At 43.4% G+C, this 71,220-nt stretch overlaps 2 protein-coding genes across 3 annotated transcripts; both read left to right on the top strand.

The window, feature by feature from the left end:
- Positions 1–12,629: 12,629 nt before the first annotated feature.
- Positions 12,630–29,646, top strand: LOC132572660 (protein ABHD14A-like). 2 transcript variants are annotated; one of them, XM_060239978.1, is made up of 5 exons: positions 12,630–13,281; positions 21,426–21,702; positions 22,928–23,043; positions 24,774–25,009; positions 26,951–29,646. In XM_060239978.1, the coding sequence occupies exons 1-5, from the start codon at positions 12,708–12,710 to the stop codon at positions 27,131–27,133; spliced, it is 1,386 nt and encodes a 461-aa protein (XP_060095961.1). In that variant the 5' UTR covers positions 12,630–12,707; the 3' UTR covers positions 27,134–29,646. The 2 variants fall into 2 exon arrangements, with proteins under 2 accessions (XP_060095961.1, XP_060095960.1); XM_060239977.1 differs by having other exon boundaries at positions 22,925–23,043.
- Positions 29,647–37,833: 8,187 nt separating this feature from the next.
- Positions 37,834–66,822, top strand: ACY1 (aminoacylase 1). The gene is made up of 15 exons (XM_060240003.1): positions 37,834–38,021; positions 39,851–39,998; positions 47,445–47,509; positions 51,405–51,509; positions 53,261–53,355; positions 54,194–54,270; positions 55,962–56,051; positions 56,945–57,001; positions 60,247–60,320; positions 60,591–60,640; positions 61,917–62,061; positions 62,713–62,781; positions 63,070–63,149; positions 63,503–63,563; positions 63,676–66,822. The coding sequence occupies exons 2-15, from the start codon at positions 39,881–39,883 to the stop codon at positions 63,838–63,840; spliced, it is 1,251 nt and encodes a 416-aa protein (XP_060095986.1). The 5' UTR covers positions 37,834–38,021; positions 39,851–39,880; the 3' UTR covers positions 63,841–66,822.
- The last annotated feature ends 4,398 nt before the right edge of the window (positions 66,823–71,220 follow it).

The raw sequence follows: 71,220 nt of genomic DNA, 5'->3' as shown, positions 1-71,220 counted from the left end.
GGGAAAGGAGAAGTAATTTTCATGAGGAGTCACACAGGAAGAATTTATTCATTGTTGCTTTAAGAGACACTGGACTTTGTGAATTTGCTATGAAACTATAGGAATGTTTTTTAAATGCTGTTAGGCTTATTTAATAGAAATATTTTCCTAGTCAATTACAAGATCTGTTTTGTGGGCACACTTGTTTTTCTTTCCTCACTCTCACTGTGCCGCCACTGGCTTTTTGTTTATTCCCCTGGAGAAAATAGCTGCTCTAAAGGGTGAACTCTATGGCATTGCACCATGTTGAGGCCTCTGCCCTCCCCAAACCCCACCCTCTTCCAGATCCATCCTCAAAATCTCCAGGTATTTTCCAACACATACCTTGTCTGTAATAGCAGAACAAAATTCTCCAGCCCAGTAACACCTTAAAGACCTATAAAAATTTCCACTCAAAGCTCACTTTGTCAAATTCAAATAAGAATGTAGATCCATCAGCTCTGATATCCAGGTCAGACGCTGAGCAGGGTATTGCAAAGGGCCAGGTGGAGTCAGGATGCAAAGGTACAAAATGTAATTGGCTTGATTAGAACAAGGAGAAATGTATAGAGATGGGATTGCAGAAAATCATTTATTTATTTAGCTGATTTATATCCCCCCCAACGGACTCACATCGTTAATTTAAAAGTTAAAAATAGGAATTAAAGAGATTTAAAGATTAAAATAAGAACTAAAACAGACAGCCTGATCTGTTGGAGATGGTAAAAAGCAGATCTGGCAACAGTAGTGACCTGGGCCTCCATAGAGAGTGAGGCATCCAGGATCACACCTAAGCTCTTCACCTTCTGGGCTGGCACAAGTATTGTGCCATCCAGGGGTGGGAGCTTGATACCCAGTCCAGTCCTGCCATGACCCAGTTACAGCACCTCTGTCTTCGTTAGATTTAGCTTCAGCTGGTTCTGCCATAGCCATCCAGCCACAGCTTCCAGTGCCCTGGCCAAATTCTCTGGGGTGGAGTCTGGGCTGTCATCCAACAACAGTTAGAGCTGGGTGTCATCCACATATTGATGACAACCGAGCCCAAACCTCCAGTCTAACTGGGTGAGGGGGTACATATAGATGTTATATAGCATTGGCACACCACATTCCAGTGGGTGATACAGGGAGGTCCACCCACCAAGCGCCATCCTTTGTTCCCACCCCCAGAGAAAGGAGGAAAACCACTGGAAGGTGATCCCCCAAACCCATTTGACGGCAAGATGATTGGTCATAAGATCATAGCTGACCATGTCAAATCCTGCTGTCAAATCTAAATGTAACAGCAGCCCCAACCTGCCTTGATCCAGATACCACCAGAGGTCATCTCTGAGGGCGAGCAATGCTGTCTCCATCCCATGGCCAGGATGGAACCTGCCTGGAATGGATCGAGGATAGATGTGTCATCCAGAAAAGTCTGTTCAGACATCACCTTCTCAACTGCCTTACCCAGAAACAGAAGATTTGAGACTGCTCATAGTAGTTGGATAGGACCATAGGGTCCAATGTTGGTTTCTTCAAAAGGGGACAAATCACTGCCTCCTCCAACTCCCCTGAGAATGTCCCTAACAAAAGAGAAGTTGATAATTTCACAAAGGGAGACCCGAATGCCATTCCCCACAGACTTTAACCAGTCAGGATGGGTATGGATCAAGGAGGCAGGTGGTTGACTTCACAGCTGCCAGGACCCTGTCAACATCCTCCAGGGACAGGTGACTGAAGTGGTCCAGACTTGGACCAGAAGACAGAGAAGGAGCTTCCAATTCCCTAACTGTATCACTTGTGATTGGGAGATCCTGGCAGAGTGACAGAATTTTACCTGCAAAATGAGTTGCAAAAGCCTCACACTCCATGTCCAATTTCCTACGGTTTTGCTTGTCTTGCAGCGAAGAAGTTAGACCAAATTGTTCTAAACAACTGAGCTGGGCATGACTTCACAGATGTAATGGAGGCCACATAGAATTCTTTCTTGGTGGTCTTCATTGCTGTCTTATAGACCTTTATAAATGTTCTATAAGATGCTTTTGCAGTTCCATCATGAGTACATGGCCACACTCGCTCTAGCCGTCTCAGCTGGCACTTCATCCTCTGCAGCTCTGTTGTATACCAAGGAACTGTTTTGGCCCAGCAGCGGAGAAGGCACCAAGGGGTGATATTGTTGGTGCCTTTGGAAAGACGGCAGTGCCAGTCTTCAACTAGCACATCTAACGAACTGCCAGGGAGCATCGGATCTTGCAGAGCTTTCTGAAGCTGCTCAGGGTCCATTTTGTTCCATGGAGAAGCATAAATGCACTCGCCACCTAAATAGGGAGGATTTGGCACTCCCAGCCACGCCTTCTGCATCTGCAGTCATCAGATCCACATTTATCACCATCCCAAAAATAAAATCCAGCGTGTGGCCCACTTGGTATGTGGGAGTCAATACAAATTGGGAGAGTCCCAGTGCCTCCATGGATGACACTAAGTCCATGGCCTGTGCGGACACTACATCATCAGCATGAACACTGACACACTCCAGAACTAACAGTCTGAGAAAGTGCTGTGTCTTGCATTTAGGGGACTGAATTTACAACAGAGCGTACCTAGCACTCTCAGGGGAACCACGGGAAACTGCGGGTCACCTGACTAGGGATGGACTCACCTGACCACCTATGAAGATCTACGGCGCAAACTTTAAATGGTCAGGATTGGACTGGACTGGGAAGTGGGTTGTTCTGGCTGAATGTATATAATCAGGGACCCGGCCCCGCCATGTTGTCTTTGTGATGTACTCGCTAAAAAAGAATGTTGATTGCTGATTGTCTCGGAACTCAGTACATTACAGAAAGTCCAATGCCCAGGCAGATACAGCATCCAACAGGCCAGGCAGGGTATCTTGTTACAGGAAATGCTTATGTCTCCTTTTTAGAATGGGGAAATTAGCAATATGGAGACTAGGTAGAGCGAATTAGGAGCAAAGGATCTTTTCTTCACTAATACAGAGGTCAGGTTTTCAAGCAAGAATACTCCAGGCAAACATTCTTTTATATTACTCAAAATATGTAAAAAAAATACATTTACAAACACAAATACACAATACAGGCAATCAAGAAGCTAGGAAGGGTAGAAGTTATCAATAGAGAAATTGAGGGGGTCTTGAGGAAGGCAATATTACCTGGTCCAGATGTGGTGAGGTCCAGTTACAGCTTGAAGATGTAGACATGCACTACCATGTGCCACATCTGAGGGCTCCCTTACTTGGAGTAGTGGAAGGGGGGGACAATCTGGTTACATTTGCTCAGCTTGAAAAGAGAGAGAGAGAAAGAAATGAAGCTTTCTCTCCTGTTATAATCTTTTGGAAAGGAAAGAAAGGTCCCCTGTGCAAGCACCAGTCGTTTCCGACTCCGGGTGATGGTGCTTTCACAACGTTTTCACGGCAGACTTTTTACAGGGTGGTTTGCCATTGCCTTCCCCAGTCATCTACACTTTTCCCCCAGCAAGCTGAGTACTCATTTTACCGACCTCGGAAGGATGGAAGGCTGAGTCATCCTTGAGCTGGCTACCTGAAAACCCAGCTTCCACTGAGGATTGAACTCAGGTCGTGAGCAGAGTTTAGGACTGCAGTACTGCAGCTTTAACACTCTGAGCCACGAAAAGGAAGAGGTCCTCCCCAAAAGGGTCTGGTTTGTTGGTGGGCAGTGATTAATCTTTTCTGGATACCTGATTGGTTGCTCACCTCAAGCCAATGAGTAGAGCTGACTCTGGTCACCTGAATGGATCTTCAGGTAACAATAGTGCTGGTTTAATAATGTCTGCCCAATGGGTTACAAAAGGTCAGGGTGGTGAGAACCAGAGAGAATTGTGAGGCACTCCAAAGGGATCTGTTGAGGCTGGTGAGTGGGTGTCAATGTCGCAAATGAGGTTCAATGTGGCCAAGTGCAAAGCAATGCACATTGGGGCCAAGAATCCCAGCTACAAATACAAGTTGGTGGGGTGTGAACTGGCAGAGACTGACCAAGAGAGAGATCTTGGGGTCATGGTGGATAACTCACTGAAAATGTCAAGACAGTGTGCAATTGCAATAAAAAAGGCCAACGCCATGCTGGGAATTATTAGGAAGGGAACTGAAAACAAATCAGCCAGTATCATAATGCCCCTGTATAAATAGATAGTGAAGTCTCATTTGGAATACTGTGTACAATTCTGGTCTCCGCAGCTCCAAAAGGATATTATAACATTGGAAAAAGTGCAGAAAAGGGCAACAAGAATGATTAAAGGTTTGGAACACTTTCCCTATGAAGAAAGGTTAAAACACTTGGGGCTCTTTAGCTTGGAGAAACATCGACTGCGGGGTGACATGATAGAGGTTTACAAGATTATGCAAGGGATGGAGAAAGTAGAGAAAGAAGTACTTTTCTCCCTTTCTCACAATGCAAGAACTCGTGGGCATTCAATGAAATTGCTGAGCAGTTGGGTCAGAATAGATATTGCTGAGCCGTGGCCGAGTGGCTCAGACTGAGTGGACTGACATTGAATCCTGCGAAGACAGAGGTCCTTTGTTTGGGCCGTCGGGGGCCGGGGGGGGAAATCCCCCTGCCAGTTTTTGGCGGTGTCCCGCTGAGGCCGGCGGACAGGGTCAAAAGCTTGGGGGTGCTACTGGAGCTGTCCCTAAATATGGAGGCCCAGATAGCGACCACTGCCAAGTCCGCGTTTTTTCATCTTAGACGGGCAAGGCAGTTGGCCCCCTTCCTGGACCCCGACGACCTAGCAACAGAGATCCATGCTACGGTCACCTCGAGGTTGGATTACTGCAATGCCCTCTACATGGGGCTGCCCCTGTGCCGGACCCGGAAATTGCAGCTGGTGCAGAATGCCGCGGCCCGGCTGTTATTGGGCCTCCCAAGATGGGGGCACATTCGGCCGGGTCTTCGGGCTCTGCACTGGCTTCCAATAATATACCGAGTCCGGTACAAGGTGCTGGTCATTACCTTTAAAGCCCTATATGGCCTGGGACCTGCCTACCTGAGGGACCGTCTCTCCCCACACGTTCCCCAGAGAGTACTGAGGTCTTCTCACCATCCCCGGGCCCAAGGAAGTGCGCCTCAAAACAACTAGAGACAGGGCCTTTTCCACAACGGCCCCTATGTGGTGGAACCAGCTACCGGAAGAGGTGAGGGCCCTGCGGGATCTCACTCAGTTCCGCAGGGCCTGTAAGACGACCCTCTTCCGGTTAGCCTACGCCTGACTAGACAAATGTAGCTTTCTAGATCTTAGATTTTTGTGATTATACTGCACAGTTTTAATGTAAAATTTTAAGGTTTTTAGGTTTTAAATGTTTGAATTTAAATGTATTAATTTGTTCCGATTTTATTGTTTTATTATTTGTTGTAAGCCGCCCTGAGCCACTTGTGGGAAGGGCGGGATATAAGTTACGGAATAAATAAATAAATAAATGGAAGTACTTCTTCACCCAAAGGGTGATTAACATGTGAAATTCACTGCCACAGGATGTGACGGCTGCTAGAAGCATAGCCAGCTTCAAGGGGGGTTGGATAAACATATGGAGCAGAGGTCCACCAGTGGCTATTAGCCACAGTGTATTGTTGGAACTCTCTGTCTGGGGCAGTGATGCTCTGTATTCTTGGTGCTTAAGGGGGGGGGGGACAAAGTGGAAGGGCTTCTAGCCCCGCTTGTGAACCTCCTGATGGCACTTGGGTGTTTTTTTCTGCCACTGTGTGACACAGAGTGTTGGATGGGCCATTGGTCTGATCCAACATGGCTTCTCTTTTGTTCTTATGTTCTTAATTGTTTGGGCGATTTAGCAAAGATACCCCTGAGGAGAGGCAAGCATAGAGAGCAAAGAATTTGTCCAGGTGTCAGATATTACCATAGCATTAGACAATGAGAAGCTGAGTCCCAGCAAAGACCCAGGGAGATGGCTGATTAATTAGTAGCTGAAGATTAGGATGTGAACAATACTTACCAGCAGTCTCCATTATTATGCATTCCATTTGGGTGGGGGAGAGGGCCATGTATGGAGGGAGCCTTTATGCGGGACTAGAACAAGCTCTCTGCTCTACTCCATTTTGAATGAAGTATTTCTTGGCCTGTTTCTGGTCAGACTCCATTTTGTATAGCTTGGGTCCCCTTAGCTCAAGTGGTGTACCTCTAGAGGCAGGCAGAGCCTCCTGGCTACAATCTATTGCTGCATTAGGCAGCCAGTACACCAGACAGATAGCCAAACCCTCCTTGGCATCCCACACCAGGCCAACATACTCAGTGCCGAAGATTTTTGATGCACGGAGTGTCCTGAAGGTATGAGAATCCTGAATGTGCAATGCCACTCTTCCCCCCACCGTCATGCCCAGTTGTCCAGGACTGGTGGAGGACTGAGAACCTGGGGGAGCAAATTGGTTCTTGCTTTATTACAGACCCTGGTCCCAGAATCTGTGTGTCCATGTTAGGTACTAAATTATTGTAAAATGAGAAGTGGTTTAAGATAACAGGGCTGTCTGTGGGCAAGCTCTGCCTCACAGGGCCAGGGCCAGATTAAACCCTGTGGAGGCCCCTAGGCAGTCGAAATCTCGGGGCCCCCTCGCAAATTATCTCCAAGTTGGAGCACCCACCTCACTGCCTGTGCCCCTAGGCAGTCAAACTCGGAGGGGGGGGGGCGCCTTACCAATTATCTCAGAGACAGAGCGCCTGCCCCACTGCAGCCTGCAGGCAACTTCAAAAGCCAGTTTGACAAAGCTGTGGGGGCAGGTCTGGATCTACATAATTTTTAAGAGGGGGCAAAAGTAAAAAAAAATGGTGCCCCTTATATTTCCCCTTCATTTATATAAGGCAGTTTCACATCTGTGTTCATGTGAAGCGTTCATTATAGTTGGCTACCAGGCGGGGCCAGCCTTGATGGAGTCTATATTGCTTCTGCTGAACTGTCTGGAATGGCTAAAGCAGTACAGGGATGTCAAGCAGACCCTCACACAGGGAATAGCAGAAAAATAAAGTCAGGATTACTGGAGAGACCAGTGAGAGAACCACGTGCAGCACAATGAATAAGGCTGGCCACCTCCCCGCAGCTGCCACCACCTTCCTGCTGCCTTCCCACAGCCGCCTTCTGCCATCTCCCTGCAGCTGCTGCTGCCTTTCCACCACCTCCCGCCTCCTCCTCCTTGCAGCTGCCGCTGCCTTCCTGCCACCTCCTCCCACAGCCACTGCTGCCTTCCCATTGCCTCCCTGCAGCTGCTGCTGCCTTCCTGCTGCCTTCTCGCCGCCTTCCCACCACCTCCCCACAGCTGCTGCCACCATCCCGCCGCCGCCTTCCACCACCTCCCGGCAGCTGCTATTGCCTTCCCGCCGCCTTCCAGCAGCCTCCTCCTCACAGCTGCTGCTGCCTTCCCGCTGACTTCCCACCGCCTTCCCACAGCCACTGCCTTCCCGCCACCTCCCCGCAGCTGCCTCTGTCTTCCTGCTGCCTTCTGCTGCCTCCCCGCAGCTGCCGTTGTCTCCCCACGGCCGCCTTCCACCTCCCCGCCGCCTCCAAACACGCTTCACCCTTAGTGCAGTGCCTGCCTCTGCTAGTGAGAGAAAGAGAGAGCGAGAGAAAGAGACAACCTGAAAACCAGTCTGACTCACAGAAACAAACAGGCCTCTTTCTTGCTGAACTGACTGGAGGCTCTGGAGCAGCCATCTCAGAGAAGCACTGCACACAAAACCTGGAGGGAAACTTTGCTGGGCTTCTCAAGGCACTCCCGGACAGCTTGGTCTTTCTGCTGTCTCTTTCCCTTCCCCCTCCCCAGGGAATGAAGGGAAGTTGTTGCCCCCCCCCTCATTTGCACTTGATAGAAAGACCAGAGGCAGTGGAAAGAGCAAAGGGAACTTTTAAAAAAATCAGTCCTCTGCTACGGACAGAGGCAGCCTGCAAGTTACCAAGTGGGGTGGGGAAGCAAGCTTCCAACGCAGGAAGCTTTGCAGCAATTTTGCCAGCCCAGTTCATTTCTCTCCCTGTCCCATTGCTCTATGAGAGCCAGTGTTGGCTGACCTGGCACTGCCAGACGCAGAAGAGGGGCTGAGGAGCTGCTGAAGGGCAGGTGAGCCTGACAGAGCCAGCTTGCCTGGCTGGTTTTCCTACTTTGTTTTGCTGCAGGCGATTCGGATTTCTGCTTCTGGGAGGTGGGAGTGTCCTGTGCCTGCTGCCCACCACTCAACCAGAGCCCAGATGGAGTTTTGCAAGGGCTTCCCTTTCTTCCCCACCTGACTTGGCTGAAAGTGCCTTGCAAGCCCAGCAAGTGCAGAAGCGGTTTTCTCGCTCCAGAGATGGGTTTCCCTGGGGCTGGGCTGGCAGATGAGGAGGAGGCGGGGCAGGCGGACAAAGAAAGAAACAAGGGGGAGGAGTCAGGTGAAGAGTGAAGTAGCAATGAGGGAAGCGAGGGAGAGGGAGGGGGCGGACAGATGAAGGGGTAAGCAATGGGGAGGAAGCGAGGCAGGCAAGCTGAGGGGAAGGGGCCGACGGAAGAAGAGGCAAACTAGCCGCAGGGGGTGGGGGGAAAACTGGGATGGGGAGGAAAGCTGGCCTCAGGGCCCCAAAGGCATGGGGCCCCATAGGCAAGTGCCTCATTTGCCTAATTGTTAATCCGGCCCTGCACAGGGCATTTGAGAATGGTCTATATAGCATAGGTTGAAGGTCATTAATGAAGTGTTGAGCTGATGTATCCATTAGAAGTTCTTTCTTTTTAGGAGCTAGAAGTCAGGCATGAATTCAAGAGATACTCTGATAACTTGATGCAGAAAAGCTGATGCTCTTGAATTTTTGTTCATCAGTGCTTCAGCAAGAGGCACAGAACCTTTATCAGGAACAATACCTTATTAACATCAATTTGGATTGACCAAAGTCTCATGTTCTGTTTAGGTCTCTATAGTGCAAGAAGTACATGAACAGCATCTTTTGTTACTGTTTTCTTAATAAGCCAGCAGGTGTTGATGATGATCTTTAAAATGTTGGTGCCAAAGTATGATAATATTATTCTCCTGGGGAGGTTCTGAGAAGCTCTAATGAGCTTTTGTAATGGAAACAATACTGGTTGCCCTTGGAGCCAGGTTCTCTTCCCTTGGGTCATCAGTGATTTGTGATAATTTTTGCCAGCTAGGAATGTGAAACTTGATTGCTGATGTGTTATTTCACACCAGAGTTTCAGAGAGAGAAAATAGACACCCTGCACTCCAATTTGATGCTGATCTGGTATCTCTGCATAAAGTCTACACTGATTCCAGTGTTCTGTAGGAAAATTATGAGCTGCTTAAGAAAATGCTATTAAAGACTCACACACAAGGCTAGGTTCATAACTAAGTATATTCTATTGTGTAGCAAGCATACTAAGAGAGAAACACTAAGCAGGTCTTCTCCGAATCCCGCTCAGGTCTAACCCTAATCCTAAAACTAGTAGATATTGGAACTGCATATATACACCATTGAACTGCAGATTCCTCAACATAGTCAACAAGTCATAATCTAGTTAAACTGGCATACTGCAAGAAAGGGTCAACAGGGTGGGCCTAAAAGAGATGTCTTCATGGAAGGTCTTCCACCATTCCAAATAATCCTATTGAAGGATTCCTGATAAATTTGCAGGGAAAATAATCTCTCTGACCACTTGCAGGGCCCAAATCATATAGCTTGATATTGTCTGTGAAGCTTTAAAAACGGGTCAGTTTTACCTGGGGCATAGCTTAAAAACCACTGCTGTGTCACATCTGGTCCCTTTAAAGCTGACTGGCTGACCATTATGAGTCCTATGATATTCCAATTTTGCTTGCTTGCTTGCTGTCAAATCACACTGAATTACAGCAGCCCAAAAGGGTTTTCAAGGCAAGAGGTGTTCCAAGATTGTTTGCCATTGCCTGCCTCATGCTTAACTTTCAAGATCTGATTAGACAGCCTGGGCTATCCAGGTCAGGACACAGATTCCATAATTACAGATTTAAAAATACCTCCAGGAAATTAAAAAAAAACCCCAGCAGCACATATTTCCTCTTCCTATCTATTTTTCTGATCATACCTGCAGCTCCCAACAGCTAAAATGTCAGAAGATCTGTGGACAGCTCTCCTGCATCATGTATGCTTGCTGTCTTAAGGCATGAGTCTTTCCCCCAAACTTCCTTTTAATAGGAGGCAGCCATGAGGACTGTGATTTAAAAGGGGAAGCCAGAGTAGGTGATGTGGGGTTAATTTAATATTTCTCCTAAAAATCTTCTTCCAGCTGAAAATCACCACTGAGCTGGGGTTTTTTTACTGAGACTGAATAAAACATAGAGAAGAATTACATGCAGGGTGTAGTTACAACTTTGGTTTACATGAATTATTAGTTTCAGGTGGGTGCATGTTAGTCCACAATAGAAAAGCAAGGATTGAGACCAGTAGCACCTTAAAGACCAACAAGATTTCCATGGTATAAGCTTTTGAGAGTCAAAGCTCCCTAAGTCAGATATACAAAGGAATGGAGATCCCGGAGCCCTTCTATCCTGGTCAGAAGGTGGAAGGGCTGTTGCAGAAAAGGGAGTCAGGATGCAAAGGTACAATGCAAAATGTAATCGCCTTGATTAAGGCAAGGGGGAAATGCAGGAGATTAACATTATGTTGTACTTCACCCTGAACCCTGTTAGGGGGAGGGCATTTATAAATCTAATAAATAAATGAGATTAAAACTCTTATATCTTTGTTTGGGGGGTGAGTCAGTCTTCAGAGCCTGTGAATTAACTCAGGTTCAACAATCTCACATGATCTTCCCTTTGAAACTTCTCTGTTTGAGCACTGCCACTCCTAGGTCATTTGAGCCCCATGGCACAGAGAAGTAAAGCTGCAGTACTGCAATCCAAGCTCTGCTCATGATCTGAGTTCAATCCCTGTGGAAGCTGGGTCCAAGTAGCCGGCTCAAGGTTGACTCAGCCTTCCATCCATCCGAGGTGGATAAAATGAGTCCCGAGCTTGCGGGGGGGGGGGGGGGGAGTGTAGCTGACTGGGGAAGGCAATGGCAAACCACCCCATAAATACACACCCTGAATCAGAAGGCTGATGCGAGAAATGGAGAAGGAGGAGCTTCTTAACTCCATCACTGATTACTTTGTTCCCCCAACGAAAAGTGCTTTTCCTATACGACGTCACCCCAGAGTCAGAAACGACTGCTGCTTGCACAGGGTTTACCTTTATTCCTCTCCTATCAAGAGAAAACTTACATGCCTGTCACAGCTTCGACCACGCCTCCTCTTGCGTTTCTTGCCTGAAAGAAGCGCAGTGCCTTCGTCGGCCGATAGGTGGGACTGGTGGGCAAGGGAGGCGGGGGGAGTGATTAACTGTCAAGCCGCTCGCTCGACGCCGAGGAGCAGTCAAGGACTGGGGGGGGAGGGGCGAGGAGGAGGGCGAGGGCGGGAGAGAACGCGACAGGATCCAGCTGTTGCTGCGGCTGCTAAAGTGCAGGTACTCTCGGGCGGCCCGGGCGGCCTTGGGGGGAGGAGCGCTGTGCGTTGTTGTTATTGGGATGGCCGGGCCTCTGCAAAGTCAATGGCTGGCTGAACGAGGCCACCTCGCATTGGCTGGAGAGGGGGAGGAGGTGGGCGCGGTGTTCGGCGGCCTCGGTGTGGAGCCGGGGAGGGGGTAGGAATCAGCCGCCTGCCTTCCGGACGGGGTTGGGGTGGGAAACGTTGGCTGGGGGATTTCTCCTTCTCCCAAGGCCTGACTTCAAGGTTGGGAATGGAAGCGATGTTGCCAAGCGTCGTTTACATCCTTTATGCATATATTACTTTTAGTTTTGAACCCGGTGTTCAGAGTGTGCGTGTGATGCGAGTATTTTAAACGAATAATGATTCTTTAGTGTACTACAAAGCAAATGTTGCCTTATATTCTTCTCCATAAATCTTCAGAGCAAGAATTCTAACACCCATGTCCAATTCTGTGTTTCCCATTTTTTTTAATTGCTGACCAGACATCATATTCTGAGCCAGTGGGATGAACAATTGGCAGAAAAAAACCTAGACATTATTTCTGAGGGTGATTGCCGAGGAGAATGGATGGGTCCTTTGGGCTTTCTAAGTATCTGTGACTGGAACTAAATAAGATGAGTCTGCCAAGCTAAGACTTGGGAGAGGGGGCACTTGAAGAGCAATGTGGGTTTGTATCAGTGAACTCATAATTCATTCTCATGCACTTCTATGCAAGCTGCACAGTATCCATCAAGTTTTGTATTGTCCCATACCATCAGAAGTGGCCTTTTTAAAAATGCCCGTGAAGCTGCGGGGGCGGGGGGGGGGAGGAGGAAGGTGTGTACATAGTAAGAAAGCAAAATGGCTTGTAAACAAGGGTGTGTCCTGATAAATTTAACCAGTCAGGAGCAGTGGGAAATTGTGAGCTTGTCCCAGCAGGCACAGTACTGTCTGTTACTTGTTGGAGGTGTTAGTGTCTCCTGTTTCCTGAAACGGAATTAAACAATGGCTGATGTTTAGAGGTGTCCAAAGCACAACACAGTAATCAAGCTTTCAGACTGCAGTAGACGTGGTGTATGTCTCTTGCCAAATGCAGAAAATTCAGTACAGGATCTGTTGGTGCAGATGATACCTGAACAAGATTCCTTAGCCAAGCCCTGACTTCTCTCTCGTCGGAGTTGGCAAAACTTGAGAAGCGCCTAGAAGAGACAGACCACAGGATAAAAGCTCTGCAAGCAAAGATGGTGTCCACCCAAGGTTGTGTAGTAAAACATTCTACTCTGATGAGAGAGCTGGCAGCAGGGCAACGGGTAGTGGACCAAAGGCTGGAAACCCTGGAGAACAAAGTGCGAGCTCGGAACTTGAGGGTCACTGGTATCCCAGTGGCTGTCAGAGATATGAATCTCATTCCATTCATAGAAAATCTAGTGCCAACTGCCTTGGACTTAAATGGGAAAGCAGACCCAGTCTGTATAGAAAATGCTTACCGTCTCCCAGCAAGGAATACTCAGGATAATACCAGTACTGTGGTAATAACTCTCTCTGATTTAAGGCATCGGCAGAGAATACTGAAGGCATCACAGGCTTTCCAGTCTGCAGACTTCCAGGGACATAAGATATCCTTCTTCCCTGACCTCAGTCCAGTCACATATGCTAGGAGGAAGCATTTTGTTGCCCTCAGGCAACTGTTTCTGAAAGAAGGAGTTTGGGCTTATGTATTGTATCCTGCAAAGCTAAAGGTTATGCACCAAGGAAAAAACTACATCTTTAAGGATCATGTACTTGCATCTCAGCTGTTGGATAGAATCAGAAAAGGTAGCTGCTTAAAGGAGACATGCCCCAACAGAATTGAGATTAAAGACAAGCGATGGCCCTTTCTGTTGGCTATTTATTGTCTTGTGTTGTTTTGGTTATTTTGAGCCCTTGTTTCCTTGAATGAAGGGCAATTGTGTAAAACGGTGGAATGAAGATTAGCCCGGGCTTACTGTCACAATGGGGAAATCTTTAGTTTTTGAAGTATGCAGTCTCTCTTCTGCTATTTTACGAAAGGGTTAGTTTCCATAGTAATTACCTAATCCTGCCCCCTTCCCACATGTTAAACAGAGGTGGGTATTAGGGTTTGTAGAATCTTTCGACTCAAGTGCCGTGTTCTACCCCCACTCAATGCACAGCAGCCAAGAAGGTCAGAGCGCCTGCTCCAGCTGCAACGCCACTGAGGATGTTCTCTGCAGCTGAGAACAAAACGTCTGGAAGGAAAACTTTCTCCAGTAGAACACGGCACTTGAGCCCGAAAGATTCTACAAACCCTAATGATGTTACCAGCCGTGAAAACCTGAAATCTTTGATAGAGGTGGGTATTACTCTGAGTCTTCTCTGAAAGACTGCAGCCCTTATCTGTGCCACGTCATCTCAAGAGATGAAGAACTACTGGTGTCTTCTGGTATCAAGGAATCTCTTGTTAATAGGCTCATTTATTCAAATGGTTATGTGATATTTGGTTCTCTTGGCCAGTCTTGATCCCTGAGTATCCAGTCTTTGCTGTAGGTACCAACTGTCTTGTATCTGGGCACATCTACTGTATCAGGTCATCTGCCTGAGTAATTAGAGGGCATTTTCGCACTTACCTTAAGTCGGAGCGACGTCCCTCTTCACCGCGCAGCGTCTGCACGGTTTTCGCACTAATTGCTGCGGAGCACCTGGAAGAGCCATAAAGTCCTGCGGCTTTTGCGGCGCAAATGTAAACCGTTTTTTGGCAGTTTACATTTGTGCCGCAAAAGCCGCGGGGCTTTGCGGCTCTTCCAGGTGCTCCGCAGCAATTAGTGCGAAAACCGTGCAGACGCTGCGTGGTGAAGAGGGACGTCGCTCCGGCTTAAGGTAAGTGCGAAAACGCCCAGAGTCTCTTCTTAGATACTCATCATTCCCTGTTTTTTTTTTTTTTTTTTTTGTAATACAGCAGCCGTCTGGTTGATCTTTCATCCCTCCCAGCTGTTAAGATCCAGTGTTGTATGTGTGAAGAGAACTTTATATGAGCTTATGAATACTTGGCAAGGAGGCCTGGGTGTTATGATTTTTTGCTTTGCATGGATGTTTCATCTATGTATTTGTATTGCTGTGCACTTAAGAACAGCCTGAGCCAAATTCTGCTGCAGGAGATACCACATATCTTGGGTGAGAGCATTGTAGTGGGAGAAATGCACTGGCTATCCCTAAATTAAAGGCCTTAGACAAAATCCAAACTACCATCCTTGTTACTGCTGAGTCAGTGAATCTTTTGTAAGATTAGTGGCTTTGAGGAAAACAGATACCTGTTCACAGGTGAAGCAGCACTATGCACTAAAAGACTAAAGCAAGTATATTAGGTAATCAGCAACACAGAAAATAATGCATTACTTTTGATATGTTAATACTAATTCAGATCCCTTGCAAACATCCCATTTGGATGCTCAGTGTTTAAAAAACCTTCTGGTGGGCTTAGCTGTGTTGTGTTCCTGTTGATAACAGGCTTCAGAAGCACCCCTTGACACTTTGCATGAGCAAAAAAAATTACATTAAATCATCCTTATGAAAAACTTTACTTGCTTAAACAAGTTGAATGTTTGAGGGCCTGGTAACCTCATCCCACGCAAATGGCTAAGTACAATGACTGGATCTAATGATCTACAGTGATGGTCTAGAAGCAGCTTATGGTTTACTTGTTTACAGGTCCTGAAAGTAAATGGCAATGATCTATGATGGAGGAGGGATCTTTATTTTGATTGCCTATCCCTTGTTAATTCTGGAGGAGTGGTAAATCTGTGTCATTGTAAACCAGTGAAATGCATCAAGGTGGCAGTTTCTAATGTATCTGAACATAAATGCCTTTGATATAGAGTCAGATGAATGATGTGATACTCACTTGCTTCATATCAGCTCATAGCCTAAAGACATGTCTTAAAAAGCTTTCAGGTGTTTGGGATTGAAGCATTATCAAGGGCAGTACTTGTTTGCTCTGTAAGCAGCTTTTGCAGAAGTTTCCATAGGGTTTGCCTTCACATATAACTGAGCTAGAATGGGATATGACTTCAGGGGCAGAGCACTAGCTTTATATGCAGAAGGTTATGGGCATCTCCAGCAAAAAAGATCAGATAGTAGGCGATATGAAAGACCCCTGTCTGAGACCACAGAGACCCACTGCCAATGAGAATAGACAATACTGGTTTTGATGGACCAGGGACGTGATTCAGTATAAGGCAGCTTCATGAGTTCATGTGCATTTTATCTCCTCGTCTCTAAAAGTGAAATTCACTTCCCTATATTAAAAAAACCTATCATTGTATTTTGTTGTATATAGGGCTTTTGTTGGTTTAGGGTATCTGTGCGGTGGATTTGGATGTCTTTATTCTCCTACTGGGAGAATCAGACATAAGTAGATATGTGAGAGGCAGGTGAATGTCAGTTGGGCCCCAGAGAAAATGCAAGCAAAAATCTGCCCATGCCAAACTTGGTATTGGCATCAGTCAAAGGACCATAGACTGAACTTCAATTCCTGTCCTAGAATAAGCTGCCAGAGATGGGCATGCTCTTTGAGTGACCGCAGGAGCTGATAGCAAAGGGGAGGTGAACTTGAAGGAAAGTTATGTCACTGTGAATTTCACTGGGGCCTAAAAGGCAGTTTGGAAAAATGAAAAGGAAAATCGAAATCCGGTGTATACTCTAAACCTGGTAAATGGTAAGAGGAGTCAAGGGCAAATGTTGTCCCCATCTTCAAGAAGGGGAAAAAGGAGGATCTAGGTAGCTACCGACCTGTCAACTTGAAATCTATCCCTGGAAAAGTTTTGGAACAAATCATCAAACAGTCAGTCCTGAAACATTTAGAAAGGATGGCTGTGATTACTAAGAGCCAGCATGGGTTTCTCAAGAACAAGTCATGTCAGACTAACTTGATCTCTTTTTTTGAGAAAGTGACTACCTTGCTGGATCAGGGGAATGCTGTAGACATAGTTTATCTTGATTTCAGTAAGGCTTTTTATAAGGTTCCACATACTATCCTTGTTGACAAGTTGGTAAAATGCGGTTTGGATCCTGTTACCGTTAAGTGGATCTGTAACTGGTTGACAGATCGCACCCAAAGAGTGCTTGTGAATGGTTCCTCATCTTCTTGGAGAGGAGTGACAGGTGGAGTACCTCAAGGATCTGTCCTAGGGCCTGTTTTGTTCAACATCTTTATAAATGATTTGGATGAAGGAATAGAAGGAATGCTTATTAAATTTGCCAATGATACTAAATTGGGAGGGGTGGCAAATACAATAAAAGACAGAAACAGGATGACCTTGACAGGCTGGAAAACTGGGCTAAAACCAATAAAATTAATTTTAACAGGGATAAATGTAAAGTTCTGCATTTAGGTAGGAAAAATCCAATGCATGGTTATAGGATGGGGGAGACTTGTCTTAGCAGTAATTTGTGCATAAAGGATCTAGGGGTCTTAGTGGATCATACGCTGAACATGAGTCAACAGTGTGATGCAGTGGCTAAAAAGGCAAGTGCAATTTTGGGCTGTATCAACAGAAGTATAGTGTCCAGATCACATGAAGTGATGGTATCGCTTTACTCTGCTCTGGTAAGACCTCACCTGGAGTATTGTGTTCAGTTTTGGGCACCACATTTTAAGAAGGATATAGACAAGCTGGAACGGGTCCAAAGGAGGGCGACGAAGATGGTGAGGGGTCTGGAGACCAAGTCCTATGAAGAAAGGTTGAAGGAGCTGGACATGCTTAGCCTGGAAAGGAGGCAGCTGAGAGGTGATATGATCACCATCTTCAAGTACTTGAAGGGCTGTCATCTAGAGGATGGTGTGGAATTGTACACAAATTGGTGAGTTGGAATGTTTTGGAACAACATTTGGGAGAAAACATAGACCTTGTGGGAATTTCAGAAACTTGGTGGAATGAGGAGAATCAGTGGGACACGGTGATTCCTGGGTATAAGTTATACCGGAAGGATAGGGAGGGAAGGGTTGGAGGTGGGGTTGCTCTGTATGTCAGAGAGGGCATACGGTCCAGTAAGACTGAGGTCAGAGAATTAGACTTCCTTCTAGAAATGCTTTCGGTTGAAATAGAGGGCCCGAAAGGCAATTTAACTATGGGAGTTTGTTATCGCCCACCAAATCAAAAGATAGAGGACGACTATAATATGATGGAAGGCTTAAAGATGGTGGCTAGACGTAAAAATTGTGTCGTCATAGGTGATTTTAACTACCTGCAGATTGATTGGGTCAATATGTGTTCGGGTTGAGAGAAAGAGATTGAGTTTCTAACGCTCTCAATGACTGTGCTATGGAGCAGATGGACTCTGAACCTACCAGGGGTGGGGCGATCCTGGATTTGGTCCTAAGTAATGTCCAAGATTTTGTGAGAGATGTAAAAGTGATCGCACCGCTTGGGAGCAGTGACCATAACATTACTGATTTCACCATTTGTATAAATAGAGAGTTGCTCCAAAAGCCCGGCATAACCATGTTTAACTTTAAAAGGGGTAAATTCTCTGAGATGAGGAGGCATATGAAGAGGAAACTGAAAGGAAAGGTAAATACAGTCAAAACCCTTGGGGAAGCTTGGAGGCTATTTAAAACTACAATCTTAGAAGCTCAGATAAAATATATACCACAAGTTAGGAAAGGCACAAAGAGGTATAAGAGAAGGCCTGCATGGTTAACAAACAAAGTAATGGAAGCTGTAAAAGGTAAGAAGGACTCCTTTAAGTGGTGGAAAGCTAGTCCAAGTGAAATTAATAAAAGAGAACACAGGCAGTGGCAAATCAAATGCAAGACTGTGATCAGGCAGGCAAAAATGGACTATGAGGAGCATATTGCAAAAAACATAAAGACCAACAATAAAAATTTCTTCAAATATGTTAGAAGCAGGAAACCAGCCAGGGAGGCAGTGGGGCCCTTGGATGACCAAGGGGTCAAAGGATTACTGAAGGAGGACAGGGAAATGGCTGAGAAGCTGAATGCATTTTTTGCCTCCGTCTTCACTGTGGAAGATGAGAAGTGTTTGCCTGCTCCAGAACCACTTATATTGGAAGGGGTGTTGAAAGATCTGAGTCAGATTGAGGTGACAGGAGAGGAGGTCCTACAACTGATAGACAAATTAAAATCTAATAAGTCACCAGGTCCGGATGGCATACATCCAAGAGTTCTGAAAGAACTCAAAGTTGAACTTGTGGATCTTTTGACAAAAATATGTAATCTTTCATTGAAATCTGCCTCCATTTCTGAGGACTGGAAGGTAGCAAATGTCACCCCCATCTTTAAAAAGGGTTCCAGAGGAGATCCGGGTAACTACAGGCCAGTCAGTCTGACTTCAATACTGGGAAAGTTGGTAGAAACCATTATCAAGGACAGAATGAGTAGGCACATTGATGAACACGAGTTATTGAGGAAGTCTCAGCATCGGTTCTGTAAGGGAAGATCTTGCCTCATTAACCTGTTACATTTCTTTGAGGGGTGAACAAACATGTGGACAAAGGAGACCTGATAGATATTGTTTACCTTGACTTCCAGAAAGCTTTTGATAAAGTTCCTCATCAAAGACTCCTTAGTAAGCTCGAAAGTCATGGAGTAACAGGACAGGTCCTCTTGTGGATCAAAAACTGGCTAATTAATAGGAAGCAGAGAGTGAGTATAAATGGGCAGTCTTCGCGTGGAGGACGGTAAGCAGTGGAGTGCGGCAGGGCTCAGTACTGGGTCCCATGCTCTTTAACTTGTTCATAAATGATTTGGAGTTGAGAATAGGCAGTGAAGTGGCCAAGTTTGCAGATGACACTAAATTGTTCAGGGTGGTGAGAACCAGAGAGGATTGTGAGGAACTCCAAAGGGATCTGGTTGAGGCTGGGTGAGTGGGCATCAACGTGGCAGATGAGGTTCAATGTGGCGAAGTGCAAAGTAATGCACATTGGGGCCAAGAAATACAAGTTGATGGGGTGTGAACTGGCAGAAACTGATCAAGAGACAGATCTTGGGGTCATGATAGATAACTCATTGAAAATGTCAAGACAGTGTGCGATTGCAATAAAAAAGGCCAACGCCATGCTGGGAATGGAAAACAAATCAGCCAGTATCATAATGCCCCTGTATAAATTGATGGTGCGGTCTCATTTGGAATACTGTGTGCAATTCTGGTCACCGCACCTCAAAAAGGATATTATAGCATTGGAAAAAGTGCAGAAAAGGGCAACTAGAATGATTAAAGGTTTGGAACACTTTCCCTATGAAGAAAGGTTAAAACGCTTGAGGCTCTTTAGCTTGGAAAAACGTCGACTGCGGGGTGACATGATAGAGGTTTACAAGATTATGCATGGGATGAAGAAGGTAGAGAAAGAAGTACTTTTCTCCCTTTCTCACAATACAAGAACTCGTGGGCATTCAATGAAATTGCTGAGCAGTCGGGTTAGAACGGATAAAAGGAGGTACTTCTTCACCCAAAGGGTGATTAACGTGTGGAATTCACTGCCACAGGAGGTGGTGGCGGCTATAAGCATAGCCAGCTTCAAGAGGGGGTTAGATAAACATATGGAGCAGAGGTCCATCAGTGGCTATTAGCCACAGTGTGTGTATATATATAATTTTTTTAGCCACTGTGTAATACAGAGTGTTGGACTGGATGGGCCATTGGCCTGATCCAACATGGCTTCTCTTATGTTTTTAATTGCTTTCTGTGGCCCCAGAAAGTAGGACCAGAACTAGTGGGTTGAAATTAAATCAGAAGAGTTTCCAGCTCAACATTAGGAAGACCTGACCGTTATAGCGGTTTCTCAGTGGAACAGGCTTCCTTGGGAGGTCGTGGGCTCTCCTTCGCTGGAAGTTTTTAAACAGAGGCTAGATGGCCATCTGACAGCAATGAAGATCCTGTGAATTTAGGGGGAGGTATTCGTGAGTTTCCTGCATTGTGCAGGGGGTTGGACTAGATGACCCTGGAGATCCATTCCAACTCTGATTCTTTTTTTCCCAACAGACTTCCTGAACCTTTAACAAGCTGCATGAGCAGCTTTTCTTGTAGAAGCTCAGTCTTTATTGACGTTGAAATGTAATAATTGAGATGGATTGGAATGTATTTCTGAATAGAGGGGATGTAGGGCTCGTTGATGGAGTATCTGCTTTGCACATGATCATAGATCCAATTGCTAACATTTCTAGGTTAAAGGATCAGCTAATGAGCAATGTCCAGAATATTTTCTGAGGTTCTGGACAATTGCTGCCAATAAGAGTAGACAATATGGAACCTTGATAGACTATTGTCAGACTCTCATTTTAAGGCAGCATTTCTACCTGTTATGCAGGAGCACAAACACAGCAGAGTCAACCAGTCACAAGAAATTGCCATCAATAGTTCAAAGAGGGCTTGTAGCAAAAACAGTGCTTCTCTCATTTGGCAACTGCCTTTTGTTTGCCTGATGTAAGTCTCCCAGGTAGATTGCTTGTAGTTCATTATGATGATAGTTGCTTGTTACATCTTGGTAGTTGTTCAGTTTAGACCCGAATCTTCAGTGTGCTGCCGTCGTCCATCTCCAGCACCACCATCGCAAAGACGTAGGATATCATTAGTGCCCAGGTAGCAAATGTTAAGTAAAATGAGCTAGATGTTTGGAGCTTTCTAAACCCTTAGAAAAGGAGCATCTTCTAGGATGCCAAGTCAGCTGTTGCTGTTGTAGTAGAAGTTGGGGAAAGAATCAGTTCATATCACCATCTGAGATCAGGCCACATGTATAGATTATTTTTTTAAAATCAGTTTTTGAAAGCATACTATTGATGATGGGGCACTATCCTTTGGAAAGTTTCCCCGATAGCCATCAATCTTGTCTATTTATGAATCCTGCAGTTTCTCCTGGTGCATGGAATTCACTGACCTTGTTGCTCTATCAGGCAGTCCCTGCTCAAGTTTTCTGATCTTAGTGGTTTTCTTTCTCTTAAACTCTTTCAGAAAAGATGACTATGACTTTGATCCGCAACAGACTGGGTCTTCTGGTACTCGGAGTCCTTGTTACCTTTGTCCTCTACCTCTTACTTCCTGCAATCCAACATGAGAGATTTACATCTTCCGTTGACATCCCCAAGCCACGAGCTATGGAGGAAGATATGAAGAAGGGTCAAAGCAGCAGCAATGTCACCATCCTGACAGGGACAGTCTTACAGAACCCTTCTGTTTTTTTCAGAGAAGCTATACTGGTACAGAAAGATGGGGCTCCTAGCACTGAAAAGTAAGTTGCCCTCCTGACCCCAGATCTGAATGAGAGAAATGGACTTTATCTCCTTAAAGTATACCTCTTGTGATGGCCTGTCCTTTCTAACAGTTTACAGTCACATTAGTTTGGATTGTAGTTTTGGTAACTTTGGGAGCTTAAAGTCAGGGATGCCTGTGTCTGAGTAGGAAGACGGCTAAGGACAGAAGAAATGTTGGTAATCTTTCTTAGCTATAGTCCAGTTACATCAAGCCAAAGCTTAATGGTATGTGACTTTTACAGTTGGGGTGTGGTGTCTGATGATCTGGCACCTGGATGCTGGTCACTGGTGATAGCTAATATTCTTAATAAGCCAGGGCCCTGAATACTTGAAACAAGTTTCCTGGCATTTCTTTCAATATTTTTTTTGTTCTTAATGTGAATCCTAGAATTAGCTTACTGAATTTTTCCCCAATGACTGCTTGTCTGTGAGCAGGATAAATACATTTTACCTGTTCATTTATTGTGCCATCACCCAATGGCAATCTGTCAGTAATTGGGGTTAGTTGTTGATTATAGAACTGGCCTCTGGGTAAGTTGCTCCATACTATTTACCATCTCTATCAACATGGATAACAGTTCAAAACTGCAATAGCTTGGACTCAGTCTTGTTGATGTTAGAACTTATCCCTTACCTTTGTCATGTTAACTGGTGGTCTTTTAAGATGGTGGTTTCTATTGCACAATAAACATGAAGTTCTACTGAATTGTTGCAGGAGGTCTGAAAGATTGACAACTAGCACATGTTGCGATGAAATCTTTGCTTTCCAGAAGAAAGGAGTAATATTTTCATCACTGGGAAAATTGAAAATCCCCCAGTCACCATTTATTTGCAATGGAAAGTTCTCTGTGTTAATTGCATTGGTGCCATGAGTTAGTATTGGAGAGTGCCCGTGTGTCATTGGGACAATCCATATCCTCCTTCCTCATCCCCGCATAATTTAAAATGTTGAATCTTTTTTGTAGAAGTGCTTACTGTCTGCCAGTATAGCATGAGTGCTTGTGTAGTCATCTAAAAACTGAAAAAGAGAACATGGCAAAGCAAATAAGCCTATCCTGTTCCATACAGTAATCCTCATCAGTACATATTGGTCTCCATTGTCCACCCCATGCCAAATCTGGGCTAGCATTGATCTTTATGCTGAGAGGGGAACCCTATTTGTGTTTCTCTACAATTCTCTACATGTTGTGTTTTCCATAGCAGGCTGGAGGTCATATTCCTGCATGGTCAGTCCTTCACTTCCAAAACATGGGAGGAACTGGGGACATTGGCTTTGCTCTCTGAGAGTGGGCATCGTGCAATAGCCATTGATTTGCCTGGTAAGAATGTACTGTTAAGTTACCTATGTTGACTTCAACTTTTCACCTTCTGTTTGACATGCTTTTATAACCAGGCCAAACTACAATGTAATTTCTTGGTTAGCAAGTTAATTTTTAACAGGGGCACTGAGCAAGGGTGGATGGGCCAGCAACATTAGCTCACCCACAGAATCTTTTCTGCACCAGTCAGGTCACACAGGCAAAGGGCTTTTTAACCACTTCTCTCCCAGTGTATTTTTATTTATTTATTTATTTATTTGGGATTTATATCCCGCCCTTCCCACGGATGGCTCAGGGCGGCTTCCAACAATTAACCAAACTTAAAAATAAACAATTTCAAATGTAAAACAATTAAATAATTTAAACAGTTAAAACATTAAAACAGAGTAATGCAGTTTCCTATGAACAGATGGCTGGCCAGTTTCCTCAGGTTGTTATCCTAGCTAAATGTAGGCTAGGTATAGGCTAGCCGGAAGAGGGTCGTCTTACAGGCCCTGCGGAACTGCGCTAAGTCCCGCAGGGCCCTCACCTCTTCCGGCTTGTGTACTTGACAGTAATAAGAGCTCAGCTTTACCATACATAGTGATTGGAAAGTAGCTGAAGTGTTTAATGAGAGAGACACTGGAGGCCAGATGGGAGAGTCCCCTATGCCTTCATTTGTCAATCACTAGTGTGGCTGGCTTGTTTCTTGGTGCTGTATTTTCTGACGGCTGTGACCAACAGCACTGTGAAGCACAGTACTGCCCCTATTTCTTAGATATAGTCCTCTTTCAGACTACAGTCAGTGTTTACTAGGGGACATTATTTGGTCTCTGCTCAGGGATTCTTTGTCGTAGTTACTCATTGCCCTGGAGACATGGTGGAACTAGCCTATAAAAATTTGACTTGCATCACTGTGTAAGATGGCTGCTAATTACCAATAAATGGGAGCCAGGAGAAGACTCTCTAATGCCCAGCTGTGTAATTCAAGCCAAATGGGCTATATGTACTCAGACTAATTGTTAGTAGGTGCAGGTTAGAAGTGGCTTGAAATAGCAGAGTCATGACATTTTTCCTCTTGAATAGCTGGGATCCAGCACCATCAGCTCCCCAGAGTAATTTGTTTCAAAGGAACAAACCTTAGCTTGGCATTTTGCAGCATATCTTGTGCTAGAGTGACTTGGAATGCTTCCACTTACTGTTGGTGCCCTGTCTTTCCCAATGCAACAATAGTGTTTGGTGTTTATATAAAGTCTTTGGGGTCAACAGTACTGTGACTACAAAATAGTCACTCACCTAAGGCTGCCTGGTGAGTTCGTAAGCTGATATCTGAAATGGCTTACGGCTCACAGTCTTAGCCATTAAACTAAACCAAATCTACAGAATTTGAATAACTGGCTAAGTATATTGGGTCACTGACCCTCCCAGTCAATAAGTGATTGTGTGTTCCAGGTGTGCTCTAAGACCAGCACTTTGGCCACCTTCCTAAAACCATAAAATAAGAAAAAAATAAAATCCCATCCTGTTTTTGTTCTTTCCTTTAGAGATGGTTTAATGCAGGAAAGTAAGAGTTTGTAATGATTAAGGACACTAGAAATGTATGAATTTGTCCAAAGTGTTTTTTTCTTCTGGAAGTGGGTGTGAGTGAAAATCAGCAGCTGGAATCATTTCACTGGTCCTTTGCTAGTATAATTCAGTTGTTGCCAGTTTCCTTGCAGTCCATTAACCCAGTTCCTTATGTTTCTCGCCAGGCTATGGGGAGACTCCACGTTCCACTGCCTTGGACACAGCTCAAAGTCGTGTTGCCTTTCTGCAGCAAGTCTTCAAAGAGCTAAAGCTTCAAAGGCCTGTTCTAGTCAGTTCATCCATGAGTGGCCGCTATTCTATCCCATTCCTTCTGGCCAGTGGGGAACAGCTGAAGGGCTTTGTGCCTATTGCACCAGCAGGCACCAAAGACTTCACTACTCAGCAGTATGAGCAAGTCCAGGTATGGGTTTTAAAGCAGTGCAATAGAGCCACCTACTGTAGTCTCAAACTCATTTGATAAGAGTATTGCAGAGTCAGCTTTAGTCTGTGATTCTAATGAGGAGGCTGGAAAGGGTGAATAGGGATAGACTTTCTTCACTGATGCAGCTATGGTACCTTGAATGGAGCCTGTGCAGAGAAAAAAAAGTCCCTATACCACTGGTTTACAGTATGAGTGAAGAATCCGGTATGACACCACATTCAGGGGAAGTCAACCATTATACTCCATCACACATACCCCTTTTTAAAGCATGTTTTTCAACTTGGAAGGTAATTGGAATGTGTGGATAGTGTTTGAAGGACCAGAAATCAATGGGGATTTTTCTTCCCTGTGTTCTGTGGATTTGAACAGCTGCAAAGTTACTTTTTTCTAGTCTCTGCTCTTAGCCAAAATCTCGCTCTCTTTCCATTCTCACTCTGCCCCCTGGTGCTCAGTCCAAAGCCTTCAGTTCTTTAAGTAAGCCTGATCTCATCAGATCTCAGAAGTTAAGCAGGGTCAGCCCTGGCTAGTATTTGGATGGACCTCCAAAGAATACCAAGATTTCTACACAATAGCAAACTACCTCTGAATGTCTCTTGCCTGGAAAACCCTGCGGGGTCACCATAAATCAGCTGTGACTTGATGGCACTTTCCACTCCCAGTGTCTTGGTAATTAAATGCATGCCAGTTTGTTCTATTTGCATAATTTTGTCTGCCTGAGCCTGGTGTACAGCAAAGACAGTATTGTTCTCTCAATCACACTTCTTCAGATCATCCTTACAATCTTGCTTTTGTATATGTTTGTAGCTTTTATATTTCAGTCCTGCTGCAGTAAAGCCTTTACCAAAGTAAGATCAAGTATATAATAGATTTGTAATCATATATTTCTGCTAGAAAGATTTGGCTCCCAGCATTCCTGCCTCCATTTGAATGCTAGCCTGTTCTGTCTGTATGCTTCTCAGCTGTGGGCACACTCTTGTTACATGATATGGTCCCATGACACCCTGTACATTATGGTGAACTAGGAAGGAGAAGCAGAACTGGAAGGAACTGAAAGTAGATGTTTGAGGAGCAGTTACTGTGTTCATATAGCCCTTGCAAGAGAGAAGCTGGTGGAGATATGCTCTACTGTTAACGTTAACTGGACACTCAGTCCAGTTTTTTGCTTGGACCTATTCCTTTCTCTTTGTGAAAGAGGTGGTGTAGTAGCTATGTTCCAAATAAGGAAGCTCTTGGCACAGATCCTTTCTGTAGTCTTTGGGAAACCATTCCTCGGTTTCAGAACCCCCTTTCATAAGCAATATGGAGATAATGCTAATTTGCTTTATATTACCAGAAGATAACCTATATGAAGCTCTTTGAATAGCACTATACATGCTACGTATTGTTGCTGTATTACATTAATATATAGCCTGGGCATATAGAGGTTATTGTATAGTAGCAAAGCACTGTGTCCACTGTCTCCTGCGTGTGCCTATCTTTCTCTAAGATAAAGCTAGGAATATATAGTGGGTCCTTTACAACTGTGGCCCTCCCTCTCTGCAGTTTCCAACCAAGAAAACTCTCCCGTTTTTGGTTTTTTGTTTTCACCATCATCGCAAATCATGTATTTTCTCATATTTTAATGGTGTCAGCTAGGTTAAGTTTTTGCTTATATTACAATTAATGCTGGTTTCCAGCACTATATATTAGCTTAGTTTTATTATAGTTCTTAATTTCTCTTTTTCAGTAGTCTTTGTACTGATTTATATACATTGGTTTGTGCATTTCCATCTTGGGAAAGGCAACTTAGACATGTTAAATATATTTAGTGGGCCTTTCAAAACACTGCCTGCAGGATCTGGTAAAAAGCATCTTCTGCAGAAAACCCTTGGGAGCATTCTTAATGTATAAATTAATGTATTAATGTTTTGATCTTTCTAGACTCCAACTGTGATTATTTATGGAGAGCACGATACCGTCCAGGGCCACCAGTCTCTGCAAAGCCTTCAACAGATACCTAAATCCAGAGTAGTTGTGTTGCCTGGAGCTGGCCATGCCTGTTACCTTGATAAGCCTAAAGAGTTTCACAAGGTGCTCCTGAATTTCCTGGGTGAGCTCAAGTGACTGTGTGGAATCCTCTTTCCCCTACCATCTTGAGGGGGGACAAAGAACCAAGACAATTTGTACCACATGACTGGGGTGCTGTGTGTTTGAATGTGTTGCTCTATATTTAAAGGGCTGTGGGTTGTGCTGACTGCTCATGGAAGGAACTTCTCACTGCTTGCTTGTGGGGCTGTTTCCATTATGCCTGTTTCCAGGCTTGACTGGCTAAATCCTGCATTCTTAAGCAGAAAAACTGGATCAAGGGGTTGATGGAATAGGGTAACTCCTCTGAGGTGTCTGTTACAAAGGAGTCTGGAAGTGTCTGTTATAAAGGAGTCTGGAGAATTCAGTCTGCACTTCACAGACAGCCTCTCATCCTGTTTTAAGAGCTGATCCCTATGAATGAGGGTACAGTTCTAATATCTTGTTTCAGGAGCACAAGCCATTTTTGGAATGCTGAGGTGTCACTTCTCCATCATCAGTGGGCTTCTGCACTCCTACTGTAAGGCTTAAGTTCTCATCATGTACTTATTGATTTACATCCAACCTTTTTATTGGCTGGGATCTCCTAGAATTCATCCATTGATGGAACAAGACCAGGTGGACTTTTGTACTGGATGATGGTGCCCATGTGTATGACATTGTTTGGAATATCTGAGCAGAAGGAAGTGGTTTTGGAATTGGCAAGAAAAAAAATCCCTGTCTAAATTTCTTTCTCCTAACCCCCTACCCCATAACAGACACACATACCCAGAAATACTTAGTGTGCCTGAGGCTCCAGATCTAGTAAGTTGGTTGTTGTATGTAAATTATTTTCTTTTTTTGTTGTTGGAGATTGTTATATGAGCTATTGTTCAAAGTAGAAGGTGTGGGATATAGGGTACTGACCTATTAAGTTATCCGGGGAATGCAGCTCACATATTGGGGGAGGGAATCATTTATCCTGCTCACAAGGTTATAAGCTGTCTTAGGCTTATGAGCATTGCAGAACTGTTAAGTGTCAATCATTTCTGCATACGTGCTTATGCTAGCCACTAATTGGAGCAAGAAAGCCTTGTTTCACAGTAGCATGGAAGCATACTTGCCAGTCATCTTCTGAAATGGATATTCTTGTCACCCACTTACCTTGGAATGGACTTCCTCTCTATTCATCCATATTAGAAGCATTGAACTGGCCAGATGTGTCCTAGGCCTGGCTGTCTATCATTTTCTGTTAACACGAGCCATCACTCTACAACTCGGGCTGCTCAACCTCTGAAGCCTGATATGAATTGAGACTGTGGCTGAAGATCTGAGCATACCTGTCATGTAAAAGACATTTGGGTTTATAATACCTCTCTAAAAAAGACACCAGTATAGATCTGAGGCATTTTCACCATGCTGCAATAATTTAACCAACTTTCCCAGCACCTTTATTGTAGTAAAATTTCACAGGCCTCATTTGGGCAAGATATTTCCTCTGTTGTAAACATGCATTGTGTTTTTCTGAATGCTCTTCTAAATGTTTTCAAGTGGATTCTTTGTGTGTTCCTCAGCACTCTGAATCATTCAAGTTGAATTGTTTTGAAATTCATATGGTCATATTTCATATGTCAGATGGTTAATTTACAAATGTCAGAGCTTTGTTTGATCTGCTATAACTGCTTGTCTGAACAATCTTGAGCATCTTCAGGTGCCTATGCTGCTCTGTGCTATGTAAGCCATTGCCTTAGAGGGCCACTCCTGACCAGGAGCAAACAGAACCAAACCCCAACAGCTCTGCCAATGCCTTGAGGGCTACTTGGCTCAGACAGTTGGCATCACCTCTGCAGTTCTCACCCCCTGGAGTGTTGCCAGTTTCAGGAGGAAGCAGTAGGTGAACTGATGCCCACTGTTAGTCTTGCTGAGCAGAGTGGCTCCTGCTGCACTGGCTCTTATAGTAGCAGGGGGAGGGGGGCTGCTTGGCTTGTGCCAGGGCCATTTTCAGTTCACAGTCCACTGCTGGTGTGGGAAATTTGTGGATGTTTTTCCACAATGCAGACAATGGGTGGATTGAAAAATGTAATTCTAATTTATCTGGGAAATTAGTGAGGACATATTTTGCTGGCTTTCAGGCCTGAACACCTGAAACTACTGCCAGGGTGGTATCTATCTTATAAATGCAGCAGCGGGGAGGGCTTACTTACATGGTACGTGTCCGTCTCTAACCATTTCCTGACTTAACCTTTTTGGACAAACATTTCAACACATGCAAGCATTCAGACTTGTGAAGGGGACATTGATGGAAGAATGAATGTGCCTCAGGCCAGGAGGGCTGGATCTGTAATCTAGAACATGGAGGTTTTCTTCTGTCTTTTGGAGATGGTGAAATCCACCTTTACACTTGGTGAAATGGCCTGCCCAGGGAAAAAAGTTTCTTTCTTACAGAACATGGGTGAAAATGGCTTTCAGTTTGATGGAATTTGAACCCAAGGCTAATATTCAAAGTTAAATGAAGTCTAAAGAAGGTTTGCATAAATGCTCAAGATAATTATTAAAGGACCAGTTAGGCAATAGTTGCTTGGTTGACTGTGATCTTCTGTCCTGCATATGTGATGAGAACTGTTAATCTTCCATGCCTCTTGGTTACCAAAGCAGATTCTGATGCTACTCTGAGTAAGAATGTGCTGAGGTCAGTGTGCAGAATACAGACAATTGACACGTTATGGTAGATCTCAGAGATGATAATGCACTTAACATGGAATATGTTTGCTGTACAAAGACTGTGAATGCAGCAGTAAACAGTACAATTAGTGAAGCAAAGATGTAGGATTGTCCTTTTGCAGTGACATACACCAGGGCTGCTCAGAGCGCCCCACCATTTGTCCGTTATGTGTTATAAATGTATACCTTAGATATGCACTTAATAATGTTTACCAGGGCTTTTTATGTAGAAAAGGCCCAGCAGGAACTCATATGCATATTAGGCCACACCCCCTGACATCACCATTGTTTTACACAGGGCCTTTTAAAGAAAAAGCTCAGCAGGAATTCATTTGAATATTTGGTCACACCCCTTGACATTAAGCCAGCCGCATCTGCGTTCCTGCTCAAAAAAAGCCCTGATGTTTACCATGGTAAATACCCCAGTTCTATGTCATAGGTCCCATAAACAGTGAAGCAGAAACATGAGTTTGTAGAATAGCCCTGGTCCCTATCCACTGCATATTGACACTTCTTTCAGCTTACAGACATTGTGAACTAGCTTTAGTGGCCATGGACAGCTTGTATGTAATAGCAAAAGTTTGCACAGAGGCAGGACATACAAGAGGTAGAAAGTAAAGTTCCTTATTGCTCCAGTTAAATAGGTTCCTCTCATGGAACATCCCAGTCTTGCTCTGTAGGTACATTGCTTAAATCTACCAAAATTTTCTCCACTCATTTCTGCTTCTAAAGCAGTGTGCCTACATCCCATGCAAAAGGAGCTCAAAAAGTTTATAAGAGTCAAGAATTGCTGCACATTGTTTAATCCTATTCGTGTTTCAGGTATGCTTGATCCCCTTATAATGAATTAGAAGGGCATGTCACTGCACTGCCCCCAATGGCTTTTGCAGAAGTAGAACCTTTCAGCTCCTCTGATGAAATTGGAAGTTGGCTGCTGACTCTTTTGGAACAGAGCTCAGCCTTGCACACAGCAAGGCTGCCAGAAGATACTTAAAATTCATGGCATGGTGTAGTAGCGTTGAATCAGGACAGTGACCTCGAGAGGTTCTGGGAAATACTGCATATAACAATAGGGAGTTCGGGCAGCTGCCTGGGAACCTGCAGTTGGGGAGAGTGTTGTGTGATGTCATTGCTGTTGCCCCAGGAGGACTTGGCTTGTGCAACATTAATGCAAAGGCTTAGTCAAGCCAATATGCCACTGTATATTATTTTTGTATATAAACGCTGTACAGGTAAGAACATGCTTATAGAAGGTCTACAGATAGCAGGGAAAAACTGAATGGGCAGAGATTTGGAGTTGATTATCTTTTTCAGCTATGCATTGGGGGATCCACACAGCAAAGACTACCCATATCCCACTGGAAACATGGTAACCCCGTTATTAGAAATAAAGGCTGTACCTGGCATTTTTTAAAAAAAATATTAAATATTGATGTTGATTGTCAGAGTACTTAGCTTTGATTGCTAGAAGGAAGAATGTGCATATTTTAAAAATGCATTTGAGCTGCATTTTCTTTGCAATTTTTTTCTGCCCACCTTTCTTTAGACCTCGTTGGTACAAGCTGGATTCTGAAGCAGCTACCTCACACAGTTGGAAATGTGGACTACCTTATTTTCTACCCAACCTGCTAGAAAAAAATAATTAGCATAATCAGAAAGGGCTTGAGGGGGCAGTGAGGAAGTTTGTTTGTGTGTGTGCGTGCATGCTTGTTTGCTTTGTGTCTGTGGAGTCTTTGAGAGTAGAAAAGATGTGTATTCTCTAAAAAGGCAAAGGTAGTCCCCTTTGCAAGCACCGGTCATTTCCGACTCTGGGGTGATGTCACATCATGACATTTTCACAGCAGACTTTTTACGGGGTGGTTTGCCATTGCCTCCCCCAGCAAGCTGTGTACTCATTTTACCGACCTCGGAAGGATGGAAGGCTGAGTCAACCTTGAGCTGGCTACCTGAACCCAGCTTTCACCAGGATCAAACTCAGGTCGTGAGCAGAGAGTTTGACTGCAGTACTGCAGCTTTACCACTTTGCACCACGGGGCCATTCTTAATTTTTCTTAATTTCGGAACAATCACATCCTTTTCCTTTACTAAAATGATGAATATTAAACATTGAAATTGTATTTTTCTGACTTTTCCTTTGCTAGTTTTTTAAAAAACTTTTTCTCAGAAATTAAATGGGGGGGGGAGTTTCTGCCATTTCCCCCAAATATCAGTAAAGTGTGAAATTGTAGTCTCTTCTTTATGGTCTCTAGATGTCATACAGTTAGGATCTTGAGGATGTGCACAGTCTACCTTGGAAATATTTTGTTTCATATCATAAGGTGATCTAATAATTTTTATTCCAATTGTACCAACCTCTGCTGCATACATTTCTATTTATAAACAAGTGGGGACCTGCATGAAACTTGTGGGGAGCTATCCCATCCCCCCCTTTGCATCCCCCCTCTCTCCTTCCTCACTCTTTCTCCCTTCTCTCTCTCCTCCATGCATATCACTTCTCTCTTTCTGCCCCCCCCCTGTTTTCTGCCTCCCCACCTCATCAATCTTTCTGTCTCCTGCCCCCCATCACTCTCCCAATCCCTCACCTCTCCCCACACACAGCTGCAGTGGTGGCGGTAGGGGTACTACTATCCATTCACCACCACCCCCACCACCAGCAGCAGTCGCAGCAACAGTTCTCTAGGAATCACAATGGATCTTCCAGCTTCAGAGATCAATTTCCCTTAGAATTGCAGCTCCAGGTTGGGAAATTCCTGGACATTTGGGGGTGGAGACTAGGAACAGTGAGGTTTGGGGAGGGAAGCAACCCGGGCAGGGTATAATGCCATAGACTCCACCCTCTAAAGCAGCCATTTTATTCAGAGAAACTGATCTGTCACCTGGAGAACAGTTGCAATTCCAGGTGATGCCCAGCCCTTTCCTGGAGGCTGGCAGTGGTAGTTCCTGCAGAGGAAATGGCTGGTTTGGAAGGTGAAGTCTATGGCATTATAGTGGTTTGACATCCTTCTCAAACCCCACCCTCCTCAAATGTTCAGGAATTTTCCAACCTGGAGTTGGCAAACCTATATCTGCCCCGCTGACTTCAGCTTTCCATCTCAACCCTCTGTCCCCACATCCTCTACCTAGGAAAACTACAGTCTTTCTCCACGGTGTTAACCAAAGCAGCTTACTCTCTTCCTTTTTATCTGCACCACAACCCTGTAAAGTATGTTAGGCTGAAAGTATGTGACTGATCCAAAATCACCCAGTCAGCTTCCACAGCAAGTTGGGGATCTGAACATGGGTCTCACAGATCCTACTCTTAACTACTGCACCACACTGGTTGTTATAGGGTGACTGCTCTTGTACACTAACAAAAGACAATATCATACTGAATATGGGCTGAATATATCTTTTTAATAAAACTACTTAGTTGTGAAATGTATATCATTCACACAAAGAATTGACAATAACAACCACAAAGTTACATGACTTAGAGATGCCAGCTCTAAGTTCATTCTTGTATTGTGATACAGCATTTTCAACAGAGTTTATTCTTTATGGATTAATGTGTCTTTTAAATAAAACTACTTATACATTTCACAACTGTCACTCACAGCATTTTCAACAGAGTTCATTCTACAAGTTACTAGCTGTAGACTCATTTCGTGTTGCCACTTCATCAGAAGTCTTAATATCTTCCTCTTGTTGGGCTGTGATATGGAGCAAGCCAGTTTCTTTTTATAAGCAAGTACAAATCCTTCTGTTTCATTGCTGGCTACACTCCATAAGTATAAGCACTGAGCAGGGCTTTTTTTGGTAGAAAAAGCCCAGCAGGAACTTATTTGCATATTGGGCCATATACCCTGACACCAAGCCAGCCGGAACTGCATTCCTGCTCAAAAAAAGCCCTGGCACTGAGACTTCATGAAATTGTTGCCATTCACTTTTATATCGGGACCAAGTCAATCATTTTTCTTTACAAGATTCCAAACCTTTTGTTCAATAGCTGCCATAATGCTCTTCAAAATTACAAGTCCTCATGAAGGAAAATATAATTTATATAAGGAGAATGCCATTCTTTTTAAAGCAGGAACAAAACCTTTTCTTCTAATGGCAAAAAACCTCTTGTACAGTAGCAGGCAGCCAGGCCTAGCTAAGTCATGCACATCAGGTGGTACCAAGTCACCCAGAGGTGCTGCCATGCCTAGGGTTGCCAATCTCAAGGTGGGAGCTGAAGAACCCCTAGAATTACAACTGAACGCTAGATAACAGAGATCTATCTCCCTGGAGAAAATGGCTGTTTTGGAGGGTGGACTCGCATTATATTTGAGGCCTCTCCCTTCCACAAACCATGCCCTCCACAGCCTTCACCACAAAATATCTAAAAATTTCCCAACCTGGAGCTAGCAACCCTAAAGCCTGGCCTCAAGGAGCCTTCCTTCAGAGGCCAAAATAGGCCTGGAAAGAGCCCTGCCCCCTTCCCCTGCCTTTTATTGACAACCAAACCATTAAAAACTGGTTGGCTAGCAACAGCCATTGTTTTTAAAGCTACAGGTGCTCCTTTTTAAAGCTGCCCATTTAATTTCCCATTTTTCTGCATACCTAGGGCCCTTTTCAGTTTTGTAGAAAGATCTGTCTTGCCTATTTACACCTCCAGTCACTAGAATTAAGTGTCCAAAGATATCCCGACTTCACTTCTAGAATATAAGTTTTAGGAGAGAGAGTTTAAGTGTCATATGGAATCACATCTCCAAATGTTACTGATATGCAGTAAAGTTTTGTTGCAGTTTGTGTAATAGAAAAGTAAGCCGTTTCTCCCTACTAGGGATATGCATGGGGTGGGGGGTGGGGAGGGGATGCAGCAATTAAAAAAAATACTGTTGCGGAATTGTCCATGATAATGAGAAGAAGATGAAGTGAACTGATGTAGTGGTTAAAGGGTGAGATGTGATCAAGAGCTCCCAGTTCAAATCTTCACCCAATCAATAATGAATTCACTTTGGGGATCTTACTGGTGATGTAATGATAAGGTAACATTGTCTCCAAAGACATGCAGGGTACTGATCCAGTCCTAATCCATAACCATAAGCAGAGTTTCTATGGCAATTGACAGAGCTCTGTGGCAAGCTTGAAGCATGGGATCTTGCTAGCAACCAAACACTTGAAGGCACTAAGAATAACGTTAGCAAGTAGGAAACTTGGTACCCAGCTGCCATTCCTAAGAAGGCCTGAACATTAAAAAATTAAGTAGTTTAAAACAAAACTCCTGAGATTTAAACAGCAGCTCAGTCATGCCTTTTAGTTATCCCATCATCAGTTATTAGTTGCTTTAGTTTCTGAGCAAATGGGGGAAATGCAGGTATGATCAAATGTACTTTACTTGAGATATGGCAATAGTGGTTGATCCTGACTCCTACTCCATGGAGAAGCCTAATTAGGAAGACTTGGGTGAATGGAGCCTTAACCACAGTCTAAATGTAGAATCTCAGAAATTGATGCCTGCCAGGCAGATTGTGCTGCCTGCTAAGTAACAAGGCTAATTCTTCCAAGAGACTTGAAGTATGCAGTGAAAGGACTCAAAGCATTTAAATAGTGATCTTCCTAAGTGCTTAAAACAGATCACATAGATTGGGACTATCCATGTTTTATTTACTTATGTTATTTACTTTCCACCTTTCTCATTGAGATTCAAGGCAGATTGTACAATACAAGTCAACTACAATCAGCAGAATGGGGCATCTACTAAGCGGTGCAATAGGATTTGGTTTGCCAAAATCTGAAAACAAGCACAGATCTGAATACAGCAATGAAACAGCACAAACATTTAAATATATGTTATATGAGGCTATTATACACTGCTGAAATAATATTTTTCAACAGTTAGCTGGGAACACAGTTGAAATTGTGATCCTACATAGGCATTTAAAATAATCCTATATTTCCCATAAAAATGCATACCTACAGATTAGATGCACATATTAAATTAGTCATAAGTAAATATTATTTATATCCCACCATTCTGGTAGGCTCTGAAGAAATAACAACAAACACAAGATGAAGTGTAAACATCACAGAAAATAAAAATGCATACCTACAAATTCAACTTTGGGAACATCAACAGTAAAATGACCAGCATCAGCTTCACCAATGATACAATGATTCTAACTATTGACAATGTATCAGTTCAACCCAATCTTATCAACAAAAAGGTTTCCGGAATAACCAGGTTTTACAAGCCCTTTCAGAAACAAAGAAGGGATTTTACATGGTAATGGAGCAGCTACCAAAAAGACCCTGTTTATGACCAAGACCAGCTAGCCTACCTGTGATGAAGAAATGGTTAAAAGAGATTGGTGTGTGGACCTCAGAGTATGCATGTGAGTTGTGGTTCTTTGGGTAAGTGGGCCCCCCATCATGAATGGCTTTAAAAATAATAACTAATATCTTCTCACATACCAGGTCCCTGAGGGCATGGTAAAACAGCACAGAAAATACTGAAATGATAGAGCCGACTGCCACCGTGTCATCTGGATTTTGTTAAAACTCAGTAATTAAGTAATGACAATTCTGTACTAAATGGCTATTTGTGGAAGCAACCAATACTATGGTAGCAACCAATAATATGGTAGCAGGTAAAGCAGCACTTTCAGCTTCAGCCCATTATCTGCTACAATGTGGGGATAATAATGCTGCAATAATAAAGTGTGAGTGTAGAGACAGGAAAAAGAGGTTGACCTTGAGGAGGAACATCTGAAAGCCTGAGGGCCTATGTATGAGAAGGAGCTCTGTTACAGGCCTGGATTTCCAGAGCTGGTTGACTTATTATTTCTGATTAATAGTACTTCTCTTGTTCTTACAAACCACTGCTTGACATCTCTCAAGACATAATCTGCCTGGCTGAACTGCTAAAGCAGGCCACAAATCCTCATTACATACCTTTCAGATTGCTGCAAGGATTACAAGAAGTTAATTCTCCTTTGAACAGGTGAACAGTGCCGCACAAAGTATTATTGTTGTTTCTGTCACCATTTTGCAGATGGGGGCTGAAACTCATAAGAGGAATGTTGGCCAAACCCCACTTATCTCTCTGTTTTATAGTACACATTCTTAATGGGCAGCTTGCTAAGAATGAAAGTGTTCACTGTAGAAGAGTCCTCGGTCTGGCTTGTAGCCTGGTGGCAGCCGGACTTCATTTGCCTGAGCAGTGAGGGAATGAAGAACAGGTGTGAGCTAGGGTTGCCAATCCACAGTTGGAGGCAAGGGATCCCCTGGTTTGGAGGCCCTCCCCCTGCTCCAGGGTTATCCAGGGCCAGCCCTAGACTGTTTGGCACCTAGGCAAGGCTAACTTCTGGTGTCGCCCCCACACTGATAATGTCAGCGAGTCACATGGGGTGCCCAATTTGGTGCCGCCAGAAGGCCAGCACCCTAGGTGATCACCTAGTTTGCCTAGTGGCAGGGCTGGCCCTGGGGTTATCAGAAATCAGTGTGTGTGGGGGGGGATGTTGAATGTCCATTAGGCATTCCATTATATCCTATGGAGACTGATCCCCATAGCGTATAATGGAGAATTGATCTGTGGGTATCGGGTTCGGGGGGAGGCTTTTTTTTTAAGTAGAGGCATCAGATTTTTAGCATAGCATCTGGTACATGTCCTCCTCCTCCCTGTTTCAAAAAGATTAGAGTGGAGGTCTAATGCTACGAACCCCAAAAGAAGGTGCTCCCATCCTCCATTATTTCCAGTGGAGCAAAGACATTTAAAAGAAGTGTGGTCCCTTTAAATGTGATGTCCAGAAGTCCCTTCAGAATTCTATTGTGTTTGTCACAACCTTGCTCCTGGTTCCATCCCCAAAGTCCCCAGTTATTTCCTGATTCAACCTGGCAACTCTAGGCGTCGGGGGGGGGGGGGGGTAACTCTAGGTTCTTGTTTTTAAGGCCAGCCCTGGAGCATGAAGGTGAACGAGGATGCCCGCTTCCCTGCCCCCGCTGAGTTACCCTAACCCACTTCCTTTCTACTTCCCTCCTCTCTGCAAGACTTGCAAGCGGCCCCCGCCACGTGCAGCGCGAGAAGGCCCCTAGCTGGCTTGGGACGGGGCAGGGCTGCAAGCTGCTTGTGGGATTGGCCCTGCCTGAGGCCGGCGGGCGGGCTGGGGGCAGGACTGTCCCCGAGCCCAGCCCGCCCCGCCGAGAGTGCGGCGGACTCGGGAAGGAGGGCTGGAGCAAGGCACTAGCGGCTTCCGCGAGCGGAGAGGTGAGTGAAGGGCTAGCAGCACCTGGCACTGACTTCGGCCCCCTTGCCTGCGGGGAGGAGGAGGAAAAGGCCAGATTGCCGGCGGTCTTGAGGCGCCTGCGGAACAGCTTGTTTACTTAGTAGCTGGGCCGGGACAGGGAAGGGAGGAAAAGCAGGCAGGCTGCGGTAAAGAAGGGAGGAAAACACTCTGCCAAGGGAGGAGGGGGATTGCCCTGAAGTGGCCCTGCGCAGGAGACTTCTCCAGTGAGAGTCACAGCCGGGGAACGCGGGCTCCAGCCCACTCTCCCCGCTGACACACCCAGTCTTATACTTGGATCTTCCTCTTTCATTCCCCCCTCCCGCTTGGCTTTCTGAGCTACCCATTTCCATACCATCTTCTCCCTTTCCCAAAAACTGCCTCCACCCCCCCACCCCCGCTTTCCTGAATTTTGTTTACCACCGTATTTCCCCAGCACATCTCCCTGTATTTATATGTCTACCTCTAGGTCGCCACGGCAAACATCCTTAATCTGTCTCCTAGTCTTATGCATCTCTATTTCTAAATCCACAGTCTCCTTTTTCAAAAGTTTCTTCCTCAGTCCCTGGCTCTTTATAACCTTTGATATCTCCCTTCCTGCAACTTTATAGAAGTTAGCCTAGAATGACTAGTTTATTCACCCACAATAGTGGGGGCAGTTTTTATAAACCATCTTTGTCTGGTTGCATGCTCCTAACTGGAGAGTTGATAGAGCTTTCTTCCCTTTAATGCATCTTTTCTGTAAGATTACACTTATTTCCTTCAGTTCCACTCCTACTATATATCTTCCTTCCACTCCAGTCACTGCAGTGATTTTCTGAAAGGAACAGAATTGATTTCTCTGTGTCTTTTTTCAGAGGAGCACGCACTGACTTTGAAGTTCCCCCAAGTGTGTGTTGAACCAACCTGCTAGGCAGTGGCTTAGGCTTCCAACATGCATAAAAGGTCTATGTTTTTTACAGCCACCCAATGTGCAGAAATTCAACAGGTGCAACATTCTTCGCCACTTATAAAACAGGGCTCAATGTACCCAGAATGTGACTGTTAAAGGCATAGATCCTGTGTCAAGAAAACCAGCTTGTAAAGTCAGTTTCACAGGATTTTTTTGTTTCTAACATTCATCTACCTTTTGCCTAGCTGCTCTTTGAAGGTCTCCATAGAGTTTCAAGTGAACACATCATCAGTTGTTCAAGCAATTACATTAGCTTCATGTTTCTATAACACGTTGCCTTCAGGCTAAGCATTATAGCTCTGTATCTGAAGAATTGAGCAGTGAGTCACAAAAGCTATATCCTGCCATGAATTTTGCTAGTCTTTAAGGTGCTTCTGGACTCCTCTATTCTACTGCTACAGACAGATTAACAATGCTACCCACCTCAATTTAGCTTGGTGTCAGAAATCCTACCCAGGTATAGCAGCTGTGGAAGTTATGGAATGCTTGTGACTGTAATAAGGAGTTAAGAATGGAAAGAATGACCTGGTCAAGACTATTTTGAACACTGTGATTTCCCTGCAGTGGCTGAACTTAACTTTGTAGTGAATGCTATGGAGGGATGTTGTTTGAATTATAATGATTTTGAAGCAAAGTCTTTCCAGGGTAAGTTTGACATTCCAGATCAATTGTTTGCACCACCTGGTGAAGGATGGTAATTTCCTATTGTTTTGATCTCTGTGAAGTGAAAGAAGGCACAGCAGGAATTCATACATGTTACTACATGGAGCAACCTATTCCACTCTAAACATTTTAGGAAGAACCAGAGGTATTTCACCTCTACTTCTCATTCCGTCTCTGTCTTTTCCTCATTATACACAGAACTTTAATACCGCAAATCAGAAGGCCAGCATGCTGCCAGAGAAAGACTGTAAAAAACTGGGGGAGAAGGATCCCAAGGAAGACCCATCGGTCACTCTTTTCCGGGAGTATCTGAGAATCAAGACAGTCCAGCCAGAGCCTGATTATGGTATGGAGGCTGTTTTCTTTCTTTCTTCATTTCAGTACTGAGAACTGTTTGATGGGTGTCACTGCAAAGGCTTTGCGGGAAGCCAATAAGAGCACTGACTGCTTTTGCAGTCAGAGGTGCTGTTCTTCCCTTATTTGCTAGAACAAACAAAATAAACTGATTTCACTGAATTACTTGTCCTGGACTTGATGTATTCTCTTAATGTGTTGTATACGGAGAGGCTCACTTCAATTTAAAGAGGACAGGGGGATCCAGTTGGTTCTTACAGAACTCAGTTCTCAGAAAAACCCAGCACATAGAAAATTCAGATTTTGTGAAGAAGACTGGGTCTTCTCTTAGATGTATAGTTTGCTTCACAGATTTTTTTGTTGTTGCAAGAAGGAATACAATGGTTAAGCCTCCCCCCATGCTATGAGAAATGGTACAGCCCAGATAAAATTTTAGGACCAGATTCTCCAGTGCAAGATGTTCAGAATCCCTCACTATGGTAGATACCAGAATAACTGGTAGGAAACACTTTCAGTATCTGGAAACATGCATGTTAACTGTTAAAGATGAAAGTGCACCAGAAGTTACTTAATTACAGAGCTATACATTATCTAGTAGGTAATCATGATCTCCTTCCTAGAACATTACACTTTTTTGTGGCTATGCAGGCTTGGGTAGGGCTGGTTCCACAAGATATTTTGTTGCCCTGAGCACAGTATACCCATTGCTTCTTCCAGCACTGCTGGTGGAGTTCATGTGGCATCCCTTTGAAGTTGGCTTAGACCCAGGTGGCACCAATTTAGATCCAGAAGCCTGTCACCTCCTGTGCCACTTTTGCTTAGGAGTTGCCCACAATCTGTGACTCCAGGCAGTTTCTAAGATAGCTGCACTAGAGAATGAGCCCAGGCCTGGGTTGACAAAGTTAGGTAGGTATGTACAGGTTTTCTCAGTAATATTTTGGAGCAGTTAGGAATGATAGAGCAAAACAGAAATTTCAGCCTAGGCTATGTGATTCTTTTACATAGCAGGGAAGAGAATAGGTTATGCTCTGGGAGGTCCCTAAATAAAATGTCACTTCTGTTATAGACTAATTCTGTGGCCTTAGCTATGCCTCACCACTCTTTGCCTCACAATATGGGGATAGTAGTTGGCTGCATTACAGGATTGATCTGAGGATAATAGCAAGATGTGTGGAAGTGCTATATAAATGCTAAGCATCAGTGGCATTGTGGTATTTGACAGTAAAAGTCATAATGTGAACCTTACCTTTCTGATCTCTGCAGATTTTCTGTAAGGAAAGCTTTTACTCAGTTGAGGATACAGCAGATACTGTCATCTGTTCTAGATGGGCATTTTCATGAAATTTCTGCAGAATCCAATTTAATTTTGGATTTTAATTTATATCTTTTAATGTTTTGCTTTTAATGTTTTGCCTTAGGCACATTCCTGGAGAGGCATAAAATCTGTACTTTACGCTGCTTGAAGATAAGCAGCATTTTGTGTTTCATTGCCTTGTCTGAGAGTAGCCAAGGCGAAAGTTTCTTGATCTATTATTGGAGAATGCAATGTATCAGTTGCGACAAAAATTTGAATATCTATTTGGTAATGAGAAGTGAGCGGTGACTCATGAAAGCTCATAGCCTACCACAAATTTTGTTAGTCTTCAAGGTGCTACTAGACTCTTGCTCTTTTCTACTGCAAGGATAATATCATGAAAGTAGTAAAATGTTGCCTTGTTTGCTCAGTTCTTGTGCAGTAACTGTAAATTAGATGGTTCATACTTGTCTATATAGATAGACAAGTAGATAGATAAACATAATTGTTATCTTGTTCTGTGTGTATATTTTTGGGTGCTATAGCATAAATAAGTTGACTTGCTTACAACAGGGTAATAATTGAGGTCAGAATAGTGACATAAATGTCACGGATCATAATTATGTATGGAGTTAAGTGCACTAAAGCCAATTATAATCACTGGCCTTAAGCATTCTCAACCTTTTTGGTGAACTGTGGTCTAAGGCTAACATCCAGAGAGCTGCTTTAAGAGTACACAAAGGGTTGAGTGTTTGACATGGGAATTTTGATTCCTCTACCCCTTTGAGCAGCCCCATGGCACAAGTGGTAAAGCTGTAGTACTGCAGTCCAAACTTTTTGCTCACAACCTGAGTTCAATCCCAGTGGAAGCTGGATTCAGGTAGCTGGCTCCAGGTTAACTCAGCCTTCCATCCTTCCGAGGTCGGTAAAATGAGTACCCAGCTTGCTGGAGGGAAAGTGTAGATAGCTGGGGAAGGCAATGGCAAACCACCCTGTAAAAAAGTCTGCTGTGAAAACGTTGTGATGCAACATCACCTCAGAGTCGGAAATGACTGGTGCTTGCACAGGGGACTACCTTTACCTTTTTTACCCCTTTGAACAGCAAACTACCTTATTATTTATTTATTTATTATTATTATTTTCAATTTATAGCCTGCCCATTCCCAAATGGGCTCTAGGCGGGTAACAACAATCGATAATACAAGATTAAAATCAAATACATATAATAAAACAATATATAATCTAAAAGCAGTATAACAATCTAAAAACAAACTCCAGTTCTGCTGTTGGTAATATCAGTTGCCTCCATTCCTTCCATACATCCCTCAGCTGGTGTAAGATAAATGGGTCAGCAAAGTTGTATCATCAGGGTCCCTGCAGCAGGAGGCCAAAATGTCCACCGCCTCAGTTGAATGCCTAGTGGAACAGCTCTGTCTTACAGGCCCTGTGGAATTACAACAGTCCCTGCAGGGCCCTAATCTCCAATGGGAGCTTATTCCACCAGGTAGGGGCCAGGACAGAGAATGCCCTGGCCCGGGTTGAGGCTATGTGGACTTCTTTTGGGCCAGGGATTACCAGCAGATGTTGATCCATGGAGCATAAGGGGGGGCGGGGAAGGTATATGGGAAGAGGAGGTCTCGCAGGTATTCTGGTCCCAGGCCATTCAGGGCTTTGAAGGTCAGAACAAAAACCTTGAACTGGATCTGGTACTCAATTAGTTACCAGTGCAGCTGGCAGAGCACTGGTTGCATGAGTGCTCGTATAGGCGTGCTGCAGCATTCCGCACCAGTTGGAGTTTTTGGATCAGATTCATGGGCAAGCCCGTGTAGAGCAAATTATAGTAGTCTAGTCTGGAAGTGGATCACTGTGGCTAGATCCTGGACAGATAGGCAGGGAGCCAGCTATGTTGCCTAAAAGTTTTGAAACTACTCTGAATTTCAAAAGTCATTTGCTATCAGTGTGGGAAGCTGCTACTCATGAAATGGATATCTAAACCCCACTAGACTCCTGGAGCCAGTTTTGTCACCTAAATACTTACATACCACGTGATAGTTTTAATTTTGCAGCAAATGAGTCTTCTTTAAGTGAAGGATAGAAATATGATTCTCAGTAGGCAAAAGAGTCAGAGAAACCTATTAGAGTCCCAGCAGACACTGGAGAACTATGCTTCACATGAGGGGCTGAGACCTTGAACTGAGTGAATTTACTAAGCTACCTTGTATTGTCAGATGATTGGCTCATCTAGTTCAGTACTGGCTACACTAATTGTTAATGGCTCTTTAGGGACTCAGACAGAGCCTTCTCATCACTTGCTGCTCTGCAAGCCTTTAACTTGAGCTGCCAGGGATTGTATCTAGGAGTTTTTGCAAGCAAAGCATGAGTTCTACCACTGGTTACTAGAAATGAGTGATTGCTTTAATAATAGAACAAAGTTTGATTCTAGTGTCTGAAGAAGCGAGCAGTGACTCATGAAAGCCCATACCTTACTACAGATTTTGTTAGTCTATAAGATGCTACTGGAGTCTTATTTTATTTCAGTGGCACCTTTAAGACCAACAGTTTAATTCTGGGTATAAACTTCTGTGTGCATGCACACTTCTTCACATATTCTTCAGATATCTGAAGAAGTGTGCATGAACACAAAAGCTTATACTCAGATTTAAACTTGTTGATCTTAAAGGTGCTGCTGGAATCAAACTTTGTTCTGTTCCTTCAGACCAACATGGCTACCCACCTGGTTCTGTAACAGGTTATGCATACACAGGGCTTGCAACTTTTAGCTAAGCTGGGAATCTTAACTCAGATCTCTCATTACCGTATATCTGACCCCGTTCTACTAAACTAGTCACATGCTTCAAAATAAACAGGAAGAAGGGTGAGGCAGCTCTTCTGGATTTGACATGATTCGTTCTGTTCCTTGAAGGTTCTTGCAACATTCTCCTACCCACATACAATGCTCTGCTGCTCTTAACCTCCCTTGCCTCTCTTCATGATATCTTGTTAATTGCCAGAGTTGGTGAATAACATATAGATTGTCGGGGCTGGAGGACATAATTTAGGAACTGATCCCCTGCCCTGTGCGCACATACAAGTGCCTGCATAGTCCAGCTCTGGCTTTTAAAAATTTCTAGCATTGGAAATCTGTCCATGATCCTCTGTGGCTGCCTCATCCAGGCCTTTTGTTATCTGACAGGAAAAAGTTTGTTCCATGTGCGGTCAGGTCAGGCCACCATTTTGTGCATCAAGCTGTCAAAAGTGAGAAGTAGAAATTGTTGGTTGTTTAGAAAATGCTTGACTGAGTGACTAGGTGCTGAGTGAAGTCCCATTCCAGGTCTTACTGCAAACAGGTAATGGTCCTCTGTTATCTTGAAGTATTATTGAGTCACAAAGTCTAAAGTCTTGTTTTCATGGCAACATGAAAATCTGTATTCTTTGGGCACCCACATGAGTTAAAATGGAACAAGAACACAATTTTTTTTTTGTTTATACTATTGGTTGGCTTCCATCCACTTTGGTCAGGCAGATGCTGAGTTGCAGTCATGTGGACTTTCATTTGCAATAGCCTCAGCAGTTAAGTTGGCAAGTTTGATTCTTGTTAATCACCTTTTGCAACATGTGTTCCAGTTCTCAGTTTGAAGTCGGACTGTTGAAGCCAGTGGGAGTGCTCTGAAAGAGATATGAAGATTGCTGCCCCAGTTAGTTTTGAATAACATGAGATTATCTTTCTGCAACAGAGGCAAAATTCAATTGAGAGGATGCATTTTGACTGGAAAGACATTATGTGTGGGTATGCTCACATTTCTGTCTGGTGCCTGGTGACCATGGCTTCATGTGCTTGATAAGGCTTCATGTCTACCTGCCACTTTGTGAAGAATTCACTGCATCAGCATGAATGGGAATATACCTGAAAACTGACTCTTCCCAGTGCATCCTGAAAACTGAATCATGACCTGTGCATGATAGGTGGTGCAGACACTAGGCTTACCATGGGCTGGGAGCAATCTTATTCTTTTTACAGTACCACTGAGTGTTCTGATGATTGTGTGAGTGCTAAGAGATGAGTTGGCAATGGGAAGTTGCTGAATTGTTTTGAATCAAACTAACTGGCTCAATAGATCGATGTGACTTGATTTTTATACTATATCTGCCCTGCATTTAACTCATCAGGGCTTATATTTTATTTCTAGTTTGAGCAAAGCAACAATAGTTCTGTAATACTGTAGATTTTTTCCCACTTGTGGTGCTAAAAGCTTCTTTAATATGGAATGGGTCACTTCTTCAGCACAAAATGTTTCACTCATAGTGAGGTAGTGGCTCAATGGAAGAGCCTCTGCTTTGCATGCAGAAGGTCCCAGATTCAGTCCCTCAGCATCTCCAGTTACAAGTACCCAGGTAGGAGGCAATGTGCAAAATTTCTACCTGAGACCCTAGAGAGCTTCTGTAAGTCTGAGTAGATATTACTTGATGGACCAAGGGTCTGATTTAGAATAAGGCAGCTTCATGTGTGTGGATGTTAATGTGAGATAGAAAATGTGAGTCATATTTAATGTATGCTTTAATTAATTTTGCTTTTTTCATTCTGCATCTGGAAGCAGGAAATGTAAAAGCCACGTTAAGTAACTTTTTGTGGGAAAAAGTCCTTGTGGAGCAAGGCTTGATCTCTGGAGGGGGCGTAATGAGGCATTGAGTTTTTTACCAGACTGTCAGTGCTGCATAATTCTAACATCTCTGAGTTGGGCAAAGATGAGACTATATGAATTGTTCTCTGTGTCCAAGAAGACAAGGGGTGTAAGAGGGCTGTGCCAGGAAATTTCAGCAGGAAAGAAAAGGTTTTATTCTTGTTTGTACTTTCCCCCCTGTTTTGCTGAAGGAGCCCTACTGGGAGAAAAGTCCTGCAGAGGGGACTGTTAGAGTGTTTTTCCATTCGCTTGGCCAAGAACATTACTGAGAGAGACCCCAGTGTAAAAGAAAAAAAAATATTTTTCTTTTCTCTTTCCCCCCCCCCCCCCTCAACTTGTACCATATTTTGAAATAGAAGGGGCCTACCAAAATAGTCTTAGAACAGAATCTTGTTTAGGTTCTTTGTGGAAATTACTTTCACAGAATCTTCCACCTTCTCAAGGAAAATGGAGTAACCCTGCTCCAGGCATTTTCCAAATCCTTGGAATATACACCTGTGTGGGTGTATTACATTTGTTGAATAAGGGAGAAAAAGATAGGAGTTTGCAATGTTTCAGGAGGAGTTATAGGACTAGACCTGAGAACTTTTAAGTGATGAATGACAAATATGTTGAACATGATGCTTGCAGGCATTTCCATGCTTTGTCTTTATCAATCTGTTTTACAAGCAATAGTAGAGGGCTGAAGGAAAGGGAAAAGTATTTTCCTGTACTTCATATGGAGCTTCTTCTCATTGCATCCCTCTTCCACAATGTCTGTAGCCTTCTACAGAAAAATGAGGGATTGACCGTCCCCTCCCCTCAAGGTCTCTGCAGTTCATGGAGAAGAGGTAATTTCTGTTAATGACCTTGTGAGTATAACTGTGGAGCCTTAATTGTAATTAAATGCTGAGATGATGTTTGAAATTCTGTGAACTATGTCTTGTAGTTGGGGGTCCAAACCCTCCTGTTTCATTTGTGGGAGGGTGCAGGTTGTTGTGTATCACAGCTGTACACCATCTTGGGCAATAAAGAACAAGTATGTTTCAGTGATTGGAACTGTGGATGGGCTTGGGAGGCCCTGTGTGGCTGAACATTGCTTAATGGCTTTAGGCAAATAGCTGTTCTGCTTGAGAAAGACAAACATGATAATACCTGTAAAGCATTTTTTCAAAAAATGCTAAAAGGAAAATGCATAAATAGATAAGCATAGTATGTTTGGCAATACAACATTGGAGTAAAGCGAGCAAGAAAGATGTGGAAGCAAGACACAACCAGCAAGAGACGTTTTTGGAACTGGTCTACAAGAACTTCACTTCCAGTTGCCATTCACCTTGGGGCCATTGTTTTACTCCTTAATGTTGCACAATGCATAGAAGGGCTTGGTATTGATGTGATGAATCTGAAAAGTTTTTAAAATTTACCCCCCAAAAAAGTGTTGCACGGGCACGTGTCATTTTTATAATGGTTACCTTCCTCCTTCCAGACTCAGCAGTGAAATTCCTGGAGAGAATAGCTTCTGAACTTGACTTGCAGTGTCAGAAAGTGGAGGTAAGCCATGGGAAAACTCATACCTTGTGTCTGTAGGGCTGCCTGCGGATCTGGGAAAAATGACCTGTCCCTTTAATTTTTATTTGTTTATTTACATTATTTATGTTATTTAGATAGTACTGACCTTGATGGAATGATGGTCTGATCGGTATAAGGCAGCTTCATGTGTCCGAGTGAGAGAGTTAAATGGGCACAGAGTTTTATGTCCACCATTGTACACTTAAGCTGAGTATCACAGCATTTTTCTCCTTTTACCTTCATTCCATTGCTTGCTGTGTAGCCCTTCATGAGGCATGCTTTTCCAGTTACTTGGGTTATATTAGTTCCATTCTGTCATCTGGATAAAGACTGGGAATAAGATGGCATGGGGTGTGCATAGGCAAACAGTCCTCCATGCTCTTCCCAGCCAAGAATGAGCTCTAAACCATTATTATGGATTTTAAAAATTGGAATCACAAGCCAACATAATTCCCTGATGGCTACAAAAATGTGTTAGTGTCTCCAGGAGAAACTATTCACCATTTTTGGACTGCTGCACAGGTTGACCAGTCACCAAATGAATTGGCAGTGGCCATGTGCCTTTATTATTTGTTCATCGTGTCAACTCCTACTTTCCATTGTTGTTGAAAGCATCCTTCGACTTACATAAAGTAATACCACCTGTGGAATAACCACAGTGGTAATAAGGCTTGTTGTGCATAAAGTGCATATTGCTGTAGGCATTTGCTTGTGTCCACTGTCTTGTCAGCATGTTTTGGATGTGTTAAAAATTTTCCTAGGCTTCACAGCCAATATTATCCTTGCTCAAAACTGTTGTGGAGTATGGCTTTCTGTATAGTTCTGAAAGGAATTAAAGTAGAAGTATTGTGGGAATAAAGTTGAATATTTTCAGAGGGTAGCTATGTTGGTCTGCAGTAGAACAGCTGGATTTGAATCCAGTAGCATCTTAGAGACCAGCAAGTGAAAGCTTTCAAGATTCAAAACTCCCCTCTTCAGATTGGAGTTGGAACAGAGATCTCTGAGTGCTTGCATCCCAGTCAGAAGATAAGAGGAGTATCCCAAAGAAGGAACTTAGGATGCAGAGGTACAGTGTGCGTTGTAATCAGCTTGATTTAGAGCAGAGGGGAAATCCTTGAGGGCAGAAAATTAGCATCTTTAATGAGATAAGAATCCTATGCCCCTATTCTGTCCTGGAAGGGGGGTGTCTGAATTTGTGAATGAAATCAAGTTCAGAAATCTCACACTGGAATCTCCCCTTGCAGCATCTCTGTTCGAGGACTGCCAGCCTTTAATGATAGCTTCTAAACACTCTTCAAGGATAGCACCAAATAGAGCACATTTCAGTAGTCAAGTCTAGTGTAACTAAGGTATGAATCACTGTGCCTAGATCAGGCTGAGCCAGAAACAGATGCAGCTCATGCACCAGCCAAAGCTGCACAAAATCATTCCTAACCACAGTAGCCACTTGATTTTGTCTGGCAGCACTCCCAGGCTGTGAACTTGGCTTTTCAAGGGGAGTGTAACCCTATCCAAGACAGGAGAGTCCTTGGTCTGTCTTTCTGCTAACCTAGGTAATCTCAGTCTTGTCGATATTAAGTTTACCCTCCTCCAGCCCATTACTCACTCCAGACAGCAGTTCAGAACATTCTTGGAATTCAGAGGAAAAGAAAGATAGAGCTGGGTATCATTTGTATATTGTGACATTGCAGCCCAAACTACCTGACGACCTCTCCCAGTGGCTTCATATAGATATTAAATAGTATGGGGGGATAAGAATGGGGTGTGTGTGTTAAGACTTTTCCATTAACCTTTCACTTCATGATATGCCTGTTCTGTACAAAGGATAGCACGCACTCAAAGCAGTTCTGCATCATTGTTTCACAGGTGCACAGAATAAAGGGCCTATTAGCTGCAAGCATCATAAAAGTAACCCAAGCATGTGTAACCTCAAGGTTCCATTTTATCTCTTTAACAGAAAAACAAGTAAACTTATTAGCATACTAGAGGAGCAGAGTGGACAATTAGAAGATAATGTGGGGGGGGGGGCGTTCCTTGTTCTGCTGCATGTTGTGTGAGATCAGCAGCTCATCTTTATTAGTGTTGTGTCTTTGGTATGCTCTTTTCCCCAAGGTCTTGTGCAATCTAGAGCATCTTTCACATATAGGCACAGCAGCGTAAGAGGAGCTAGCATGGTGCAATCTCCTGGAGTTGCACATAATAATGCCTCTTCGAGACTGAGGCTGATTGTATGGGTTTTTTCCCACCCATCAACATTTGGCCAGAAAGAAGGGTGCCAAGGACATGGGGAAAACGGATGCTGATGAGGTACATCCTTGCAGTTGTCAGTCACTTACAGCCCACTGTTGTACAGGATTGTTCAGGGAAGAGACTTCCACACTACTGTGGTTACATGTGAGGGAGTCCTTGTTTTTCAAATCATGGGTGTTATTTGCAAAGAACCATATGATACATTCATCTTTGGAGATGATTGTAAAAATAAGCCTGATGCATTACGCCATCAGAGACTAGTAGTTATTCCATGTGGTAGAAACTTCAATGGTTTCAGTTCTTGTCTGCTCTTTAGGAGCCCTTGAATCAAGGCCTTGATCTTTGTAATCTGATGGGGGGGGGGCTGTAGTTTGATATCTGGTAGGATCTGATCAAGATATGCTGTGTGAAAATTTTTAATAATGGTGGCATTTCAGTTGATTGTTTGCAGCAAATCTTTCTCGGTCTTTAATTCCTTGCAGAGCTGATATTCCATTAATCCCTCATTACAGGTTCTCAGTCTATTCCTGAATAGATCTAGACTGACCTTTCTGACTTTATGTGTCCTATTTAGACAGATAATTTTTACAAAAGAACATTGTACAAAACAAAAAGTCAAAGGGAAAAAACAAGCTTAAACTGTAAAGAATAAAAATGATTCTGGTTTTCTTCTGTATACATAATGCTTAGTTTTCATCTCCCAAATTGGCCTACCCCAGGTAGGTAAAATATCCTTTGAAAATTGTATCTTTTTATTTTTGAAATACTCAGTCATTAGTGAAGTTAAATCACCTCAAGAACTGAGGCTGGCCTCTAGTCTAGCACTGGTTGTTCAAACCAGAGCCTTTTTAAAAGACTGTCCAAACTGTTAACAATCTCCCTGAACCTGTTGATTGTTCCTAGAGGTTATGTAGCTCCTCGAGGCCCCTGAGGAATCTCTCTGGCTGGAAAGTACTGCTTTTTATTATGTCCTCAAAAACCAAACTGCAAGTGTCAACCTGGGCTGGAGGAAGCTCCTTGGAACTTCTTGACTTGCCTCTTGGAAGGGTTCTGTATATTTGGGTTCTGAGGGTCATACTGATTATGCCTGTTATACTGTATCCCAGCCATAGCTACTTTCCATGGAATGAATTGACTTCTTTCAGCCTTGCAAATAAGTGGACAGAAAATACTAGTCCATAAAGATCCCCCCCCTCTAGCTGCCTGCCTAGGTGTTCCTAAACTAATTATGTGTGGCACATTGAGCCAACTCTCTTCTAAATGAACCTGTTCATTTCAGGTGATATTACTTCCCACAGAGAGCAAGCAAGTATCTGTTGTCTTCCAGCTTCTCATTCAATTTAGCAGAATAAGCCTCTTGTTCTTCTAAGAAGGAGAAAAGAATACTAACCCCCACTCAAGCCTTCAGTTTGCCACAAAATCCAAGCTATAAAAAACAGAACACCAAACTGGGTCTCCATATAGTAATACAACAGTCCTCTTGCTACCCTTTTTGCCAGTATATGGAACCCCCTACTTATAGAGAGAGATTTCATGGTACACTGTATAGGAACTTAGAGAACTTTCTATCTATATAGCTTCAAAAAAAGAAAGAGCAGTCTCCTTCTGACCTATGTTCCTGTTGCAGGTTTGCCCTGGCCGTGTGATCACCATTCTGACCTGGAAAGGCACAAACCCACAACTCCGTTCCATCTTGCTGAATTCTCATACAGATGTTGTGCCTGTGTTTGAGGTTAGTGAAGGAGGGGCAAGTTGGGAATTGAAAGCTTTCTAGTCTTCCCACTCCTTGGTGATTTGGCTTTTGGAAATGGATGTTGTTGGTCTGAATGTGTTATCGAGAATTCCCAGTGACAGTCAGGATATTTTGCTCCAGAAGATAAATCCTCCCTCTTCTCACCTGTGTTTTGAACATACACTAGATGTAGGTTACTGTGCTTACATAGGTGTAATGCATTCTTACCCACCTCTACTACCCTATCAACCCCAGTGGCCGTCCTAGATGGCTAGTATAACAAAGTCCACTCTAAATGAAATCAGGTGAACAGTAGGGTGCATAGCTTTGACATAATTAATCCTGTCACTTCATTCAAAGGTACTTTGATATGTTCCTGGGTTTGACCATTTCTGCAGTAGTGAAATTCCCCATGCTGACGTTTTTAAAACTGTGCATTATGTGAAGGAGAAAACGTTGGGTTTGCACAGGGTGAGGAAAATCTACTGTGGAAAATTTCATATAACACATAGTTTTAAAAATGTCAATGTGGGGAATTTCACTACTGCAGAAATGGTCTGCTAGTGTAAACAGAGATCCAGTTTGGGGGTGGGGGGAAATCTGCAATACCTTTGGGTGGTACTATAGTAGGTTATGGAATAGCTTCTCTAAAACAGTTATATCAGGCTACCGATAACTCTTTTCCCACAAAACAATTAGCTAAATAGCATATTTTTAAAAAGTCTTATCCATCATAGCCAACCACCAGGAACTATATGGATTAAATTAAATGGGCATTTCTTTGGTGTCTTTTCAGACTGTGCCAGGTTGGCCTGAGCAGATAACAAATCTGCTTCACTATGTAGTCAACTTTTGGTCTGGTCTCAGACTGTACCACCTGCAGATCTCCTTCCATTGAGTAGCAGTGGGAAACCCATTTTGAGGTCATTGTCTCTGTTGCATAAGTCATTTGGCTTTAAAGCAGCATTGAACGGCCTGAGTTAACACTTGAGGCTCTTTCCAGATAGGACTTGATAGCTGATCCACAGCAGCTCTTCACTCAAAGAACTGATACTTGTGAAGTTAGAAATGTGAAAAATTCTGTTGATTTTTGCACTTGAATCATGAAGGGCTCATTGTTTAAATGAATCTTCGAGAGAGAATCAATTCTTCTGTATTATACTTTTCTGCTTCTGAGAAAAACCCTTTTTGAGTTTGCTTTGGTTTGTGTTTAGGTTGAGACGTGATCAGTGCACCTCATGCTTCTCTAATTTAGCCTCCTAGTGGCTGATTCTCCAAGGCAAGGGGGGATGAGCTCCCTAATGACTTCTGTACAAGCTTTTCTTACTCAAGGAAGATACATCTATCAAAGGCTATGAGCCCCAGTAATGAAATGGAATTTATGGGGAGGCAGTAGTCCTCTGAATACCAGTGCATGGAAGCAACAACAGAGAGCGGCTGAGGCCTTTATGCCCTGCTTGTGGGTCTTCCTGTGGTATCTGGCTGGGCAGTGTGTGAAATAGGAGGCTGGAGTAGATGGACCATGTGTCTAATTCAGAATGGCTACTCTTACGTTCTTACACAGTTTTCAGCTGTCTCCACCTCACTTTGTTAAAGGGCAGATTGCCACTGCATTCACTCCAGAAGTAGCTCCAGAGATACCCTTCTCCTCACAGCTTTCCCTAGGATGCCATTCTTGTGTAGCCTGGTATCCTGCAGCATCCTCATCCATCTTCTAAGGGTACTCTGTGCTGCCTTCCTTTTTCCTGCAGGAATACTGGCACTATGATCCCTTTGCAGCTTTCAAGGACTGTAATGGAAACATCTATGCACGTGGAGCTCAGGATATGAAATGTGTCTCCATTCAGTAAGTCTAGCCACCTGCTCAATCACATCTGTATTGCGTAGTGAAATTTTCCTGTGCTAATTAAAAGGGTTTCTGCACCAGTTCTGTATTGGAGAGAGATGGGAAAGGAGACGATCTTTCCACCTTACCATATGGAGTACTCACTTTAGTTACATCCACATGAATCTGTAAAAGAGATGGAAGTCAGTGACCAAGGTAATCTGGAGAACCAGTGTGGTATAATGGTTAAGAGTGTCAGGCCAGTATCTGGAAGACCCAGGTTCAAATCTTCACGTGCCATGAAAACTCACTGGGTGACCTTAGGCCAATCACATGCTCTCAGCCAAACCTACCTCACAGGGTTATTGTGAGGATAAAATGGAGGAGAGGAGAATGTCGTCAGCCACTTTTGGTCTTCACTGGGGAGAAAGGTCAGGTATCAATGAATGAATTAAATAAATAACTTTAGGACTTGCATCAAGTAATTACTGGTTTGATACCCTCAATAAAAACTGGAGGGCTGCCCAGATACAATTGCAAGCTGAATGGTGTATTGTTGTTATATGCCTGTGAGTGGATAAGAGATGTTTTCTGTATAAAGTGAATAGGAGCAGGTTGCTTCCATTTTGAATTGCAAGGTATGAGGGAATTCTGATGCAAGTTTTTGCTAACTATGGTGATCCTTATGCTCCTCTCTCTCCCTGTCTCTCTCACACACACACCCCAGCATGGCTTTTCTTTAAATCAGATGTTTCAACTCTTTCATCATTCCTTTCTCTGATTCTGATTGAGTACAGGTCAAGTATCCCTGTACCTCAGAAGTTTTGGCAACCACTAAATAAAACCTCTGTGTTGTTAGGTATATAGAGGCCATCCGAAGGCTGAAAGCTGAAGGAAGACATTTCCCAAGAACAATTCATATGAGTTTTGTCCCAGGTAAGTTAAGTAATGGGACATAAAGATGCAGCCAGTTGTTTTCTAGCATCTGCCCCAAATGGTAGAACCTGAAAGTGGCTGAGCTTGAGATGGGGTGACCCGGAGTGCAATCCTAAACAGAATTACACCCTTTTGCCTGTTGGTTGTTAGGGACTTTGGATCAGGGGATGCTTTCACCAGGGGCAGATATCCAATAATCCAAGAAGCAGTTGTCTAAGGAAATACATAGAAGCAGGGGTCATTTTGTAGAAAAAGAGGTGCTGGAGCTCATTACACAGCTCATTTGTATCTGTCACATACCCCTCACATCACCAGAAGGTGTACTAAATTCTGTCAGCTCAGCATCTACCTTAAAATGCTTTCTGAATATAATTGTCACCATAAAACCTTACTCCCATCATACTTTTTAAAACTTTCTCCTATGTAGCCACTGTGGCATGATGAGGATTTCCATCTGTTTGCTTTATATGTTTTGGTTATTTTCCCATTTTTTGTGGGGGAAAATATTGGTAAGTTTCTCAAATCTTAAGAGTTCAGCAAAATTCTCACAGGGGGTTTGAACAGTGGAGGCCAGAAGCAAGTATTGCGGGGGAGGGGGGGGGGAGAAAGAAAGAGCACAAGAAAATTTAGATGTTCCGGAGCTCTGCTCCTGTAAGCTCCTGCCCAAAATGAGGCCTGCATAGAAGCTAGCAAAGTATTTGTATCTGTTCATTGTGTATCTGCCACAGTCTGATATCTCTGTATTGGTTTGGGTGACATCTATTTTCCACCCCTCAGCCCACCCACCCCCACCTCTGTCTCCAAAGTGTAACCATTAGACAGCCCAGAAAGAATAAAGTAACTGAACATGTCAAGAATTACAAAGTTACAGTTCATATGTAGATAAAATGATGGTGGTTTAAAAGCCTCCTTTCCTTCCCATACTGTTTGGTCTCATCTGCTCTGTTCTCTTATCCCTCTTTGCTCAAGTGCTCAAAGAACCATTCCTATTCTGTCTCTAGATTTTTTAAAAGTAACAAATGTATATGCTGGATTTAGCATCATGTATCTGTATTACACTTTGGGAAAAAGGTCGAGTCTCAGCTTAAAATGCAGCAGTAGCAGCTGATGTTTATTCACTCCAAACCCTGCCAAATGCACTCAGACCATGTATCTTCTCCTTCTCCTCTTAATAACTCCTCCCACAAAGAAAACCCAGTTTCCAAATAAATGAGGCAGCTTGGTCGTTGATGACCAAGAGATGCAGCAGAAGAGAAGGCTGAATGGGCTCAGAATTTTAGTAACTACTGGTGTTGGCAGTTTCTTCTCTGGAGCTCTTCGCCCCTTCCCCCACACACACGTAGTATTTAGGAGTGTACAGTCAGATATTGCTGACCCAGTACAATGTTCAATATTTCCTGGATTAGATCAGCAATAACAGCTTTCCTGATATTTCTGGGGTGGGGAAAGCATTGCAAAGTTACCTTTTTGCATGGAAAAGTCAGGATGGGCAGTATTGACAGAATTTTTGAATAGCTGTCAGAAAGAGGGTCATGAAAACAACTGTTCTTTCAGGGGTTGTGCCATTCTGTTGTCAGTGACTGAAAGCTTTTAAGATTCTTTGAGTTGCAGTGGGGTCAGGACTATCATGTGGCTGGTATGGAGAGCAAAATGGTGTTTTTTCTTATCTGTTCTCTCTCCTTTCTATGCAGATGAAGAGATTGGGGGCCATAAAGGGATGGAAATGTTTGTGAAAGGACCTGAGTTCATGACTCTTAATGTTGGCTTTGCCTTGGATGAAGGTGAGAGCTGATTGGTGTGGTACCGGGAAAGTGATTCTTAGCCTGGTTTAATTTATATATAGAGCAGGGGTGGCCAAACTGTGGCTCCGGAGCCACATGTGGCTCTTTCACACATATTGTGTGGCTCTTGAAGACCCCACTGTCCTGTCAGCCAGCTTGGGGAAAGCATTTCTCTTTTTAAATCATTTCTCCAAGCCAAGCCATTTAAAGTTAAAGTTGCTTTCTTTCCACTTCTCCCTCCCTCATCTATTTGCCTTCCTTCCTTCCTTTCTTCTCTCAAACATCTGATGTTCATGTCTTGGGGTTCTCAAACATCTGAAGTTTATTATATGTGGCTCGTATATTATATGTGGCACCCCTGATATAGAGCATTCATTGCCTGACTTTCTATTACTGTTTATTCCATTTATACCTTTTCTTTCTTTCATCATACGATTCAAGGCAGCATGGTAAGGTTTCCAGGTGGTCTCCCTTCCTGGCAGTGCCCCAGACTCAGCCTTTCTCTGCTCCAGCAAGTTTGCCACAAAGAGGACTTTGGGAGCAAGATTGGCAGCTAAGGCAGCTTGCAAGGCTATACAAAAGAGGAGAATTACAAGCAGGGTGGGGGAGGAAAAATGAGCCATCTTTGGAGTACTACTGGAAGGACAAAGCCTGCACAATTCTCCCCCAAGCTATTGTCTCTTGAGGGCTACAGTGAACTCCTCCCTCACCTCATCAACAAATGTCAACGGTTAGGAGTCTTCTGCGCCATTTCTGAGGCACAAGGATGTGGACATTTTAACTTGCCTTAGGCTAATGAATGCTGTGGCTTCCTTATGTAAAAGATATTACAGAAAGCCTACTGTATCTTCTAGCTAAACATATTGCTAATTCTGTCTTTTTCCCCCCCAAAGGTCTGGCAAACCCATCAGATACCTTCACTGTATTTTATGGCGAGAAATGTCCTTGGTGTGAGTAAGATTTAGAATTCCATCTTGTATGAAGCTGCGGAGTCATTAGTCCATCATGCTCAAGATCATCTACTCTGACTGGCTGTGACTCTGCAGAGTCTAGGCAGAGCAATATTTTTCCTCTTTCTGCTTCCCAAGAGGCCTTTTTAGCTAAAGAGGCCAAGGACTGAACCTAGGACCTTTTGCAAGCAGGGCATGTGTCCTGCCACTGAGCCAAAGCCCCTCTCCCCATTTGTAGTTTCAAAAAACATGCCTCCAGTCTATTTCTCATTGTTCTTTTAAAAGATACACATCTTGAGAACTGTACTAAAAATGCAGATAAACTTTATAAGAAAACCAACGTGTGTCTTTTGCAATGAATGCATGAATTCTTCCAAACTGTTCTGGAGTTTTGCCATTCATATGTCAAAGTTGTGAAGAACACCTATGTAATCCTTTATTAAGATTTTAATCTTCTTGGGGGAGCCAAAATAGACAATTGGGCCAGCTTCCTGTTGGTATTGAGGTGGAATGTTAAGATTTGTAGCCACAGATGTTTTTCACTTTTGTAACAGATTGTAATCTATGGATTTACATTTACACTACTGGGGTGTACTTGGAATATAAAACCTTCTCAGAGACAAAGTACACATGACATTGGAATTCTGTGATTGAAACTCCACATTTGTAATTTGCCATCAAGAATAGTAGTGGGGATGCCCCTATATGAAAAATGGTCATGGTCCTGGGCAAGGGAGATTAAACTCTTACCCTGGTTTATTTCTCTGATCAGAATGCCCCCACCAACTGTTCTGAATCTCTGTAGACAGGCACAGCGAAGGAATCTCTTTTTACCCCTACTAGGACTTAAAGTGTATGTGGGGAGCTGTTTCCAAGTGGGTTATGTAGGGAAAAAGTAACACCCCCTCTCCAGTGCAATGGCCTTGATTCAGATTGGGGGCCTCATGGCTGTTTTATAGGGCTAAGCAGCCCATATAGAATTGCAAATGCAGAACTTCAGCTTTGTGTGTTGTTTGGCCTTTAGCCACATCTCTTTTTAAAGTGTTTTTATAGTTCAAATATTCAGCTAACAGCATTTGAGACTGCTTCTGTCAAATTAAGAACATAAGAGAAGCCATGTTAAATCAGGCCAATGGCCCATCCAGTCCAACATTCTGTGTCACACAGCGGCCAAATATATATATATATACACACACACACACTGTGGCTAATAGCCACTGATGGACCTCTGCTCCATATTTTTATCTAACCCCCTCTTGAAGGTGGCCATGCTTGTGGCCGCCACCACCTCCTGTGGCAGTGAATTCCACATGTTAATCACCCTTTGGGTGAAGAAGTACTTCCTTTTATCCATTTTAACCTGTCTGCTCAGCAATTTCATCGAATGCCCACGAGTTCTTGTATTGTGAGAAAGGGAGAAAAGTACTTCTTTCTCTACTTTCTCCATCCCGTGCATTATCTTGTAAACCTCTATCATGTCACCCCTCAGTCGACGTTTCTCCAAGCTAAAGAGCCCTAAGCGTTTCAACCTTTCTTCATAGGGAAGGTGTTCCAGCCCTTTAATCATTCTAGTTGCCCTTTTCTGAACTTTCTCCAATGCTATAATATCCTTTTTGAGGTGTGGCGACCAGAACTGCACACAGTACTCCAAATGAGACCGCACCATCGATTTATACAGGGGCATTATGATACTGGCTGATTTGTTTTCAATTCCCTTCCTAATAATTCCCAGCATGGCGTTGGCCTTTATTGCAACTTTATGAAGTATTCATATCTGTTCTGTATTCTTGGTGCTTGGGGGGCAACAGTGGGAGGGCTTCCAGAGTTCTGGCCCTGCTGGAGGACGTCCTGATGGCACCTGGGTTTTGGCCACTGTGTGACACAGAGTGCTGGACTGGAGGGGCTGTTGGCTTGATCCAGCATGGCTTCTCTTATGTTCTTATATCTGTAGTTTGCTATCCATGTGCATCCAAAAGTTGACATTAATGCATGAACCCCAATGATTCTGTACCTTTTAAAATGAATATTCAAAAATGGAGAAATACACCAGTGGGTATTGACTGTCAGATCAACATGATTGATGATGTTCAGTGATGTGTTTTAAGAGTAGAAGTAATATCTTCTAATGCGGGACCCAGCAGTTGGATCATGTGACCATAAAGATGTGCTGCAGTTGTTGGTGCCAATATCCTGCTTCTCTTCCAGCTGGCTGTGCCATATTTTTTCCATTAGCAACTGCTTTCTTGCTATCACTTTCTTAAATCTTTTGTATAAGTATTTGCATACATTGTGGAATTTAAATTCTTTTAACCAATGTTTTGCTTACTCAGAGGAATTCTATTTTTAGTGTGACTCTCAGGACCTAACTAGATGGTGTGCTGGAGTTCTATGTCAGGAGCTCCTAGTGTTTTTTAAAAGGCTTTTACCAGTGTTTTTTTTTTTTTTAAGGCTTTTGCATAGGATGTAACTAGATGGTGCACTCTGGCTGCAATCACACACCCTTAATAATTCACTTTCAATGCACTTTCCAACTGAATTTTGCCAGTTCACACAGTAAAATCCAGTTGGAATGTGAATTAAAATTGGATTGAAAGTGCATTATTAAGGGGTTGTGATCGCAGCCTCTATGTTACAAACTAGAAGGTACACTGGAAGTTCCATGTCAGGAGCTCCCAGTGTTTTGAAGTCTTTTACCAGGTGTGCTGGGCCCAATTCAGATTGGAACCGTGACACCAGGGGAGGTTCCTTAAAGCACTCCCCCCCCCCCCAAAACACAGTTTCCCAATCTAAAATGGTCTGTTTGCCTTGTTATGAAACTTGTATGTACTAACCAGTACATGTAAGTCTTCATAACAGGGCATATAGCGCCCCAACTATTTTCAAGTGGGGAAAATGGCATGGGGAAAGGCTTAAACCCCCTTCCCCTCATCTACCAACCTGATGTTCCAACTGGAATATAATGACACCTTCTCTCTCAAAGCTGTGGATCCTTCTGTTGCAGTTATTCCCATTGCTGAAGGAAGAGCCCAAATCCCATTTTTCAAAGCAGACTCTCCCCTGGACTGTGGGAAGCATGGTAGCAGTTCTCCTTTCATTGTAGGTGTTGCTCCTTTTGATCATGACCCATGTGCTTTGAAAGTTCTGCTGCAAGAGGTTCCAGCTCCCTTTGTCACTGGGCTACATGGTACTTCTCTCTTTGTTCTGCTTGGCTTTCATTTTGCTCTTCCTCTCCTTAATACTTGCAGGGATTAAAGTGAAAGTAGAAGGGAACCCAGGACATGGATCTAGATTCATTGAGGATACAGCTGCTGAAAAGCTGGTAAGAGAATGCCCTGTCAAGACAAGAGGCCGGGTAGGGAGAGGGGCTACTTATGTGAGGCCACAGGAGAGAGTCGGTTTCTTAGACCAGCTGTGAAAGCAGATATCAGGCTACCTTCATAGGCATCATCTTACACAAGCCGGAAGCACTGCATCTGGGGAAGTGTAGGCTTGACATTGTCCAAGTAATAGACATCTTAAATAAAAAATCTGTTATTTGTTTGATGGGATGTACTATATTTGATTTGACTCTTAACTTCCTTATCCACAGCACAGAGTGATCACTTCCTTCCTAGAGTTCAGAGAGCGTGAAAAACAAAGGTGAGGAGGAAGTCTGTAGTGTAAGCCAGATTTTTCTCACTGACCTCTTCCAGGGTTTACTTTAATTCACTTATGCTGTAAGAGCAAGATTCAAGTCCAGGACATAAGCTTTCAAGAACCAAAACTTGAATCTTGCTCTTCTTCTGCAGGCCAACACAGTCACCACTTGAAACTTATACTGTAAGAGTAGCTGTGTTTGTCTGCAGAAGAAAAAGTACTTTGATGACTAAGAGATGAAACTGATGGTGACATGGACCTTCCTATGCAGACACACTTGGCCAAATGCATAAAGTGGGCTGTTCTTTAATCATCAATGGCCATCAGTCTGAAGGCAGAGTCTTACACATTGAAGTTTTGTTTCCTGCATCTGCCATTCATACCCTGCATGACACTGAGCCAGACATCTCCATTTATTTGTTGCTCAGTTTATCCTTTTGTATAATGAAACTGGGAACTGGTGTAACATAATTACTAAGAATTATACACCCAAATGTCTGGTTCCCATCCCATGAACTCACCAGGTAGCCATAGGCAAGCCGCTGCCTCCCATCCTTGTACAATGATGGGTTAATAGTGATGGCCAGCCTAGCAAATTGATGTAAGACAATATAAAAATAAAAGCACTCTGAACAAGTGCTATGCAACATTATTTTGAAAACTTTTGCCAGTTCGGTTTGCCCATTAGTGGTGTGGCATATTTATTATTTGTTTCCAGTTATAATTTGATATTTATCTGAGTGCAAAGGTCATTAGCTTGTTTCCAGAGTAATCTGTAGCTTTTGTGATTCACAAGGGGCATTGTAGACTCACCCCCTCTTTTAGTTCCACTTCTGATACTATTCAATGGACCCTACTGGTACAAGGCTTGTTACTTAATGTCTGAACAGCTTAAGCACCACAGCTAAGGTGCAGACTTGATATTCATCAGCAGTTTTCCAATTCTGTGTAGTGGAGAATATGGATGTTCTGGTAGTATCAGCCACACTTGGGACAAAAATAGAGTGTTAGAAGCAAGGTATGTGTGTGCATGAAGCACTCTTGCAAAGTACTGTTATCATATATGAGAGAGTTGTTTTATGCAGTCCATTTTCTGGGGATAGGGCTGTTAGTCACTCTGCCTTTTGGAAATGCTGATGGTTCCTACAGATGCTTGGAAAAATGAACATGAGCCCAAGAATGTGCTGCTGGGGTGGCTCTTCAATATCTGGAAGTTAGGAAGAAGCTTCCAGAATTTCACCAAGGTGGGGTGAAAGACTTTGTCCTTTCCTTCACACAGGTTGAAATCAGAGAAGCACCTTACCTTAGGCGATGTAACCTCCCTTAACCTAACCATGTTGAATGGGGGCATCTCCTTCAATGTGGTCCCCTCTGAGATGTCTGCTGCCTTTGACATCCGCATACCACCTACAATGGATTTAAAGGTACAACAGAGAAACAGGTAGAGAAATGGTGACCAATTTTCAATCTGTGAGATGTTGCCTGGGATCTGTGAGATATACCTCCTGGGAGCTGCCTGGAATGTGTCTTGGACTGTGATTCATGTAGCTATATTTTCCAGGGTCCTTCACATTTTTAAAAAATAGTTAAAAACATTATTAAAAACTTTGAACTATTAAGAAAGATCTCTCCTTGCATTGGTTGCAGTTGGTGATGTAGCAGTTTCTTAGAGCCCTGATTGACTATGGCTGGGAGAACTGGAAGGACGGGTCCTGAGGCCTTGAGGGCCAGTCCCATTCTTCTGTTCTTTGTTCTCTTTGAGATACAAAGCACATGCAGGTCATTCCTTCTAAATACAAGAAAGCATTTGCAGCAGCAGACTGCAAGAAAATAGAGACCTCACTAGAGCAACCAATGGGAGGATCATCAGAGACCTAGCGTGGCCTTAAGCCAACTTGGGACACCAATTAAAGCTATTTTTTTAGAAGCATCTGATTTAATACCATTGTGTGGGAAGAACTGATAAGATGGGAAGCAGAAGATCATGGGATAAATTGAGAGGCTTATAGCGTTACAAGGCAGACTGCAATCAGGATCTTCACTCAAGAATCACTTTTCCATGGTCTGTCTTGCAGGCATTTGAGGAGCAGCTCACAGCCTGGTGCCGGGCAGCTGGGGAAGGTGTTACCTATGAGTTCCACCAGGTAACTGCAGAGAGGAGGGAGCATTCCAGCAGCCTGTTGCTGTCCTGTAAACCTAGGAGCATTGATCAGTTCCTGTTTTTTGACTCTGTTCTCTACCTTACGGCTGCCAGTCTCTCTGCCCTGGGTCTTTTGTCTCAACATGGCTACCTTTCTGTTCTGCACTGTGCCCCTCATTCTCTTGCACTCCTGCTGCTGCTTCTGCTGTGCCCTTGCCACAGACTCTTGTGCTGTGGGTGCTCCACTGCTGCCTCCTCCAAGCTTTACCTTCTACCCTTCTCTTTGGGCTAGAAATACATGGATCAGTCGATGACCTCCACAGAGGAATCTGACCCCTGGTGGAAAGCATTCAGTAGCACCTGCAAGGACATGTGAGTATGGTGCCATATCTTCCACACTCTTACATTGCTCCTTCAGGCCCATGTTAAGGCTGTTCCGTTTGCAAGGCACAGAGGAGGCAATGTCAATTGGGGGCGGGCAGGAAAACAGCATTCAAGGTGTCCAGAATAGACTCCCCTAAGTGCCTGTATAAAGAACAAAGGAGTTGCCCAATGACTCTGAACCTTCCCAATATCTCCCCTGTTCTCTCCTTTGAGGTATCCTCAACTCCATTATTACATTGCCCACTGTTTGATGATCCTGCTTTCAAACACTGAAGGAGGAGGAAGAACAGGGTAACTCAGCAGTGGGAGCTACTTCTTACAAGGTCTCTCTGTCTTGTCAGGAACATGAAACTGAAGTGTGAGATTTTTCCTGCTGCCACAGACAGTCGCTATATCAGGGCAGTGAGTACAAGTGTATTTCCTGTGTCTTTTTGTCTGTCAACTTGGTGACTTCTCTTGTACTTTGTTGAGATCTTGTTTATGATAGCTACTTTTCCTTGCACTGTATTTGCAGGCAGGCCACCCAGCCATTGGCTTCTCCCCCATGAATCACACTCCTGTGCTGCTGCATGACCACAATGAATTCCTGAATGAGCAGGTCTTTCTTCGTGGGATTGAGATCTATGCCCATCTTATCCCAGCACTGGCTAGTGTGTCTCCTCTACAAGCAGAGGCCTGAGAAAAGGTTATAAGCAAGAGGCAGCCGTTTGAAGAAAAAAGACATAGAAACCAAAGAGAGAGATGGGCAGTTGAAAATTATATTCTTTCCTGTTGTGACACAAGACACTCCTAGGGGGATGTAGGCCTTAGATATTGTGTTGAGAGCTGGTGACTTGCTTAGGTCTGGTGGTATCCCAGGACAAACTATGGAACTCCAGCATCCCTGAATGATACCACCTGGGGCAAGACATGTTTAAAGCAGATGTTTAGACTGGTGCATCTAAAGCTGGATTTTTTAGGTGTCTGTGACTGGCTCCCCACTCCTTACTGAAACACATATAACGTATCCTTATTTTCCAGTTCCTGGACTAAAGTTCTCAGTTCCTAAGCTTCCTTATCGACACCTGTCCATTTCAGAAAATCTCCCTGGCTCCTGATTCTCATCATAGAGGCTTCTTGGGATAAGTAGGGAAGTGTGTTTACCCTCCATTGGCCTTGGCTGTACCCCTAATTCCAAAGTTGTGCCATTATTTCATGTGATCCTTATAGAAAAGCATCAGTTCTCCAGCTGCCAGACCCAAAAGAAAGGCAATGAGGGGAGTCAGAGAAGCCTTAACTTGTAGGTATAACTATGCTTTCTATTTGGATACCTCCTGTTGATACCTCCTGTACCTGCTTTAGTGGCTTTCACTGTTGCCATGCCTGACAAGCTCTACCACCTGAGAACAAACCTTTTGGAGGGCTCAGGCATCACGGAAAAATCTTCATTTTAGCTCTACTGTCTATATGCTTTATGGCTTTAGACAAATCACCTTTTCTTTTTGTGTCTCAGATTCCTCATTGGTAGGGGGGCATGAATGATGGAACTGCTTCCAAACTACCCAGGATCCTCCAGTGAAATATAATGATTCTAAAACGGTCTGGGGAGTGAAAGCTGTTATATAAATGATTCAGAATGCATAGAAAATGGCAAATCCTTGGGGTGGAGGAACAGTATTCAATGGGGCCATTGAATTTGTACTACCCTCTCTCCCCCACCACAGTGGAAGGCAATCTTCATGAATTTCTACTCCTTGAACAGCACAGTTACTGGCTGCAGCACACCGCCTTAAGTTTCCATACTGAACTGCTCTTTAATAATGCCAGAAAAAACAGAAAATCCCCCAAACACGCCAAATCACACACAAATTCTAGCAATTATATATAGTGTATAATGACCCAGTGACAAAATTACAAAAATCCCAAAAGGTCCAAGAAAAAGCATGCAACAATCACTAATACCTTCAGTATACAAAACAGTGTAACAAAGCCAACAGGCAAGCAATACATAAGAAATATACAGAAGTATGAAACAACAGTCTTCAAAATATACAGACACACAGGATATAATATCAAAAAATGAGAACAGGATATTCTCAACAGGATTTGATCAATATATTGACACATTTTGGTACCAGAACCTTTCTCAAGAGTAATATTGAGGGTGTATTAATTATACAATTTCAAAACCATAACAGGCAATGTAAAAAAGTTCCAAAAGCTTCAAAAATAATATCCAACATAATATCCAGCGCAATCAAAAGGGCTAAGAACAGAGTTCTTAATATTCTTTCAGTATTACTCTTGACAGTTCTGGTACTGAAATGGGTCAATATATTGATCAAATCCTGTTGAGAATATCCCGTTCTCATTTTTGGATATCATATCCTTTGTGTCTGTACATTTTGAAGACTGTTGTTTCATAGTTATGTATATTTCTTATGTTTGCTCTCCTGTTGACTTTGCTATACTGTTTTGTATATTGAATGTATTATTAATTGTTGCATGCTTCATCTTGGACCTTTTGGGATTTTTATAATTTTGTCACTAGTTCATTATACACTATATATCATTGCTAGAATTTGCGTGTGATTTGGTCTGTTTGGGGGATTTTCTGTTTTTTCTAGCATCTGTTCTCCTGTCCTAGTTGTTTTTTTTTTAAAAAGAAAAAAATGCCAAGCAGAATGAATGAGTTGAATGACTGAACCTTGCATGCAAGAGTCAAATGCTTCGGACATCTGAGTGCCCAACATTGTGGGGGAATTGTTTTCCTTTTGGGATAAGGAAGAAGTTTGTGTATGTAAAGCTATCCTGTCAAATGTTTTGAGGAGGTCTGCTTTCCTCTACCCAGTTCTTTGTAAGTTAAGTGCTATTGCTAAATGCGCAGCTTACTGCTGAAGTCAGTGATTTCCATCGGCGTGCTACAGGGCTATCATTGCATTTGACTACCATTAGAAGAAAGCATGCACAACCTGACCCCTGCATTGGATGACCAGCTAGCCTGGAGGGCCTACAGCAGGGATATGGAGGCCAAAGCCTCCACCTGGTGTTCTTCCCTCCACTCCAGCAATAGCTGATCAGAGGCATTCTGCATTTGAACATGGAAGTCCTATTTGGCTGTTATGGCTAATAATCACTGATGGATATGTCCTCATGAAGTTGGCTCACCCCATTTAAAGCCATCTAAGTTACTGGTCATCACCACATCCCATGTCAGCAAATTCCACAAGTTGCGTGTAGAAGAATTTCCAGCAAGTTGTGTGTAGAAGAATTTTCTTAAGTCAAGCACATCTGTGTGGAATCGCATCTATAAGTGGAAACCTCTATCTTTCCCAGGCCTCTCAAACTATGCAAAATGAAAGGAATTTGTTTGAAGACTGACCTCATTCCTGGGCTTAGCATCTAAGAGTGGAAGGGGCTGACTAGTTGCAAAAAGTATCTTTGCACAGTGGGAACGGGGGAAAGAGAGAAAGATGCTTCATAGTGACCAGTGGAATCACCATTAACCAAGCTTAGAAAGACTTTCTCAAGTGGTGTGCCTGAATTCCCCCTCCCCATGAATAGTATGAATGGTTTCTGATTTAATTTTGCTTCCAGAACATATGTCGGAGCCTCTAGCTCTTTCATCTGCCTCCACAGGTTTATGACTTCACTAAATAAAATTGTTCATTTGGAAAGGAAAGGGAGGCTACCCTCCAGATTGTCCATGTTTCATTCAAGCCTTCCTATCTCCTCTCTTTCCTGGTTGTTTTTAGCAACTCATCCACTTGTTAGGAATTGGGGGTATCCTTCATGTGTTGCTATAACACAAGCTCATTTCTCATCTGTAGGTACATTTTGCAGCTTGTGCTCTTTTTATATTTGATTGCTGCATCAGGAAATAGCAACTGCATTCCCTAGGAACTATGCTGACGAACACTGGCATCATTCATCAACAGGCACTTAGGCAGTAGGGAAAATTCATTTCTTTATCCACCTATTAACACTTGGGGCCTAAACATTAGTTTGAGGAAAGATGTGATGGTTTGATTTGCCAAGCATGACTGCTAGTGTGACCTTGCAATCCTAAGAAGTTACACCCGTCTAAATACAATGACTTAGCAGGGTGTAACTCTGCATAGGGATGCACTATGACGGCCAAACTAAATGTTAGTGTTTTTAAAGCTGGATCGCGGTTCCCTACAGCTACACAGCAGCTTCTTTAAAAAAATAAGAATCCAAACAGGCTCGGAATATTGCTGCTGGGGAAGGAAGCACTCCTGCCTTTCTCCCCATGCTGTTTTTCCACTTGGAAATAGCACTGGGGGGAGTTATTTCCATTTTTGCTGCTCCTCATGAAGTATTCTGTGTACACGGAGGATCAAAAATGGGGAACTACCTCCTCCCCAATCCTTGCAGGGGAGTTCGAGAGCCTTTCTTCCCCCCGCCCCGCTTATGGCATTCTGAGTCTATTTGGGCTCTCCAAAGAAGTAGTAGTAGCTGCCCACAGCTGCTCTGGCTGTGGGAAACCCAAGCTGGGTTAAGGAAGCCCAGACACAACCCTGTAAAAACACTAATGTATTATGTCCTGAGTTTTGATGATAAAGACTCATCTGCCAAAGCATACTGAGAATCTTTGGACTACATTTATTGTCTTGTGCCTTCATGACCCATGATAGGCACAAGAAATTGGTTTTCTTCAAAAGCCCAAAGAAAAATTTGAGAAATTTGTTTTAGATGCTCTGGTTTAGAACTGTAGAATTGTCATCCAATGGCTCTATAACTTGAGTATAAATTATTTATTACAGGAGTCTCTTGGTAAGAACCGTCTTTGGAAAATTGGTCTACGGGTATGCACGAATCAGCACCCTTATTTTACTGTTGCTTTGAGCTTCATTCCTTGTCCTCTGAAACCAGTAATTTCAGAGGAGGTATTATTACAGCCCTTGAGTAAACTTGAGAAATAGCAACTTGCTGTTTGAATCCCCTAATAGAGTGCCTTTCTAATGAGAGAAAGAAGTAGACGCTGTGGTCACGTGCAGCATGCAGTTCTGTTCCCTGCATTTCCAATGCTCTCAGGGAAGTTGCTCCCTGCAGGTTGGGAAAATCTGCTTGCCAAGTAGTGATACGTAGCATAGTCAGACAGTTACCATACTCTGGTACAGGAACAGCATGTGCAGAAAGCAGACTGAATAAAAGCAGGAAGGTGCAGCAGATAGCATGCCACACTAAACAAATCTGAAACCCTTAACCTCCCAGGGCACACTCCACTCCTCCAGCAAAACTCTGGCTGAACCTACAGGTTGATTGTGCTCAATGTGTATCATAATACAGTGTTCATATCGAGAATCTGCATGGGATGGTGATCCTGGAGAACCCAGGCAAGGCCAATCTCGTCAGATCTCAGAAGCTGGGCTGACCCTGGCAAATACTTGGATGGGAGACCTCCAAAGAATACCAGCAGTCATGAGGGCATAGGCAAAAAAGAATCTGCATGGGATGATCCAGTTCTTGCTCTCAGAATATGGGATTGTAAAATTGTGAGAAAGATCATCTAGTGCTGAGATCTTCATCTTCTCCTGCAGGCTATCTGTAAGCTTGTTTATTAGGGTTTGGGAGATCTGTAACCCCGCCTCCTGAACCTCTGTATGGTTGACATTTATATTTGCTTAAAACAGAGCTACAGGCTTCTTTAGCCTTGGAAGTGTTATGAATTGCTGGATTGTTATGAATAACAATCCAAGTCACTGTTTCAGGTAGCAAAAAGTCAGAAATATGTAATAAAAATATAATAGTGATTCTACAGAAAAACAGATCCAGATATTAAATCTATTCAGATTTAAAAAACTAAGTGGATCCTTAGTTTTGTATTCCACCAGATGGCAGACTAGGCCTGAGAATCCTCCCTTAAGGCCCTGTTTGATGCTTTGTCTGGATTTTGACCAATGCTTCTGGCACTAATCAGAGCACACCAGTGAATACACAGCTGCTGCTCAGTACTAACAATAACATTGTCCTAACTTTCAGTTTGATTGCAGTCATCACAGGTGTGCCATGTGTTTCAAGAAGAGGTTTTAGAGTAGATTTGGAAAGTAGGTACAACTTCTCAAAAGCAGACAGCAAGATTCAAGTCAAATAGCATTTTAAAGACCAACAAGATTTCCCGGGTTGTGAGAGCTGAAGCTCTCTTTGTCAGTCTTGCTATTCTACTGTACTCAACTCTTGATGGTTTCAAATCTTGCTCTTCCATTTCAGATCAGCACAACTTCCCACCTGAAACAAAAGCAAACAGCATTTGCTCAGAAGTTCGAAATGGCTTGGATCAGCATTGGGGAGTGTGTGTTAGGAACTGAAACACAGCAAATTATTATAAGACCCCCTCCATACACACTAACCTTGTGCTCTATGGCTTTGTAGGGGAGGAAAGGCCAGAGGAGCAAGCATACATCTTGCTCTCCCTTTGTGAAGTTAATGTAGGTGTTCTAGCTGTGTTTGGAGGATTGGTCTGGTTGTGTCTGTATTCTGAAAGATTATGCTGTAGATGCTTGTAACAACAGTGCACATAGAACAAAATAATATTAAAACATTTCAGTGTATATTGATTATGAAAATGTTCACAATGACCTGGAGCCCAGTTCAAATAAAGCTGTCCTGTAACGTGCATGGGAGGGGGGCAGGGCAGGGCCTTCCCTCCCTCCCTCATCTGGAGGCATTCAGCTACAGATGGGCTTAGACCTCTGTGTGTGTATAGTAGTCATGTCTCCAGGCCTTGTCCGTGCAAATGGAGATGCTGCAGTGCTCCCCCTCTCATCAACTTTATTGGGCATGTGCCAAGGGTTGTAGTCATGTTATAAAAGATGAGATTGTGGATGTTTACAAGCTAGAAAATGAGAAAAGGGGTGTAATGAACAGATTTCACAGTTCAAGTAGGAACATGGCAGTGTTGGGTTCTAAATTAACAATTGTATAAATTCCATAGAGGAAGGGAAAATATCTGGTTGGCTGAGTTTGCTGCAGCTATCAAGCAAATGGACAAACAAACAAAAAAACAATTTTAGGGACCATGTGGGAAGGGTTGGATTAAACCAAAGGGACCTGAATACTTTTCTGTTGCTGCTCAATGCTTTGTTACAGTTTTTCTAATTGATGTATCTGGTACTAGTTGAAGACATAATACTGCTTAATTGTACCACTGTGCTGCTCTGTTTTATGGACATTATTTACTATAGTGTGTGAATACATACACAAGGGACCATTGTTACTAAACTGTATTGGGTGGGGCAGGAATGCTCTGAAGCTGTTTGATGAATATGAAACATAAGCATGATCAAAGCCTTCTAAAAGCGAGACAGCCCAGTCACATCTGGGATTTGACCTGGATCTAGCTGAGTCTGAAAGCTTGTGTGTGACACTGGACATTTTCTCCTATCAGATAAATCAAACCAGGTGTGGAGTAGCATAATCCTGAGTTCAGCATCTTTGCCCTTATGCCGCAATGCAAACCTCCACATGATGCCATGTGATGTTTAAGAGAAGGTATCACAGGGGAACAGCATGGTATCTGTCTTTGGAGGGAGGGAAAGCTATTTCCACAGCAGCCTGTTGAGGTTGCGTGCAAATGTTTGCAGAAGCCTCTTCCCCCAGCGCCCTGCTGTCTCCACTCTATTCAAAACACAACAGCAAACAGAATAATTTAAAGGCAGTCATCAAAATTGAAATCAGATGAGATGCAAAAATATTTTGCTTTGGGTCTGAACTTTCCCTCTCCTCACGTATGAGATCCATGTCTTCCTGAGCAGGGGTTCTCTCTTGGGCCCCCAAACCTGTTCAACTTGATAGAAGATGATGACTGAGCAGTTGTGATGACAGGCCCAGTGGGGAATAGTGGATTAGTGGTGAGCAGGTCTTATAATAGTTCAGTTCAATTTCCTGACATTCAGATTGTCATAAAAGGTCTAATCCCCACAGAAGACTATGTTGGCTCACTCTTCTTTGGGGAGAGGTGCAATTGGCCAAGAACTAATAGATATTGCTGAGTTTTGTGGGGCAGTGAGGATGGTTAGAGTTCAGAAAAAGCTTTCTGTTGCAAAGGTTGTTAAGA

This window comes from Heteronotia binoei, chromosome 5, assembly GCF_032191835.1.
Source record: "Heteronotia binoei isolate CCM8104 ecotype False Entrance Well chromosome 5, APGP_CSIRO_Hbin_v1, whole genome shotgun sequence".
NCBI lineage: Eukaryota > Metazoa > Chordata > Lepidosauria > Squamata > Gekkonidae > Heteronotia > Heteronotia binoei.
Note: the sequence above shows the minus strand (reverse complement) of the source record. Positions and strands in the feature narration are given on the sequence as shown.

Excerpts from the sequence above, each read along its gene's own strand:
- ACY1 (XM_060240003.1), top strand. The coding sequence starts at position 39,881 with ATGCTGCCAGAGAAAGACTGTAAAAAACTGGGGGAGAAGGATCCCAAG. Across the intron at positions 60,321-60,590 it reads ATACAGCTGCTGAAAAGCTG|CACAGAGTGATCACTTCCTT; the intron begins GTAAGAGAATGC and ends CCTTATCCACAG. Across the intron at positions 62,062-62,712 it reads CACCTACAATGGATTTAAAG|GCATTTGAGGAGCAGCTCAC; the intron begins GTACAACAGAGA and ends TCTGTCTTGCAG.
- LOC132572660 (XM_060239977.1), top strand. The coding sequence starts at position 12,708 with ATGGTGTCCACCCAAGGTTGTGTAGTAAAACATTCTACTCTGATGAGA. Across the intron at positions 21,703-22,924 it reads GGGGCTCCTAGCACTGAAAA|CAGGCTGGAGGTCATATTCC; the intron begins GTAAGTTGCCCT and ends TGTTTTCCATAG. Across the intron at positions 23,044-24,773 it reads AATAGCCATTGATTTGCCTG|GCTATGGGGAGACTCCACGT; the intron begins GTAAGAATGTAC and ends GTTTCTCGCCAG.